We start from the raw sequence: 72089 nt of genomic DNA on the forward strand, positions 1-72089 counted from the left end.
CAAATAGCATGGGTTACATTACACATTAATTGATACATACTAACCAAAATGAACCGAACCGAACCCGTAACAAGTCACTAGTCCTGTATCCAATCTTCGTCCCTGTTTATTATTTCTCTCGATATCGGTGCCCTAAACACACCACCGCCAATTAGAGATTAATTAGCGGGAATAGCCTTTGTTTTTCATTTAAAAATCACCCACCGTTTGCTTGTTTTCTATTCTAAACCCTAATCCGCCCACCGTTTTCTCTTCTCATCCTTCTCTCTTCAAAAAAGAAAAAAACCCTTCTTTTTCTTTCTTTCAAGAAAATTATTATTACTCTGTAAAAAGTAATGGTTCCTGAGAACGGAAGTCTTATTATTCTTCCCAAACAAGATGACCCTGTTGTTGTCCCACCTGATAATAATATTAATACCACTACCCTTCAACAAAATGAAGCAGCAGAGGTTACACCAGTATTGGATGGAATACAACAAGTGAAACAAGAAGAACCTTGTGATGATGGTGATAAAGAAGAAGAAGAAGAAGAAGAAGAAGAAGAAGAAGAAGAAAACGTGTCTTCTGAATCTGTTCTTCAGAATAAGAAGATACCACAAGACACTGATGTTGTGGCACCTGATAATAATAATAATCACCGAAAAGACGCAAATATTGAGATAGTGTTGGATGATATTCGAGAAATCAAACGAGAACAAGAACAAGAACAAGAACAAGAACAAAACATAATGTCTTCTGAATCTGAAGAACAGGTTGTTGTTAAGAAGAAGAGAGGTAGGAAGAAGAAGAATCCAGTAGAAGAAGACACTGATAATATCAATACTGATGGTGAAAAGAATGATAAAGAAGAACAAGAACAAGATATGTTTTCTGATGAAAAGGCTGATAGCACTAGAAGGTCAGCAAGAAGTACTAAGAAGCCTGTTAATTACAATGAGGCTTTCAACGAAATCGATTATGCGATCCAGGCGAATGAACGGAAGAAGACGAGGAAGAAGCGGCGGGTTCAGGAGAACAAACAAGAAAACCATTCAGCAACTAAGACTGAGGATGCAGATGCAAGTGCAGGTGCTGGTGCAGTTGCAGAGGTTAACTCTACCAAGGGCTATGGTTCAAAGATGAGGTTTTTTGCCCGAAAGTCTATTGTGGATGAACATGTAAGAATGCCCTATGTTTGTTGCTTTTTGGGTTCTTTTTACAAAATAAAAAAAGTTTCTTTTTTTTACTTATTGTTTATGTACTTGCAGGGAAATGAAGTTAAGGTAGTGTCCAACATGTGCCATCAGTGTCAAAGGAACGACAAGGGGCGCGTGGTTCGCTGCCAGAAGTGTGAAACAAAGCGATACTGTGTTCCTTGCATGACTACATGGTATGCTTAATTCCTGTATAGGACTGGCAAATAGGTTGGGCAGGTTTAGGTCAATTCGAAAAAGGGTTAATTTAGCTTGGGTGGGACATGTTCGGCTCAAAAGGGGTCGGGTCAGATCAGATCAGATTGTGTTTTGGGTCAAAACGGGTGGTTTAAAAAATGTTTTTTTTCCCTTTTTTTAAATTAATGCTTCTGGAGTTGCTATTTACACGCACTACTTAGGTTACGCTTGTTTAAATGCCGTTTACCATAATTATATTTTTGTACCATAGTAATATAAAGGGATCAACCGCTCTTCACGTATTCTTTTTGTTTTCTATTCTGTGTAGGTATCCTAACATGACAGAGGAAATGTTTGCTGAGTGTTGTCCTGTCTGCCTTGACAATTGCAACTGTAAATCTTGTTTGCGTGACGTGCACCCGAAAGTTAGTTCCTTTAGTCTATCTTTTGCTTGTGTAACTTGTTTTCAAAACAAGAATTGTATACTGAATTTGCTGGTGGCTTTTAGGTGAAAGAGAAGATTAATTTTGAACCTAGTGTTGATCAGAAAATTCAATATTCCATTTACACCCTTCACGTCCTCCTCCCGTTCTTGAAGCGACTCAACGAGGAGTACATCAAAGAGAAAATGATGGAATCTGAGATTCAAGGTATTTATCAATTAATATTGTGAACTGTCAAGTAGGCCTGTATCCGAAATATAACTGAACGATCGGTGAATAGGCCATGAGCCGTTTGATGGGAAGTTTGTTTATGCTTTGTTTATTTAGTTAAACGAACGAACATTTACACATGTCTAGCTTGCTCATTTATGTTCATGAGCGCTGTTTACGTTTGCTCATTTAAATTTGCTTAGCTTGTTTGTTTACATCCATTTATGTTCTCCAGTTTACGTTTATTATTATATTAATTTAAATTTTTTTTTTGTCCTATTACAGTTTAGTCTAGTTTATAACTTTATAGGCTCAACGCATTGTTTTTCTCATTAATTTTAACTAAGTTATATTCATTCACATATGTTTTGTTATACCTGTGTACTCTTCGTTTATATCTTTAATGAACATTTAACATTTTCATTTTTTTATTGGACTTACAAGAAAACTCTGTTCGTTTAATTGTTTCTGTTCGGTTATTTGGTTGGTTAAAGTTGAACAAACAAACACGAACATGCTCTGTTCGTGTTTGTTCAGTTTGTTTACAAGCCTACCATCAACGTTTCATAATGATTACTTAACCTCAGTTTAAACAAAATATGAAAAAGCATATAAAAAGAGGAAGTGCTCAGCTTATAGGTGTGTATTGTTATCCTAATCCGGTGAAACAGTGTTTTCCGAAAAAACAATATCTGCTTAATAATAGTCAACAATTTGGGAATATGGGATTCATTTATTAACATATCTTATTCTTCCGTTTGAGTTTATATATTTTTGTAAATGTGAATTGAATATAGTATCTGAATTGAATGTCGTGTTTACAATGAGGGGGAAACTTTAATACATAACGGGCCAGTAGGTTAAAGGCAAATAAATCTTTATAATAAACTAGCGATGATAAACCCTAAACATGTTCAACAATTTATGTTTGTTTCTGGACAGGATCTGCTTTATCTGATGTAGTATTGAAGCGAGTGAAGTGTAGCATAGACGAGCGCATGTACTGGTAAGTTATTTTAATCACTTGCAAGTATTCAATGATTTTGTTTAATTTTGATATTGATTACGTGTACATGTGCAGTGACTGCTGTAATACATCGATTTTTGACTTGCATAGAAGCTGCCCTAGTTGTCATTTTGACCTCTGTATTCAATGTTGCGCTGACTTGCGTGATAAAAATCTTCAGAAGAAGAATGCAGTACCAAAAGAAGTTACAAGTGATGAGTGGAAGTCTTTAGAAGATGGGAAAATTCCTTGTCCTCCACAAAATATAGGCGGTTGTGGGCAAAGAATCTTACAGTTGGTGCATGTAAAGCCACTCGAATGGGTTCCAAGTTTGTTGGAGAACACGCAGAACCTGTTAAAAGATCACAAACTAGAAGAGGACATGCGAGAGATACCCACTGATTGGTGCACGTGTGCACATGATAATGATAAACAGTTACTTAAAGCTTCATCTCGTGAAGATTCAAACGATAATCACTTATATTGTCCACGTGCGGTTGACCTTCTACCGGGTGATCTAAAGCATTTCCAATGGCATTGGTCAAATGGTCAACCGGTCATAGTCGGCAATGCTTTAGAAACTACTCTCGGGTTGAGCTGGGAGCCAATGGTGATGTGGCGTGCTTTTCGTCAGATGAAAAGTGTTAAACACGACCAGCTTTTGGATGTCACGGCTCTCGACTGTTTAAACTGGTGTGAGGTTGATGTTAATGTTCATCAGTTTTTTAAGTGGTATACGGATGGTCGGTATGATGAAAAAAACGAGTGGCCTCAGATACTTAAGTTGAAAGACTGGCCTCCATCGAGTTTATTTGAAGAACGTTTGCCACGTCATGGTGTTGAGTTTATTACCAGTTTACCCTTTAAAGAATATACACATCCTCGTGATGGTTATCTAAATCTTGCTGTGAAGTTGCCTGCAAACTCATTGAAACCAGACATGGGTCCTAAGACATATATTGCCTATGGCGTTACTCAAGAACTCGGGCGTGGAGATTCTGTCACAAAGCTTCATTGTGACATGTCGGATGCGGTATGCCTTTTAGTTCTAGCTATATTATTGTTTTTCCTTGAAAGCTTCTGTTGTGATTTTATAATAGTTTGAACCATTGCTTTCTATTAAATTGAAGTGACAATCTCATATAAAGCCGTAAGCTTTGTCTTTTGAAGTGACAATCTCATTTTTTTGGAATGTCAAATTAGAATCATATTATTGAAATTTAATTAGTTGTGTCTCAGTTTTTATTGTGACCATATCAGATATTAATATTTTCTATTTTCCACACAGTCTGCTTTAATTAGGGGTGTGCATGGGTTGGTTCGGGTTGTTTTGGGCTTAAGCCGAACCAAAAATTGAAAGTGGGTTTTTATGTTTTTGAAAATCGTTCTGTTTCAGTTTTCTCGGTTATTGGTTTTACCATTTAGGTTTGTATATTATAGTTCGGAAAAAGAAATTGGCCCAAAATAATATTATTGGGCGTAATTTTTTTGGTTAACTAAATTGAGCTAAAATATACGGGTAAACACTATTTATTAAATTCCTTCAAGTTACTTAAACAATAAAATAAAAAATGAAAATCCATAAAGTTGGTGAAATTTGGGTTGTTTGTTTTGGTTTTAATTACATGCAAAACACGAAAACATACAACCAAACAGTCGGTGTTTTTTCAGGTTCAGTTACTTTTGTTCGGTTTTTTCGGTTATATTTTTTCAATTTTATGCACACCTACTCCTAGCATTAGTCTCTATTAGTTTGAGTTTATTTATATGTAACTCCTAGCATTAGTTTCTATTAGTTTTGAGTTAATTAATTTGTATTCTGTTGACTTGAAGGTGAATGTGTTGACTCATACTGCAACGGTGAAGTATAGTTCTGAACAGCTTAAAAAGATAAAAAAATGGAAAAGGAGGTATGATGATCAGGATCAAAAGGAACTCTTCAGTCATAATTCTGAGAATGCGAAAGATGAAACTGCTGTTGAAAGAAGCTCCAGTGATATGAATGTAGATGAAACAGATCCAACTACTAGTAACCAGTTGAATGGAAATGCATTGAAGAATGAAGACATAGACGATAATTTGAATGAAAGTGCATTGAAGAATGGAGATGGAAACGATAATAGGAAGAGAAGAAGCGTGCGCACTAGACACGTAAGTCAAAATGGGAATGCAGAAAATAAAACAAAGTCTAGGAAAAGAGGAAAGACTGCTGGTAGTGAAAAAGAAGTTAGCAGTGATGATGAAGAAGGTAATGATAGTGAGGACACGTGTGTGGACGGAATTAGTTTGGACGAGGGTGGTGCGTTGTGGGACATTTTTAGGAGGGAAGATACTCCTAAATTGGAGGAATATTTAAAAAAACACTTTAGAGAGTTCAGACATATTTGCCTTAAGCCAGTTGAGCAGGTAAGGTATTTGTATTATTGGAGCTATCTTAGTACAATTATAAAGCTAGTGTTCTAAATATATTGTTTTTTTGCTCTAAGGTTATACATCCAATTCATGACCAGACGTTTTACCTAACCATGGAGCATAAAAGGAGGCTCAAAGGAGAGTTCGGTTAGTATACATTTGCAAGACGTGTATGTGTTTTTACTGATTTGGTATTTATGATTTTGGTTATAATGATCAGGAATTGAACCGTGGACTTTTGTTCAAAAGCTTGGAGATGCTGTCTTTATACCTGCTGGTTGCGCCCACCAAGTTAGGAATCTGAAGGTATGTACTTAACTTACTTTCTAGACTCTCTTTAATGCATTAACTTGCTTCATTTTTCACGACATGAATCTACACGGATCGGGTCATGTTCGCGTCAACTCTTTAGGTTTGTGGGTTGATCCATTTAACGCATTTATGTATATTTTTAAATGCATTTGTGTCATAACTTAACTATTTTGGGAATTTTCTTGCCAAAATTTAAAAGTTTAAAAATAACTACATAGTTTTATACATAGTTGCTTCGAACATAATAAAAAGTAATATTTGTCGTCTTAAACCGGCTTGTGTATATCAACCCACAAATACACATGTTATGTTTGAGTTTGTGCAAATTTGTTGGATTAGTGTTGAGTTTGAAAGTCATGCCACGAACCCGACCTGTTAGCACATGTTTACAAGTAGCATTTATGGCTTTTCCAAAGTTTGCATGAGGTATAAATGATGCTTAATAGTGTTTTATGATGTTTGTATTCTACCAATAATTATTATGTCACTGCTTTAGTTAGTTAATGCTTAACTTAGGTTGCAATTATCTTTAGGGGATAAGTTGTCTTTTGTAACTACATAAATGGAAAAGTACTAGTAGAAAAACAAGCTCAGTTTAGTATTATGCATTAACTAAAGCTCCTGTTCACGAATGCTTACATTTTATAGATACTATACTTTGTGTATTTGTATTACCTTTTTTGCGTTTGCTTAATTTTTACTTAACTAGTATGTAACACCGTAATTTGGTAAATCAATTTATGTCGGTATCTTTATATATTTTAATCAAATTTAAACGTGGTTTATAAAATACGAACATATTATTTTCATTATAAGCAGGAAATTGTAAAGGAAGCACTTTTCTACAACGTTTTTTTAGAGTCGAACTCTGCTTCAGTCAATGTCGGTTAGAGAGTTTAATATATATTATTCTTTTTATATATGCTATTTAGTCATTTTAATTTTTATTACAAGTTCTTACAAACTTAGTATTTTCATTATAAAGTATTTATAGACTCATTATTTTGTTTCTTTATTTCTAAATCTTGACATTATTTTATATGTGGGCCCTCAGGTGGGCAAAAGTGAAATTACACTAACTTTGACGTTATTTTACAAATTTCGTGAAAATAACGTTAAAAGTGGCGGAATGTTAATCAAGCATCATGTGGTGGCGTTGATGACCGAAAGACAAAGGTACATGCACCAATCGGCGGGTGCCCCAATGGTTGAGTGTTTTGTGCCTTATGTCCAAGGCTTGATGCAAAACTACTATCGAGCCACGGGTCTCAAGCAGCCTATCTATTCATATGGGGTAGATGTAAGATTGTCTACATCTTACTCTCTTCAGACCCTACCGTAACTTTGCTATTGGTGGGATTTACCGAGTACGATGATGATGGTTTCTAAATTTTGCTGGTTATCAATAGAACCTGTGTAAATTTGGCTTATGATACCAAGTTACCAACCACTATTGTCTTCTTTCCCTTTAAGGTGCTTACGAGTTTGTTTTTGGCTTCCCGAGTGGTGACTTATTTGGTCTACACTCCTACTACTACCTTCCTCGGGCACATTTAATTGGGTAGTTCTATCATGATTTCATCCATTCATCCACAACCATTACGCTTGAAAACATGATGATATTTGAGGTTTGACTTCTTTTATGAACCCAACATCTTTTGTCCACATTCAATGTTGGATTTGCCTAGGGTGTTACAATCTGTTCTGATACCTTCCTAATAAGTGGGATAAGTTAAATCGCAACTTGTGCTTAGTGGTGGCTGACAAAAGGTTATCGTGCAAAAGTTCGTTACATAAGTGCTTTCAAAGTTCAAGTGTGCCTCTTGTGGACCCATCTTGAGGCGACATCAGCTGAACTCATAGCCTGGAACCGTTTTATTAAAGGTGTTAAAATATCTAAAATGGTTTGTTGAGACTTTAGAGCATTCACATTCCTTCCTTTATCTTCAAATCTAAAATTATATTAAAAATCATTACATTTTCTCTTTTATTGTCAATCAAATAATAATACCTTTTTTTATATCTTTATCGTGATCTTTTCTCGTTTTTCTATTCACAATCATTTTCAACATAAAATAATATCATATTTCTCTTTCTCTTTCTTTATACCTTTTTTTACTATTTCTCTTTCTTTCACTCACAACACCTTAAATTACTCCCTACGTCATAAAAAATCCCACTCACAATATATATGGGATTGAATGTGAGTGCTCTCATATTGCACCTTTTTTAAAAATAGCCTTGTGTTTAGACCCAAGAAACGATCTTTGTGCCTTGATTGTGCCTAGCACATTCGATTAAATTTCACCAAACTAAATAAACTATATTTGCAATAAATATAATGATACTCTTTAAAGTGGACACTTCGCATTCTTGAATCAACAAGAAAGTTGTCAATATCTTGAGCAGGCCTGTTCCAAAAATTAGTTGATATGGGTGTTTTTTTTCCCTCTTCTCTAAATTATATTGATATGGGGGTGGTTTCTCTTTCTCATTGAACGGGTCATAGTGGGTTGATTGAGGCAGCCCTTTCTAATGAAATGGTTTTGAATGGGTTGATATGGGACATGCCACTCTACACCAACAAGTGTGTAACACGACATTGGGCACGTAAAAGTGCAAATTGGAGCCGATAACATGATATCAGATGCACAACCAACGACGATACACTTGTAACCAGACGGTGGTGCGGGCGTAGCCCGCACAACCGGTAAACGAATGCACATGATTGACTCTTGAATGCGTGTGATCGGCACCATAATGCGCATAACTGACACTAAACAGTGTGACCGATGTTGTAGATGACGAGACATCAAACATGTGTAATTGATGTTGTGCGTAATCAGCGTTGGTAACTTGTGCGAAGCTAATTACGCGTCACACACTGAACTAAGTGGGGTAACAACGTTGAATTGCGCACGTTAAGTGGCGTTGGGCACATGTTTTTCGGTTTGGTACGCATATCCGGCATTAAACATGTGTAACTGATTACACGTGTAACTAACGCTGGTTACTCGTGTGAAGCGCTGAGTTTAAACACGTAGCGGGGCTTGGTCACACATGTTTCTCGTTTTTGCATGCTTAATTGTCATCGAAATGCGTGTAACCGACCTAAAACACGTGTAACAGACGTCCGAACGCTCGTTATTGGTGTTGAAACCATAAGCAAAGCCGAAATTTATAGAAATTTCGAAGGCGCAACTGCACGCCTTAATGCATGTAGCCGGTGTTGAAAACCAGAAGCAAAGCTGAAATCAATAATAATTTCAAAGACGTAACCGACGTCTAAACACGCATAACCGATGCTGAAAACCAGAAGAAAAAAAAAGCAAAGCTGAAATCTATAGAAATTTTAATGGTGTGCCGGTGTTGAAAACCAGAAGCAAAGCTGAAATCTATAATAATTTTAAAGGCATAACCCACGTCTAATGCGCAAAAATGGTGCTGAAAACCAGAAGCAAAGCTGAAATGTACAAAAATTTTAAAGGTGTGTCTAGTGTTGACAACTAGAAGCAAAGCTGAAATCTATAATAATTTCAAAGGCATAACACACTTCAAAATGCGCATAACCGGTGCTGAAGACCAGAAGCAAAGCTGAAAATCTACAGATATTTTAAAGGTGTGCTCGGTGTTGAAAACTAGAAGCAAAGCTGAAATCTATAATAATTTCAGAGGCATAACACACTTCTAAATGCGCATAACCGGTGCTGAAAACCAGAAGCAAAGCTGAAATCTACATATATTATATTTTAAAGGTGTGCTCGGTGTTGAAAACCGATATCAAAGCTGAAATCTATAACAATTTCAAAGGCATAACCCACGTCTAAATGCGCATAACCGGTGCTGAAAACCAGAAGCAAAGCTGAAATGTACAGAAATTTTAAAGGTGTACCCAGTGTTGAAAACTAGAAGCAAAGTTGAAATCTATAACAATTTCAAAGGCATAACACACGTCTAAATGCGCATAACCGGTGCTGAAAACCAGAAGCAAAGCTGAAATGTACAGAAATTTTAAAGGTGTACCCATTGTTGAAAACTAGAAGCAAAGTTGAAATCTATAACAATTTCAAAGGCATAACACACTTCTAAATGCGCATAACTGGTGCTGAAAAACCAGAAGCAAAGCTGAAATCTACAGAATTTTTAAAGGTGAGCCCGGTGTTGAAAATTAGAAGCAAAGCTGAAATCTATAATAATTTCAAAGGCATAACCCACGTCTGAATGCGCATTAACCGGTGCTGAAACCAGAAGCAAAGCTGGAATCTACAGAACTTTCAAAGGAGTGCCCGGTGTTGAAAACCAAAAGCAAAGCTAAAATCTATAATAATTTCAAAGGCATAACCCACGTCTAAATGCGCATAAACGGTGATGAGAACCAGAAGCAAAGCTGAAATCTATAGAAATTTCAAAGGTGTAAATGACGTCTAAACACGCATGACAGTGCTGAAAACCAAAAGCAAAGCTGAAATTTATAGAAATTTTGAAGACGCAACCGACGTATTAAAGTGGGTGATCGGTGTTGAACACCCGTAGTAAAGCTGAAATCTACAGTAATTTAGATTATGAATGAGAAAACTGCAACCGTCTGATGGTTTTTGTACCGGGTGTATTAGATAGGCGTCCATAGAGATAGCTATATATTCGTATTTAGAGGGCTACTTTTGGTTGCTAATAAAAGCTTATTTTGTTTAACAAACAGGGTTTTTTTTGTATTTATGCCAATATCATCATTCGTGTTTAAAATATAACATGTTAAATAATTTATTTATATAGTTTAAAATTAGTGCCCTGCTTGCGGTGCGCGCATATAATGTATATATGTGTGAACCCTCGGGTGGGCAAAAGTAAAATTGCACTAATTTTGACGTTATTTTACTAATTTTGTGAAAATAACGTTAAAAGTGATGGAAGGTTAATCAGGCATCATGTGGTGGCGTTGATAGCCGAAAGACAAGGGTACATGCACCAATCAGCCGGCGTCCTGATGATTGAGTGCTATGTGCCTTATGTAATATGTCCAAGGCTTGATGCAAAACTACTATCGAGCCGGGGGTCTCACCGGAAGCAGCCTCTCTATCCCCATGGGGTAGAGGTAAGACTGTCTACATTTTACTCTCCTCAGACCCTACCATAGCTTTGCTATTGGTGGGATATACTGAGTACGATGATGATGATGATGATGATAAATAATTTATTTATCTATTCATCCTAGGATTTTTATCTCCATTCAGATAACTGTAACTAAAGAGCATTTCACATTAGTCTTTTCTTTTTCTATAATTACATTAAAAATCATTATTTTTATTATCTTTTCAATTAAATAATACATTTAAATAGCTTTGTAATTACCTTTTCTCTCCTCTAATCCCAACTATTTTAAAGAAATATTAAAAAAGTAAAAAGGGTGGTGAAAAGTGGCTTACCAAATTTAATATTTACTAATGAATAGCAACATTTTCTTTCTTCTTCACTTACAACAATTCACATGATACAGAGAACCTATTGGGAATGCTCGAAACATTATCTTTTTTAAAAATTTTCTTTAATCTACCTTCTCTCTATCTTATTACAAACATTCATTTTATTATTTTCTTATTTATACACTTATAGTATTTATAGTGATTGACAAATAATGAATCTCCATATTCAAATAATACTCTTAAAGAGCGTTCCCAGTAGCGCCTTTCGGCCAGATTTCGATTAAAAATCATTTGAACATGTTTGAGCACGTCTAAAACAGTTACATTTACCTTAAAAATAAGTTGTAATCAACCTAAAACCGTCTAAACAACCCACAACCTGTCTAAGCCTCTAAAGACGTTTGTATACTGTGCGTGTTGCTCACAAAAGCCCTTGCCCCTCGGTTTAAGTCTCACGCATTCAATCTTCGTGCAAGGCTTATGCATCTTGAGTTGGCTTTAGACTTAGACAGAATAGCCTTGAGCACACTTTCTAGAATAAATTGGGTGTTTTCAGTAAGCATAGTTGAGTATATGTGCCTATACAGCAGCTTTTGAGCTTATCAACTTAAGCTCATAGGACATAGAAGTGAAAGCGCTGAAGACTCGTGTCTAGGCGCTCAGACACAACACGGCAAAAATGTCTTGTGTCTATTTAGGTGCCAAGTTGAAAAGAAAATAACTGGAAAAACATGGCTAAATCTTAAAAAAAAAACAAATATTTCTAAAAAAAAGCCTAAACCACTTTATAGCTTGTCCAAAACAGCTAAAAATGTCATGATTAACTATGTGTCTTGCTTGTCTTGGGTATTTTTCTTAAGCACTTTGTACCTAGGTGGCATGCTCCTGCTTTTCGCCTTGAGATTTTGACCACCTTCCTAAAGCTTTTGAAATTTCAAAAAACGATACAGTTTATGAGTGTATCAACTTTTAAGCCCCCAACTTATGTCGATAAGCTTGTAAACTATAAGCTTATTGGCTTATTAACATTTAAATTAGTATAAACAATTTTATTCGATAAATATCTCACTCGTTGAATAGGGTCTGGTGAGGATGAGATGAAAGCGTACTTTACCTCTATCCTAAGAGACAGAGAGGATGCTCACAATGAGACCTTGATTACATCTCTTGAAATATATAGCTCTAATATATACCACTAGACATGCACAATCTACTATTACCCCCCCCCCCCCTCCCCTCTCATTTTCCAGCACTTTTTTTATTTTAAGCTTTCTTGTGTTGTGCACAATAATTTTATTTTTTTTAATTAGTTGTTATATAGCGAAGTGCACGTGCTTTGGTCTTTTAGTCATTTAGAGCATTCACATTGGAACCTCTATATCCATATTTTTTATGTTATATAAAGGAAAAGTTAGATGAAACAACTAAAACTGTTATATTGGATTCTCTACAATAGAGGAGACTTTTTAGAAAACTAAAGTACACCTCTATATTTCAAGGCTCGTGTTCAACCCTCTATGTTTTGTTGTGAGTCTATAAAAAAAGGAAAAATATTAAATAAGTGTTTTTGAGTTGGATAGATATTGAGAGTTGGAAGCGACAAGTTTTTAAAGAGTAAACAAAATCAAATAAAAAGTGTTATTAATTATCTGTAGAGATGGAGATAGAGGCTCCAATTCGAATGCTCTTAGAGAGGTTAGGTCTTCTTGAGTGTTTAAATTGTGGACAGTGCATAAATATGTTTTGTGTTGACTTGCAGTCATGTATAAAAGTTGCATTGGACTTTGTCTCTCCTGAAAATGTTGGTGAATGTATCCAATTAACAGAAGATTTCCGTGTTCTACCCCGAAATCACAGGGCAAAAGAAGACAAGTTGGAGGTAACCAAACAATCTCTTCTGAAACACTAAAATACACAGCTTTTTCATTGATTTTGTAAATAAATAAATTGGTCCGTTGGCAGGTGAAGAAAATGGCACTTCATGCAGTGGAGGAAGCTATTAAGGACTTAGAAAACCCAAACCGAACTAAGTAAGTTCAAAGCATTTAATATTTATGCTATCTTGTAGCGTTCTGTAGCAGCATCTGGTTCAATATGTTTCTAGTAACCATTTTAGATAGTGTTATGCATGGATGAGTTATAGTTTTGTTGATATCTGATTTCAGAGGCAAGAAGACAACTGAGAAGAAGCAGCGTAGGAAGCGTAAGACTGAAGAGGATGAGGAATGAAATTCACAAGTGAGTGGCACCGTTTTGTAGTGTATGATCTCGTTATATTTTGTATGAATTGAGATTTCACAATTGGTCAATGGTCCGGGTCGAGTCTACTGTTGAAATTGTACCTCCTAACTTATCCAATGACGGTTTGTGTTTTGGTTATTTATTGAGCATGAGGTATGCAAGTTTTACCCCTTAACAGGAAATGTACACTGTCGTATTTGTCCTCAATAGGATTTGATTATAACTCAAACACGTTTTGCTTTGTTAGTATTGTAACGCTAATGGTGTTGTTAGGTTGTGTTTTTCGGTATATATGCTGGTTTGATGGTGTTTTTATGTAATCTAGGAAGGTGGTGTCTGTAGAAAAGACTCTTTAATACATTAAGTTCTCTTAATGCTCAAATTCATCTCTCCATCTCATCATCTGTTTTATAGATATGTTTTGTAGAATGTACGAGCTATTATTTACCTTAAATATAACTAGTAGGAGAGCCCGCGCGTTGCGGCGGGTAAACCTGGTCCTGAGTATAATTCATTTTACGGACGAAGCACGAACTTAACAAAGCCGCATTAACATACGGTAAAGTGAAGTCGAATATGCGAGTTAATGACTATTAATGTATAAACTAATATAAATCATCGAATCTTTAAGAGATTATGTAAACATGAATCCAATCCAATGAACGGACCATTGGATGTAACTTGCATAATTCTTGAAAGCACAGTTATTATCAAACCAACTGACGATTAAATATAAATATGCAGCATAATAGAATCTTTAATCTAAACCGTAAAGCACTAAGTAGCTTTTGACACCAAAAAACCAAAGCTAGTCTCATACTCTCATTTTCTTCATCCCGACTCGATTATTTAACCTAAGAATTTTATTTTATTTTTACTATTTTACATATATAACAAAAAAACATATATAAATGGGCTAAGCAGGTCATCTTGCAAACTCGTTTAAACAAGTTAAGGCAATAAAACTACACAAACAAAACCAAACGAAACCAGTTTTGACCGGTTCAGTCACGACCACATAATAGGCCAATTTGGCTTAAACAAGGAAAAAAGCGAAAATAAATAACCCTATTGAACTTATAAAAACACTTGAAAAAAAAACCGACTCTAATTTCAAATGTAATTAAAATCTTCTTGTTGGTGTTCAAGAACAATTGTGGCGAGTGCAAGTCTATAAGCCGTTGATCTTAAATTTTTCGTTAGAACGATTTCCTTCTTCCTTTGCTTCAAATGCACCGAACTCCACTGCTCGTGTCTAAGACGGCCAAGCAACACTGCATCACAGAGACCTCCTGCTGATGGCTTGTTGCTGCAAGTCAACAGAAGTCAACTTCAGTCATAATTAGAGTCAATGAAATCAATAAGACAGCAACCATCCTCCATATTTAGTGTTTTAAGATGCATAATCAGTTATGTTAAAAAGATATGTAAGCAGCGATGTATGGTACAAAGGGTTGACATATATATACTAACCTTCCCTGAACAAATCCGTAAGTGACAAAACCAATTGGCCACCTATTAGATTCCACGGTTGCGGGATCTTCAGGCACTTGATATTCCCATTTACCAGAATATTGTTTCATATAGTAAGTTTATACTGATGACTGCGGTACTTGACGTTCACACTTGTCGTTTGAACTGCATTAATTCACCGAATATAATCTCGTTAGGGGCTAACGAAACATTACACTCAAATATGAAATGACAAATAGCGTAGTAGCCTAACGAAGTTTTATATATATATATATATATATATATAACATCATAAATCATTTTATTAATATAAAATGGTTTTTATAATTGTGATAAAACAAACATTAACATAAAGAAGTTAAAAACTTACCCTGAAATCCAAAGCTTAATATCATCCAAAACTTTATTAAAAAAAAAAACTTACCCTGCAATACATGTAGCAATCTTCATAAAATAAAATAAAAAAACTTTATAAGTATATTTGTACTTATTGGATCATAAAACATGGTAAATCATTTATTATAAAAGGATAAATTATTACTAAAATAACATGTTCCCACCCCTAAGTAAGAAAGTCACTGAAATTGTATTTTTAGCATAAAACATCATAATTTGTTTTATTTCATCTAAAAGATGATACTACTGTAGAAATGGTAAAACTTTTATTGTAGAATAAACTCACCAGTTGAGCTATAAAAAAGGCAGTGAGGAGCAGAAGACCGGGGCGTTCAAGGAAAGACCCGCTTCTTGATCGTGTAACAAAAATGAGTGCTTGACTGATGATGCTGACTTGGAGGTAAAGAGCTGACATCAGCTCAAATTCATTGTCATTGATCGGGTGCACGCCAAATTTCACCTAAAAGATTAATCATTAACAGTATAGTCAATTTGGGCTATGTTATACTATAAAGGGTAAAAATGTCAAATAAGTCAACCTCATCCATTGTGACCCGTTAGTTAACCCACTCGACCCATCATTTACTTATTAATGGGTCGATTTGGGTTATTTTTTTACCTTAAATGTATTAACATTTTTAGTTAAGCAGAAAATGAGTCAAATTGGGTCAAACAAGAACCTGTTTTGTTCCATTTTAACTCAAAACTATTATCTTATAAATCTGTAAATTCAGATTGTGTATGAATAATTTTCTCTTTTGTTGCTAACATGCGCAAGCTGGTCAACCCAAACCATTTCAACCTGACCAGTTTGACTTATTTCAAATAGGACAGTTTAGTTATAACTAATCTATAAGATCAACAGGTCAGGTTAAACTATTTGACCCACCAAGACACGATACGGCTGAAACTATTAGACGGTCCCTACACCTTGGGGTTAATGTGAAGATGATCACGGGTGATCAGTTAACCATTGGGAAGAAACGGGCGCACATATAACAGCTCCATCCTCAATAGCGCCTTCCATTACGACAGGCGTCTATTGTGTATTGTGACAACGTTTCAGCCGTTTACCTTTTAGATAATCCGGTACAGCACCAGCGTACTAAGCACATCGAAATTGACATTCACTTTGTCAGAGAAAAGGTTCGTATAGGCCATATTCGGGTTTTTCATGTTCCGTCTTCCTTACAATACGCAGATATTTTCACAAAGGGAATCTCACGGCAATTGTTTCAGTCTTTTAGGTCCGGTTTGAACGTCTGTCCGCCGCCCGTTCAAACTTCGGGGGTGTCTTAGCTGATAATAATGCCACCATTATTATAGAAATTGATATAGCTTAATTAGTTGCTTAATATTGCCTTGTATATCTTTTCCATATTCATGTATATCTCTTCCTATTTTTCGGTTGTATGATGCCTATTTAAAGGGCCTTTGTAAATCAATGAAATCAAGAATTATTGACCATAATCTCTTTTAATAACAACAATAGTTCAGTAGATTAAAAGATAAAACTTTATCTTAGTACTGTATGCACACAATATAGCAATTGCCATAGGAACTATAAAAGATTAAAAGTTAACCAGAAACTATTAAAAGGGGGTTTATCATAGGTACCACATATATGAAGATGGCTACACTTCATAACTCAATGCTCCGTATACAAAATTGAACATGAAATGAACAAAACCCCAAGCTGCACTTTGACTACAATGTCCCTTGTAATCAATCTGCAACCAATTAATTTAAGTTAGCTCAGACCTGCAGTTTGACTAACAAAAGTCAAACAACTGACTGTTACCAATTTACCTTTGCTACTTTTAATCAAGATTATAAGATCCAGTTATTATAATTTTTTTAAATCGCGACAATCATAAATTAGATGTAGGGTGTATCCATCGAAATTCAGTATAAACACAACCATCATATTTGAAGAAAGTCAATTAAAAATTTAAAAGAGTGATATCAATATGCTCCACACACGCCAAATGAAGAAAAAACATTAAACAACCATGTCAATAAACAACCATGTCTATATTATTATGATTATTAGTCTGTTAATAATAATAAACCCTAATAATAATAATAATAATACCTTTGAGCCGGATTGAAAGCGGACGGATTTGGAATCATTTTGGAAGTCGGCGGAATTGAGGACGATGAATTTGTTATCGGCAACGATTTCAAGGCGGGTGTCGACAGTGCCGGAGAACTTGCAAGAGGTGAGCTTGAGTTTGAGATCGTAGGATTTAGGGATGACGAATTTGGGGAGACGTGGTTGGCATCTGAACTGGTTGTAGTTGTTGTTTGTCGTTGTCAATGGTTTTGTGTGAAGATGAAGATGATTAAGGGTCGGACGGTCGAATGGGCTGCCCATTCAATTGTAGTAATTGAATGTTTCATATTAACTGCAATTAATTACGTTGCCGGAGAGTAGGATTCAGGCTCCTGAGATGAACTGAAAGATCGGCCGTCGTTTATTTCATTAATTTTAGCGGCGTCTCCTCCGGCATGTTCCAATTACCATTTTATCCTCTAATATGTTTTATACGTAATATAGACATAGATTATCATGAGTGTATAAATAAAATTAAAATAATAATAAAACTAGTGTTTAGAAGTATCTTAAATATCCTTAAAAAATAAAGCTCTCTGATCCATTACATTTTCTCATATAACCAGATTTTCTTATTTGTAAATTGAGTTTTCTCATGCATTTAATCTGAATTCATGGGTATGGGTTTCACCTAACCTAGATGGCCATTAAACGAGTTATAACATCTCACTAAATTAAAAATTAATTTTACCAAATATTGTATATGAAAATCTTATAAAATATAGATATATTAAAAATTAATATTCGATTTTTTTAAGAAAAGATTTAATTTATAACTAAGAAATAATTTTATAGTAAAAAAAAATAAGCAAGTCACGGGTTTCACAAAACCCAAATAGTTTTAAATATGGTATAACATCTTATTTATTTATGAAACCCTTTTTTCGTCAAACCCAAAATATATTATTTCTTTACAGTAAATAAAATTAAAATCCAAAAAAGTATATAAATATTAAAAACAAATAATGTAAACCCCGTAATACGAAGAATAAAAGTTAGTAATAAAAATACAGATGACAAATGAGATGTTGAATGCTCTTTATAAAAAATAAAAAAAATATATATATAAAGTTGGAAAAGATGTATTTTTGATTAATTTTTATAGATAAAGAGAGAGTAATAGGTACAAGAACATTGTCATCCATTTCTCCATTAACTAACATTAGAATACACGATAATTAAATAATATTTTTTTATCTTTTTATATATAAATTTTTCTTTTTAACCAATCCATACATTATAAAACTTTTGATACCCGAATGCTCTAGCGATGATGGATCCGGAGCCTGAGTAGTAGTGGAGACATGAGTGTGCCACGTGTGAGACATTCTGAGAGACAGAGAGGCCACTGCCCATTGCTGCCAACATTCACACTCACATATATATTATTATTCAAACTAATAACCTTCTTGTTTGATTTTTCTTTTTTTATTTTTAATTTTGTTTTCCAATTCTAGGGTTTGAGATTCTGATCTGGTATCTGCATATATCTTTCTATCTATCGATCTCAGATTCCGATCCTGCGCTTTTCCTTTTCATTTTCTTCTCCAAAATACTCATATCATGCCGCTAGATCTGTTGCTGTTGGCCGCCACATCACTTTGAGTAGTAAGTCAGATTCAAATCCAATCAAATGACTAGTTTATTATTATTATTATTATTATTTTTATCATTATTGCTGCAATTCAAGCGTTCAAGTTCAGTTTAACGATTTCATTACGACGTCGTAAGATTCGCACTCTGTTTTCATTTTCACAATTAAGCGTGTTGGATCAGTCAATGTTATTTGTAAACGATAATAATTACGATTTATTTATATTTTATTTTCATATTATACTTCGTATATCCACTTCACAACCTTCAGTCAATCTGCTTATTGATCCATACTCTTATTTGAGTAAAAATGCCTCTTAAGTTGTGTATAATTGCCTAGATCAGTTAGGTTACTGGCTCGGTCAATATATATATATATATATATGCTAGAAATAGATTAACAAGGAAGATCTCGATATCTCATTACGGAATCGCAAAATGATTAGATAAATAGCTGATATACACAGGACCACACGTAACGGATATAAAATTGAAATAAAATGGAACGGGTAGAGACTGAACCGACTGATGGTTCTACGGCTCGTTTGGATACAGAAATCACCACCAAACAAGCCGTAGGGCAGGGCTGCGATGCCGAAACTAAAGATACAGATTCACTACTTAGGTTTAGAAACTGTGTCTAAACACAAGCGTAGGCGAATTAATTTAACTCTTAATCCAATCGATAAATTAACATATTTTTTTCAAGCATAAACTCTCTCCCTTCATATTTATCGTAGTCGTTTCTTTTAATACATGCAGATTACAAGAGAATAGAAAAGCTACCCATAACTCCACTAAGTTAACTACTACAATAAAGGAAATAAGCGTGTATGGAATTTAAAACTAAAAACTGAAATAAAACAAATAGATTAAAACAAACTTTAATGGGCAGACCGTTTGCCTTTCTGGGATATTTACATGAGTTTTTGTAAACTTGCTGGGTGGATGTTTTGCAGAGCAGACCAGCTTGTGGAATCTTAAATGGTATGCAGCAGTTATCTGAGGACAGTGATTCTGCAAGCTGGGAATATTCAGAAAGTCACACCAGGGTTGGCGCGGTTTGCAAGTTTCCAAACAAGTTTGAAGACTGCTTTTGTATCCTCTGATCGCATATTTTCATCTGTAAGGAGAATGATGGTGGATACAAGCGCAGGGGCGGGTCGTGGGCTCACTACCAACACTTCGTCCGAGAAGGATGATGATGGTGGCTTTGCTAGTGGAGGATGGAAGAGGTGATATTTTTTTTATTATTTGTTATTTCTTATATTGCCAGTAGGCTGGAAAAGTTGTCATACAGCGTATACGTTGTAGTTCTATTTGTCCAATTTTTAACATGAAAGTGTTTCTGTGCGTGGATATGCTAACGTGAAAGAGTTGGCATGCAGTTATAGATAGGAACTTTGGATGATCAAATATTTCTTATATGCTACATATCCATTTGTCATGGCATCTTTCTTTACTGGTTTTTTATTAGTGTTGACGGATTGGTTAGGTTGTTTCATTGATCAAACAAGAAAGTAGAATTGTTTTCTCACTGATGAATGGAAACTTTGGACGTTAATTAATTTTCTTCTCTAAGTTATATATAATATGGTTGTGTTTTCATTTACTTGTGATTGCTTACGTATCCTGATCCTGACAGTGACGATGGAAAATTGAGCTGCGGTTATACAAGTTTCAGAGGTAAAAGAGCTAGCATGGAGGATTTCTATGATGTAAAGACTTGCAAGATAAATGGGCAGACCGTTTGCCTATTTGGGATATTTGATGGTTAGTTATATTCTGTCCTTACTATAACATCCTTAAAACTGTTCCAACTTTAATGTTTTGGTTTTGTTTTTCAAATTTAACCATCATCAAAAACCATTACTTGACAAAGTCAGTGAAGTACTTGAATCGACTATATCTTCTATAAGTAATAAAAGCTACTTAAAAATATTTTAAAATAGGAAAATATTTCATAATAAATGATTAATACACAACAGCTGATTTCCTTGTTCAAAACCATGCTTCTCTAAACCCGTCAACTTTGATAAAGGGTTTTTTAATCACAATCATGCACATATTTTCGTCCACAAAACCTGGTTTTGAACATAGTTGGCTTCAATAAGTGTCCTATTTATCCTTGCTGAGGAGTAAACTTTATGCTTAATTTCTATTTCTTACTGGAATTCGGTTAGTTTTGTGTAGGTCATGGTGGTTCACGTGCAGCTGAGTATTTGAAGGAAAATCTTTTTAAGAACCTAATGAATCATCCAGAATTTATGACAAATACTAAATTAGCCATAAGCGAGACTTATCAACAGACTGACTCTGAGTTTTTGGAGTTGGGAAAAGATATGTTCCGTGATGATGGTTCTACTGCTTCAACTGCGGTTTTGGTTGGAAACCATTTGTATGTTGCTAATGTTGGTGATTCTAGGACTGTCATATCAAAGGCAGGAAAAGGTAATTTATTTCTAGATTATTATCTTTTCTTATTTTCTAGAATGAGTAATTGAATATTCATATAATTCAATTGGCAGCTATTCCTCTATCTGATGATCATAAACCAAATAGAAGTGATGAGAGGAAGAGAATTGAAAATGCTGGTGGGGTTGTCATGTGGGCAGGTGAGGCGGCATTGTGGCAACTGGCAATATTATTAACTGTGTTTTTATTTCCAGTTTTTCATTTTTATGTTGTTCTTAGGTACTTGGAGGGTTGGGGGTGTTTTAGCAATGTCACGTGCATTTGGAAACCGTATGTTGAAGCAGTTTGTTGTGGCAGAACCTGAAATCCAGGTAACCGTTAAACCATTATTATCTTCTTTTTTTCTGTTGATTTAGTTTGACATAAGTGAAAATTTTTATCTGATTTATACTTGTGTTTATTTGGATTATGTAGTCATTATACATTGTTAGAACTTAGAATTTCTTAGTATTGAAATTTGAAACGCTGATATAAGTACGCCTCTTTCGTCTTCATTGCATTTATTCTTTTGGGCTTTCGTTTTATAATATATGTTGCACGTTTTTGTGATATCTTATGAATATCGCGACGTTTACTTTTAGGGAAGTTTCTTTTCCTGTTAAAGTAACTTACATATCTTAGAAATAAGTTCTAAAACTGAAGTAGAACTAGTATGATTGAGAAAAGAAAGCCAGGATCCCGTATACTTCCTGTTAAAGTAACTTATTTATCTTAGAAATAAGTTCTAAAACTGAAGTAGAACTAGTATGATTGAGAAAAGAAAGCCAAGATCCCATATACTTTTCTCTACGGTAGGTAAATTAAAAGCTATCATAAGATTTGTGTTTATGTGCATGCATCAATACATATGTACACACACACTACTATTAACTATACATTATGGTCAAAGAAATGAATTCGCCGGGTGTCTTTGTCGTTATAAAGCATTAGGTTTATTATGCATGCAGATAAATACAAAATTATGTATACATGTGATACATACATATAAGAGACTATATACATAGAAAAAAGGCAAATATACTTGATGTGTATATGTTGTTCATTACAAATGAATCATTAATGATCAATGAATTATGAATCCACTATACGTTATAAATGTAAGTCTAGGCATGAGTGAGTTAATGACAACGTATCAATTCTAACATGAATCATAACCATCAAACTATAAGTGTGAGGTATCTAGAAAATGTTTCTAAAAGTTGGATGACATTTTAATGACTATCCAACTTTTGCAAACAATAAATTTAGAATGTTGTCATAGTAAATCTTAGTGGCATGATAGTCTCTTTCAAAATTCCTTGACCAGTAAGCATTTGTGTCAACGATAACCAATTCTATCAAATTGTAACCAACTATGTCATCTCAACTGTTATTTATTCCTTCTTTAGTAAGTGCTTTACATATAACAATTTACAAGTAGTATTCATAATTTGAGAAAACATTAGATGTTACACACATCTTGTAGATTTACAAAAAAGATATCTTCGCATCATAGTTTAACACACTTTAGGTGTGGTTTACTTATCGTTGGTCTACCATTAAAAAAATGTTTTTCTTTCTTTATAGGTAAATTTTCAGCCATTTCCGATTAATAATCTAAAATATCATTAATATTAAATAATGTAGGATTGGAATGCCAATTATTATGTGTTTTCATGGTTGCAGGAACAAGAACTTGATGAAGAATTTGAATTGCTTGTTCTTGCAAGTGATGGTCTTTGGGATGTTGTACCTAACGAGGTATCTTATTAATGTTATATTAACCGTTTTTTTTTTAATTTCAAAATCTGGAATATGTATTGAAATTGAAAACTTTAATATGATAAAGATGCTGACGTGTGCATAACTGCCAGGATGCTGTTTCACTAGCACTGTTGGAAGAAGAACCCGAGTCGGCTGCTAGAAAGTTGGTGGAAACCGCTTTTAGCCGAGGAAGTGCTGACAATATCACATGCATTGTAGTCAGGTTTTACCATGTTAAAGCAACTGAACCAGAAACCAAAACCGAACCTGAAAAGGCAACTGAAATGGAAACTGAAACCGAACCTGAGACTACAACTGAAACAACAACCAAAGCCGAACCTGAGACTATAGCTGAACCAGCAACCAAAACCGAACCTGAGACTGCAACTGAACCAGAAACGAAAATCGAACCTGAGACTTCAACTGAACCAGAAACCAAAACCGAACCCGAGACTTCAACTGAACCAGAAACCAAAACCGAACCCGAGACTTCCAACCAAACCAGAAGCCAAAACTGAACCGCAAACCTAAAACCGAACAAGAAATGAATAGTGTGTTGGTGAGGTTGTTGATAGGGGCGTTTCTCATAGAAAAACTGGCTGTTGGATGCTTATTGTCATACCATCTGTTGTCGTCGTAAATTTTGTTTCTGTTGCTGGGTTTTGTTAATCCTACATTTTTATTGTTATGATAATAATGACCTCATTTTCGTTTTTGTGAATTCCTTTTTTCTGATATCATGCGAATCATAGATTAATACAGAACAAGTCTTTGGCATCATTCTTTGCTTTCAATGCTTGCCATATGCACCGTCTTTTTATTACTCTTACATTGTAAGGTTCTTCTCTCTTTATAAAAAAAATAACATATAGGCTACATTAGAGGTGATCAACAAAACCGGTTCCTGGAACCGGTTCGGTGGAACCGAACCGGAACCGAACCGGTTCCTACCCGTTTTTCGTAGGAACCGGTTCGGTTCTGTTTCAACCCGACGATCCGAAACCGGTTTGCGAGTTTTGAAGTTGGACCGGGTAGGAACCGGAACCGGTTCTGGAACCGGTTCGACCGGAACCGGTTCGGAACCGGTTATAGCCGTTATACCATTCTAGCCGTTGGAAAACGGTTATATAGCCGTTTTTTGACCGTTTGGGGTCAAATATGGCCGTTTTTTGGCTCCCCAAACACCCCACTACTAGTATAAATAGGTATTTGGTGTAATGAGTTCATCACAACACTCAAAACGCAAACCCGAACGCAAAAAAATACAAAAAAACGCTATTACAACGTTCTGAGTTCTCTAATCTCTTGTTTTCTCTTCTTCTATATTCATATTTGTTGTTATGGCTGCCTCACAATCATCGGTTGGTCAAGGTTCCACCGCCGGACCAAGTTTCGTTCGTATTGTACCTCATAATCGTAATCAAGAGATTTGGTGCAATTGGGATTTGGTTGAATTGAGTGACCATTCATTGAAGGCTCGGTGCAAGTTTTGTGGGATTTATTTAAACCCACTTTCGAATTCAAATTTGAAGAAACACATCGAAAGACCGTATTGCAGGGCGTTGAAACAGAACGTCGAGTCGCAACAAACGCAATTGGATAGTGAAGGCGGAATATTTACATACCAAATTGATCGAGTTCAAGATCGTATGGCGAAGTTTGTGATTCAAGAAGCTTTGCCGTTTAGCCACTTCGACAACCCTCGCTTAACCGCCATGATTCGAGATACGCTTCAACCACAATACACTCACGTAAGTCGTCATACTCTTAAACGTTATTGTTTAAAATTGTGGAAGAAGGCCAAAGAGGTACTAATTTCATATTTTGAAAATATAAATACGGGAATAAACTTAACTAGTGATGTTTGGTCGGCTCCACATGGTCTACCCGAATCTTATCTTTGTGTCACCGCTCATTGGGTAGACCCGTCATCGTGGGAAATGATGAAACGCACCATTGCTTTCGAACTCTTTGAGTATCCACACACGGGAGAGAATTTGTTTGAAACTTAACTAGTGATGTTTTTTTTATTTAACATGTTATACAAATACGAATCGTATAACACCGCTCTTGATTATAATTCATCATTTGACTTGCGTAATACATAGCAAACTCAACAAATGTAACACGATACAGATTTAAGTTCACCATTACACGATACGAAAAACGAAAAACGAAAAAAAAAAATATTTTACACTGTAACCGGTTCAAACCGGTTACAGTGTAGGAACCGGTTCAGGAACCGGTCAGAACCGGTTCTACCGGTTCCGGGTCCGAGGGTTGGGGAACCGGTTCGGTTCCCTAACCGGTTCGACCATGGAACCGGTTTACACAGTGATGTTGACTATTGGAACCGGTTACGAACCGGTTCCGGTTCCGTTGACCAAACCGATTTGATCATGCCTAGGCTACATGATGTCGTTAGTGGTTCAATCACTTGTTTTTTTTGTTAGGCAAACACATAATATGAGTCGTATGATTGGCCTCTCGTATTACCTATATGACCCCTTTTTCTCGCCTATCATACGGCTAACTTGCCCATTTTATCTTGTCATATGGTCCTTATGACACGCCATTTCTATTTTATGATCCGTTGAACCCACAACTTGATAACAACTCATTAATCCGTTGATCGCTTTACAAACTATTCAACACGATTGACTCATCTAAATAAACGGGCTACAAAGATTATGTCCGAGTTACATGGATGTAAGTGTGTTTTAAGTAAGGAAATTTTGGAAACAAAAAAAAAAGTATAAATGGGTCGTGTTTGGGTAATCAATTCAAACTATCAACCCAACATATGTCAATCCATTAACCCGACATGACATCCTACTAGCAAACACTTCTTTTTGGATCTTAAATATATTGATTATATTTAATCCTTCCATCGACTTTAACTTAAAAATATCCATTACAAAACATATAACGTGGAAACCTGAAATTACTGTATTTTAGCTTTTAAGAGGTGGTGTAGTAGTAACTATTAAGCATTTGGGTCCATCTGGCATAGGTCTTAAGTTCGATTTTAAAAACCTCCCGCCACAACTTACTTTAACTTCCTTGAAGATCACATGACCAGTGTAGAACGTATGTAACTTGATCTTATTAGCTAACATTTATTGATAGGCCCAATAATATTTCCGACATGGTTTATATATAAAATGAGTTAATTACTCAATCGTCTATGTGGTTTGCCCTTATTGCTACTTTGGCCCTTAAGTTTGAGAAATTACATGTGGGCACCACACTATTTCGAAAGCTTAACACAAATTGTCATTGGAATGGATGACACTAGTTTTTCCAATTAAGTACAAATGAAATGACTACAATACCTTTAAGGACCAAATCAAATCACAAAGACCATCAGAGTAATTAATACTGAAATAGTTAAATGTATATATGTTGTAGGCCCACAACAATTGAAGTGCCCGGAAATTGAGCTCGTCGAAAAACTCAAGTTTGCCGGTAAAATGTTGGAGAAGACGAAGTAGTTGGGGGCCAAAATAAAACAAATTTAAGAGTTAATTACTCTGATGATTCATATGGTTTGCTTTAGTCTTTAAGGATATTTTAGTCATTTCACATAAACTTGACTGAAAAACTAACGCCCATTCATTCCAAAAATCATTCGTGTTATACTTTCGTAACAGTCTGAAGCACGCATATAATTTATCAAACTTAGGAACAAAACCTACAATACGCGCAAACCACACGATGGGCCATCCGAGTCAATAAATAATAATTGGAAAGGGACCTTAACCATGGTTAAGGAAACTAACCCAAGTTAAGTTAAATGAGTAGGGTGAGTTGAGTTGTAAAGAAAACTAGATCAACCTTGTACTTTTAAAAGCCATTTCATTTCATGTCAAATTGAAAGGCTCATTCTTCTTCTTGTTCGGTCAAACCCTGTAATTGTCGCACAATAATCAAATTCGTATATGCTGGTTCGTATGTTAACTGGTAATTTACTCTTTTGTTTCACTCACATTTCGTCAATTTTGAATCTAGGGCTCAATTACGCTGTTTTAGGGTTTTGTTCTATTGCATCACCGGTGATTAAATTAATTTCGGATTTTAGTTTAGTTGTTTGCGAATTACTGAATCTAGGGTTTAATTGATGGAAAACTGTTTGATGATCAGATAACTTGTTGTGAAGTGATGAAATCATTTGATCTTACTAATTACTATAGGTTTATTTGTTTAGATTATCTAATTATTCCATAAATTGATATGTATAATGTGCATGAATTTTGGTATGAAATCAGTTGCCAACTTCCTATGAGTTAGTTACTTCTGAGGCCAGGGGTTTGATTCACGCGAGTGACGAATTCTCGGGCATGGAGTGCTAATAACCCTTTGGGGCCAGGCACAAAGGTAGCCGTGACGTTACATGCCGTCCAAAAAAACATTATTAAGGTTGAGTTAAGAGTAATCTAATTGTGATGTAATCATAGTTATCAAATACGCTAGGCGCACTCAAGGCGCATAGGCCTTGCCTGGGGCCTAGGCGCAAGGCGCAAAAAAAGCGAGGGCTGAGAAAAAAAAAGCGCAGTTAAATATAAGAATTAAAAATATGTTATGTATATAAAAAATAATACTATTCTTCAAATAAGTAAACAGAAGTTATTAAATAACAATTAATATAATCTAATTAGTACCAAAATTCCTGAATAGAGGTACAGAGTACCTACATCGTACATCCCACCCTCCCCAAACCCTACTTATAGCTTTGCTATTGGTGGGATTCCACTGGATATGATTGATTGATTGATAATTAGTACCAAAAGTTATAAAATAGTCAAGATTTAAATGTAATTCCAAAACTTGAATAACAAAATATTCAATGTAATTCCCTTGACCTCTCCTAGATCTAAGTTTCAATTGCACTCCTTACGTTTCTTTGGCTCGGCTTTTATTTTCTCATGTTCCTGTTGTAGACAATGCCGAAGCCCTCTTCTAGGAACTAGAAGCGCATTTATTAAGCCTCGTCTGAAAATGGACCTAGGCGCAAGAAGCGAGGGCTTTTAATAACTATGGATGTAATTGCTTACCTAATCTAAGAGATACTCATTCCATCTTCATTTATATTCTATAAAAAGAAAGCATTTACAGGCTTACAGCCATTAAGGTTGAATTAGTGTTATTCTTTTCTTGATTTTGGTTATACTTCAGGTACTTTGACCCAACAATTTATCACAAAGCAAAAGACTTTTACTTTTAGCATCAAAACTTATGGAATGCAATAAAGACGAGGCGATTAGGGCAAAGACAATTGCCGAGAATAAATTATCCAATAAAGATTATGCGGGTGCAAAGAAATTCATTCTGAAGGCCCAAAACCTATTTCCCGGGCTCGATGGCGTGTCTCAAATGTTAACCATTCTTGATGTGTATATTGCCTCTGAAAATAAAGTAAGTGGAGAAACAGATTGGTATGGGATTCTTGGTGCAAACCCTAATGATGATGATGAAACAATTAGGAAACATTACAGAAAGTTGGCTCTGATGTTACACCCTGATAAAAACAAGTCAATAGGTGCGGATGGTGCATTTAAGCTTCTTTCAGAAGCGTGGAGTTTGTTGTCTGATAAACTCAAAAGATTAGCTTATAACCAAAGGAGGAGTAATAAAAAGTTTCAACCACAAAGTGGCGGTGGCGCCCCACCGCCACCTGCTGCCAATGGAGTCAACATTTTTGCAAAACGAGCCTCCACAAAGCCAAACAATCTGGCAGCACGAACTGATACTTTTTGGACCATTTGTCATGGATGCAAGATGCATTATGAGTATCTTAACTTATATCGCAATCATACGCTTCTTTGTCCCAACTGTCGGCAGCCTTTTCTAGCCAAGGAAATGCCACCGCCTTCCAACCTTCCAAAGTCAACTCAGTCAATCAAGTCAACTGCTCCTCAACAACATCAGAATACAAACAATCATGCAAGAACCGCTCAAAATACTGGCCCACCACCACCATCTGGATTCAACACTGACCCGACTATTGCTTCAAAAGCAGCAAGTGTTATTAAACAAGTTAATGACAGACTTAAACGAGAACGTGAAGAATTATATTCTGTGTGGCCCTCAAAAAAGAGAGAAACCAATGATGTTAAAACCTATCATCACATGTCAACAGGTAATGGTAACACAGGAAATATTTATGGGTTTTCTGGTATAAATAATTCAGTAAATAGAAGTAGAGAATTAAACCCTTTTGAGACCCGACACATGCTGAAGAAAAAAGCTAGATCCGAGATTCTCAGAAAATTAAAAGAATGGGATTCTATGGAAAATTCACAAGAAGTCGAGGTAAGCCAAACAGCAGATGAGCAAGAACAAGAAGAACCTGCAATGAGCGTTCCCGACCCCGATTTTCACGAATTTGACCTCGATCGAACTGAAAATTCATTTGACGATAACCAAGTTTGGTCTGCTTATGACGATGATGATGGAATGCCCCGTTTCTATGCATTAATCCACAAAGTTCTTTCAAGAAAACCGCTCAAGATGAAAATCAGTTGGTTAAACTCAAAAACCACCTCAGAATTTGGCTCGTTTGATTGGTTAGGTTACGGTTTTCGCAAGACATTAGGGGAATTTAGAATCGGGAGGCATGAAATCAACATGTCTCTGAATTCATTCTCTCAAAAAGTCGAGTGGATAAAATCTCCACGTGGGTCTGTTATTATCCTCCCTAAAAAAGGGCAAGTATGGGCCCTTTACAGAAACTGGTCACGTGATTGGAACGAGAGCGTTCCAGATGACGTGATTCATAAGTATGATATGGTGCAAGTTCTTGAAGACTACAACGAAGAACAAGGGGTTACTGTTAAGCCTCTTGTCAAGTTTTCTGGATTTAGGACTGTTTTTCATCCACATACATACCAAACTGAAGTGAAAGTGATTCCAAAAGAAGAAATGTTTAGATTCTCACATCAAGTCCCCAAGTACTTTTTGACGGGTTCAGAGGCCGATAATTCCCCAAAAGGTTGCCTTGAGCTCGATCCAGCGGCTACACCATTGGATCTTATTCTGGAATCAAAGACCGAGATTTCACAACAGAGATGATGATAATGAATAATGTGGAGACAGATAATGAAGGTAAGTTTAGTTTTATTTTTTGTTAGAGAAAGGTGGGGAATAGTTTAGTTTTGTATGGAGGGTATTTTGTTCTTTATATCATTTTTTATAAAGTTTATAATGGGCTAACCATTTGTGAGAGTTGGGATTGAGAATTTGACCTTCATTTCATGGTATAGAGCACAATGTATTGGATATATTTTGTATGATTAGTTAGTTCCTAAATCAAGGACTAACTCTGTTTCTGCATCAAAACTGTTTATGTTCATACACCTTTTTCAGTTTAGCTTTTTTTTTCTTCTGCTTAGATGCACATAGAGAGCTTATTTATGTTTGAATTTTGGGTACTAGAAACCTTGAAGAGAAAATTCAATTGTATATGGCACGGTGCGCTTAGCTCTTTTTAAACATTAACTGGCTATTTACCCCGATTGCATGTGCTCTATCTGGTCTTTTCCATACCGAATCATACATGAGGTTGCCAATAATAGATCCCTACAGGACTTTAGCCATCTATGCTTTTGTTTCTTTGGTCTTTGGAGACTGATATTTGGACACTGGACAACTTGAAATGACTTCTCAAAGGTGTGCTAGGCTTGGTGTTCTTACTTTTCATATTGAATCTCTCTTAACACCTTCCCGATGTATTTCTCCAGGGATAGTGTCATAGAACCATCTTTCTTATCTCTAATGATTCTCACCCGAGTATCTGTTTTGTTGGACTTAAGCCTTTCATCTCGAGTTCTTCTAGCACTTGTCTTCTCAACTTGTATACCTATTTCATATCAGAACATGCTATCAGCATATCATATACACAACCCAATAGAATGCTATAAGAGCTGCTAAATTTCTTCAAATGACAACATCATATGACTCACACTTGTACCGTGTTTGGCCCATGAAATCATCAACCTTCATGTACCACTGTGTGGGTGATTGTTTCAGATCGTACAAGCTCTTCTTCATTTGTTGATTTGGTGATTTCAGTTTTCTTATACATAAGTATAAGAAATTATGTAATTTCGCGTCTTTTAATAAATAAAATAAAACTAGCAAGTACAACATGTTTGTTCAAATCATAAATAAAAAAAATCCAATGGGTTTTTTAACGACTAACTTTTGCATTTTATATGTTTAAAATTTAAATTCATGACCTCATATTTCACATCTCGTAACCACCTAACCACTCCTACAAAAATATAAATGATCAAAAATCTAATGTTCTCTTTTCCAAACATTACAACAATAAAAAAAGAGGTCTTATATATAATAATAGTAAAGTAGAACTCAAATAGCTACAACATCTATTTAATTATTTTATAAATAAAACTATAATATTATAATAATGAAGATTCTAATATGATTGGAAAAGAGAAGTGGTCAACAAGATACTTTTAATCCTAATTCCACTTCAATTCCAATCACTAAAACTTTGATTTTCTCCATTTTAAAAATCAACTCGTTTTCTTTGGTCAATATCCCCCGGCCCTTATATTCTCCTTATATTTATGTCAAGAACAATACTCCCCCTCTCACACATGCAGATCGAATAGTGATTAATTTGGTCCAACTCATTATTTTTATAAAGAAAAACCAACATGGATCAAAGGCGAGTCGCTACCGAGTTGGCTCAAGGGAAGGAGTTTGCAATGCAACTCAAGATTCACCTTGACAACGCTTCGTCGTCTAAAGAGTTACAACACGTTTTGATCAATAACATCCTCGTTTCATACGAAAAATCTTTATATTTACTCACCACTCGTGGGCTCAATCCAAATGCTAGTAACGAGACATGTTCACAGGCCGGTGCAGGTATCACAAGGATAGGTTTACAAGTTTCCTTTAGTGAAAGCCAATGTAACGAACAAGTAAACCGCGAGTTTAAAGATCCTAATCACAATAATTCAAGTGGCAAGAGGTGATTATCCTTAATTCCTTATGCCATTATGCTTAAATGTAACTAATTTCTTTTAAACTCATTTTTTAGATCTATGTACTTTGTAGGAAGAGTAATATGGAAAAGTGGAAGAATCAAGTCCATGTAAAGGGCGACATGGGGATCGAAGAAGCTCTTGATGACGGATATGATTGGAGAAAATACGGCCAAAAGGACATTCTTGGCGCCAAACACCCGAGGTATGCATTGCACGCATTTGAGTTTATATAAATCTTAACTTATTGATCGAAGAAACGTGTGAGAAAAAAAGAATTATTTTTTGATCATTTCCGCGCGCACTTAAAGGCTTGATAATGAATTTGAGAGTTTGAAATTCTAACTTGTTCTTTTGAAAACGAGTTGACTCGAATAGTAATTTAACAAGCAAGGTCAAACTTTTATTTGAGAAACCACTTATAAAAAAAACAAATAGTAGTCAAAAGTTGATAGACCAAGGACTATTTATTCTGGTTTAAAACATTTTTGCTATTGTGATGAAGCAAAAAAAAACATCACATCGATTAATATTTTTATATTTTGCTTTTTCAAACTACAAATTTATATTCATTTCAAATTTGATATATTATTATTATTATTTAAAAACAAACATACGTACGATAACGAGACGTACGTCCATATCCTGCAACTTTGCAAGTGGTGTGGGGGGACCCAAGTCTTTTCATAAAAGAGGCTAATTCATTTGATTAATATTGAAATTGATTTATAAAGTTAGTATCAATTATGATGATATATAGCCTTAAATAAACGTATCCACTTGTCCTAGAATTTATGTTACCTAGCTTGCTGCTTAAAATTGTTTTTTACATATTATATGAGTTGAACAACTTAATTAACCCGAATTTTACATGCTTAGTTAAAATAGGTTAATTGGTAAATCCAAATCTATTAATTAAACACATTATATAATAGTCAACTAATTAATCTCTCAAACTTGGATTGGAAAAATTGGTTTAGTTTTGGTCTTGTTAATGTCCCGATGCAATTTTTGGTCTTGTTTATTTTGTTTTGTACGTTCCCACCCTTTCTTACCAGCCTAGACAACCATCATGTCTTAAAAGTTAAAACTATCCGATTACTCGAAGTTACACAAGAAGCCGGGCTATAAAACCATCAAAATACTCAATGCTACACGAAGTCGCTCAAAATTGGAATGAAATCTTTAAAATGCGACGTCTAATGAAATATTTCAAAAATAACGCCTAACAAAATCTTTATGAAACGTCTAATGAGTTTATTTTTATGTTGCAGAGGTTATTATAGATGTACCTATCGCCAATCACAAGGTTGTCTTGCAACCAAACAAGTGCAAAAACTTGACAAGGATCCAAGCATCTTCGACATCACCTATCATGGAAGTCACACATGTAATCCTGAATCTCGCTCAGCTTCAACACCGCAAAACCAGTCCCTCCAATCCTTTGAAGCTATACGTCCCACGTCGTTTCACTTCCCTTCATCGTCTAACAATCTCCCAATGCATGATAACACTTTTGACCGTGGAGTGACATCGACGTCCACCTTTTCCCCAGAGTCAGAACTCTGAGTTGAGAAAAACCCAAGGACTATGAATTTAGATCCTGCGCTAATCGACCATGTTTCAGCTGAAACATCTACAAGGTCTCATACTGTTGACGTGGGCTTTTCATTTGATGAAATGGAATTTGCTAATGGCTTCAATTTTGATCACTCAATATTCTATAATTAGGGGTAGCATGCTTGTTTTGCATTATTGAACTATAGACCAATTTTCACGCTAGCAACAAGGTATAATGACTAGACTTTTAAGTTACTTTAACAAATGTCAAAGAATTATATTTTATTTATTTTAGGTATATATCTTAAATATGTGGTTTGTGATACTTGTATTGTAACAAAAATTTATTGACTTTTGTACAACTGCACAAATATTAATGTTATAGGTCATGTTTAATAAGTATTATTTCTAATTATGTAATAACTTGGGGATTACCTGTTTATAATAGAATTCTATCTTAAAGTTTTTTAAACTTCTTGTAACTACATTAATTTCAAATTAATTAAAGTATATTTTGGGTTAAATGAAATCCTTAATCGGATAAGATAGAAAAATTTCTGCAAAGAATTGAATGTTCTTTTATGATACGTACATTCAAAGCGTTCATTTGTTGTGTGCGATGATAAAATCAGTCCAGATGATACCTTATATAGGGTTAACCATCCGTGCATCACAATGTTTCAGTTGATGCTTAACTAGCATCTATATATAACTGTTTTCCAATTATGTTTCGGTGGGACTAACACCATCGCTAATCGGTAGTATAATATGTTGCCACCCGATGCAGTGGCCCAGCCAGACCTAGCTAGCTAAGGGGCCGGGGCATGCAGTGCCTGAACACATATTAATAATTGTAAAATGTAATTTCGTCTACGTTTGAATTCACCTGAACGTGGATTGGGAATTCATCATTCAATCGAGGTTCATAACGAATTGGAACATGATGTTATCTAACTAACTTAACCATTCATCATGTACACCGAATAAACATAAAAGGATCGAAGATGAAGTTAAAAATTACAAATGACAAAGTACACGTGTTATCAAGTAACAACTTATCGAGTAACAGTTACATTGTTAGATCGATTAGTTACTAATCTTATTCAAACACTTTCTTACAATAAATAGATCGAGATAGATGTTGTTAGGGTTCTAAGCCTTTTTACCTTCCTTACTTGATCAATAGACGACGCTATCTACTCCAATATACATCATGCCAAGACATCAAACATGACAACACGACACCACACATTGGATACGATCATCTGTTAGCACGAAGTTAGCGTAATCTGAAAATTTGAACCGATTGACGTACTAGCTAAAAGTGAGCAGAATGTGTTGTGCGAGGTCCTCCGCACTTAGCTTGCATTCAATTCCAACCTATCAAAATAAAAGTTAGAGAAATATAAAAAGAGAACTTAACTTATTTTTTTTTTATACAAAAAGGTACTTATACGTATGTTTATTTAATGCTGTAACGGTAACATGACTCCAATAAGAATAAGCCTCCTTTAATTTGGAGCAGTAGGTTTTGGTTCCAAGACTGATACTACCAGTACAAACTTAATAGCTAGCCATGGTATTAATTAATGTGAACTAGCCAACCTTTGGTTAATATATAACATTTTATTGTACATAGAGTTATAATTAATAAAGGGAAATAAATGTTTAAGATGGTACACTTGTATGGCCATTTTATCATTTAACTTGTTTAGTTAATGTCTGTACCCTACGTCTATCTGTTACCTTACCTCTTTCATCTCCAGAATCTACTGAACCTCCTTTATTACACTCTGTGACTTATTTTTTATGTCGTTTCTCTATGCAGTGCATTGTGTGTGAGCTACATAAAAACAAATTGCATGAACCATAAATCTATGTGCAGTAATGTTTCACACCCATATTTGTCAACACACCTAATAAGTGATCAAATGGTCCACCAAAATAAAACATGAAGAGAATAATGGTGTCTTCTTCTCCATACATTTAATAACTACACTCCTCTCTCCAATTATTTTCTTTCAAGTTTATGTCAAATAAACTTTTTTTTTCTGAAAATCATTTGAAACTCTCTCTAAAAGCAAGCATTCCCGATACAATATGTCAACTGTTCATTATGATATTGACGCTCTAGGCGTAATTCACCCAGGAACACTATCAAGGAGGAAACTCACTCATGTGAGAAAACCCCTTCAGATCATAAGATCCCGAGCCTTAATTATTACCCTCATGCAACTGGACCAGAAGACCAATTGGTATGTCAAATAGTTAAATTTGAAAACCTTAAAATTTGGCTAACCTCGGGAAATTTGCAATACCATTTTACAGCAATGGTAGCACGGACAAAACATAACAAGACACAAATTTTAAACGATAAAAGATTAACTACTTGCTAAATTAATTATTAATCTGGATAACCATATATTTAGTTTGATGGTACTTGAATACATCTTATATAGATAATCCTTAAGTGGACTTGAATTCAAACCCCAAAAGCTATATGCCTATATGGCTATATGTTATAAAACTTGGACAACCGGGTGATATATAGCTAAAGTTAGGTTTCTAAATTTAGTACATAACATAAAAGAACAAAAAGGTAATTAATTTAGGTTTCCCTAAAAGAAGATCATAGGAGAATGACATTAAAGGACATAATAAGTGTGCATGCAAATCTTTAGAGATAGGATTACCTTAATGGTAAATGAGTTAACCAGTCTTTCATCAACAGTGTCGATCGTAGCCTCGAGGATTTCAAGAGATAAGTCTTCTAGAGCTGATATTATCTTTGTTACTTGCCCAGGAAACCGCGGTGATACAGTCTTTAGAAGAAGATTAGCCCCTGAGAACTTGACCTCAACATCAGCAACGGATGACCTCGAGTTAGCAACAAGCTCATTAATGGTGTCAGAATTTGAGGAAGAATAACAAGGTGAAGCTGGTGTGGTATTAGCCATGGATGATGATAATCTGTGCCTGTATGGGCTTGCCGATTGTGGGGTTCTTGGGCTAATCGGCAAGCTTGGCCTCGGGCTCAAAGGCGGTTTTCTTGGACTTAGAGGTAGAGTTCGTGGACTTGGTAATAGCCTTGGACTCAATACATCACTATACACCTTTCTTTGCTTCTTTGTTTCTAAAGATTGCAACACTTGTTGCAATTCAGTGATGAAGTTGATAACCCCTCCTATTATTGATGCTTGATCACCCTAACGTTTGCATAAACACAACACAAGGAGAGTTTATCAAAATAAATTTAAGATTGCATGTCATAGACTTACAGCTACACCACCCACATCTGATTTCACACCATCAAACGGCCGTCACAAAACACTCAAATGGCCGTTTTGGTAAAAGAAAAAAGTCAAACTAGGAAAATTACTAGTCATAACGGCCGTCCATCCAATATCCAGACGGCCGTTCTCAGCATAATTAATGGTCACACTTTGAATTTTTTTTTGGGGGGGGGTCAAAATAGCGTCTAGGCAATATGCAGACGTCTGTTTTGCACACAAATGGTCAAACTTTGAAACTTTTTGCTCAGAACGACCGTCCGAACTCAATTTGGATGTCTATAGCTACCCCATAAAGAGTGTGAATTTGGATGTCTATAGCTATTTAGAACAGTGTGAGGTTAAATATCGTCAGACGGATGTCTATAGCTACCCCATAAAGAAATATAACAAATGAGAGTGAAGTATGATACCCTCTTGACATAAAAACAAGGCATCAGTGACCTGAGAACCGCTAAGTTCTCATTCATCTGCTTTCTACGGTTCCTCTCCACCGTAACATGATTCGTCTTCAACGGCCCATCCGAGTTTTCATTACCTTCTTCCAAAGGCAATGACACTTTTTGCCTCTTGGTTCTTGGTGAAAATGCCTCAACCTTCGACTTCGGGGAAACTAACTGATCCAAACCGACACCACAATCCGTCTCATCTAATGGAGTCAAGGTCATGTATTCATCAGAAACACCCTCCAACGCCTCAAGAATACTGAATATGTCGTCTGGAGATGTTACTGCGGTCGAAGGTTCTACGAAATCAGGTAACGAGAAAGACTCACCAACCATTTTGATGGTTTAGAAGTAAGTAAGAATAATGTGAAGACAAGAAACAAACGGGAATCTAGTGAAGATCATGGGTAGAGAAATGCCAAAAACAGGAAATATTAATAGGCATCTGAATATGGATGGTGACTTATCTATCGACATCATCTCCTCTCTCTTCAACCATGAATTTTAGTGAAGCATTTTATTATTGCTTTTATCTATATGTACTACTATATAATATACTACTATATACCAAACTAAAATGTAACACATGATAAAAAAGTACAATAATTTAAGCAATGGATACATATTTTATGTAGAGATGGCTTATTTGTTATTTGTTTTAGATTTAGAGATGGCTTATTTGTTATTTGCTTGGCACGAAATTTGGTAGATCAGGTTGTGTCATATCATAAAGTAATGAATTTGGTTCGAAAGGAGCATGTTAGAATATTAGCTTGTGTTGGACGAGTAAATTAAGATTCGAACCAAATAAAAGATGAGTAAACATATATAATCGGGTTAGCTTCGGAACTAGTCACACCATTTGATCGATCGGGAAATAAACTGCTAGAAGACGGTGAACCTGGGAGCGCATAATCAAGCAATAGGCTGGGCAGGAAGTAATCGTAAGAGGGTGGGCCGGATGGTATCTGCAAACCAGATTTTCTATATGGGCTTAGGCCTAGTATAAATATGAACCCAAAAGCACTAGGATGCAAAAACACCAAGTGCGAATGGGGTCACATTTGCATGACAAGGGTCAAATGCGGATGGGGGGTAGGTCCATATGAGTGTGACCCGCCATGCGAGTGGGTTCATGCGGATGCCTGGACCGGGTCATGCAATTGCAAGTACCACCAGCCCATGTGGATGCCATAAGCTACCCGGTTCACGTGAACGAGGCCATAGGCCCATCTATGTATCAGTTGAAGGTTAAATGGGCCTTACCATACCCTAAGGTAGAGGTGCTTAAAAAACCTGAACTCGGAACCGGACCAGAAATAAAAACCCGGAACCGGTTTTTTTAATACCCGAACCCGTACCCGTACCCGACCTTACCCGTAGGGTACGGATAAGGTATGCATTTTGGCACTAAAACCCGAACCCGAACCGGACCAGATTTATACCCGGTGATACCCGAAAACCCGAACCGGTTTTATACTTGGAACCGGGTTTTTCCAATACCCGAAACGGGTATTTCAAATACCCAGTGTATACCAGAAAAATACCCCTAAAATGTGCAAACTTTTTAAAAAATCCAATCTATACCCGAAAAATCCAAGAAAAAAACCCGAAAAAACCCATAAATAGGGTTTTTTTCAATGCCTGATAATAGGGTATTCAAATACCCGGTTTTAGAATACCCTGTTCTATACCCGACCCGAACCCAATGCACAGAGTATGATGTGCGAAAATATATATATAAATAAAATACGAATCGCAACTAAGCTTTAAAAACCAAACAATCTATCCTGGTTCACACAAACGGCAAGTGTACCGGTCGCGTATAGCAAAGATCAGGAAAGTCCGGATATCGAACTCAAAGACACGTGAGAACGGCTCAAATTATAAACCCTAATTCAAGTCCTACCTTAAATTATTAAAATGATGTTATTATTATTTTTATATTTTATTTTAATTAATTTAAACTAACTTAACTTAACGAAACTAACTGAAAAACTTAAAACGGAGCTCTCAAATATGATGAAGGTGAACCACCCAGGTAAGGTATCTTGACGACTATCAACGACGCTCGGGTGACAACGAACACATAAAGCCGGGTTCTAAAGGTTATCTAACTAGACAATTATAAGGGAAAATGGGTCCCCACGGTCAGTTTTACTAAAGACCATTAAAACGTCTAGAAAAAAATAATAAAGCACAGTTGATTTTCTAAGTACCCAATTGATTTATTACTTGGTCCGTATCAAAATCACAAATTCCTCTAAGACCCGTAATCCTAACAAACCTAGGGAATAAGGGGTAATTCAATATTAAAGATTAAATAACTCGGCTTACAAATTAACCTAATCAACAGCTAGAAAACCGCACGTGGTCTCGCAACGGCAAACTAAATCGAGTAGACCAAAGAGATAAACCAACTCCTAATGTCTTGGTCCAACTAAAAGGAGACGAACCATTGAGATGCACAACTTTAACCAAACAAACTCTATGGTGACGTCTACCACAAACAACCAAAAACACCAAGTAATTAGTCTAACATGCAATCCTAAACCAAACACGAAACTAATTCATGTAAAGATAACATCACACGGGGTTTAATTAATATAATATTGAACAAACTCACTAGCAATCATAGAATAAAACCATAATAATATGAACTTGACACTAGAAAATCAATTATATATTCGTCACTCAACCCAAAACAATCGTCAACACATCGTCAATAAACCAAACCTAGGTAGTTCTAATAAGTTTAGCTACTCATGTTAATAATAATCTTGAAACCATACCAAATATGACAGCCAACATGATCAAAACAAAAAAAGTGAAACAAAAGATTAAAATACCAAATATTAAGTATCCCTTCGAACAGTTACTCACAAAAAATTAATGAATTTTATTCTTGATTCTGATGTGCAAACCTCTTTTTGTGACCTTTGACCAAGAACTCAAGGTTCTTTCTTGTCTCCTAATTGCCGACCACCAAGAATAATAATATATATGTTATAACTTCTTTGTGATGATGTTCCTCCCGTCCCAAAAAGCAAACTTATGTCTCTGCTCAAAGATTCTGCCGCCAATGTGCACTAATAATAATGTAGGGGTATGGTACTAAACCCGGTTTCACGACCCTAAATTTATTATGTTTGGCTTATTTTATTATACGGACTAATACAATGTTATTGGGCTGAGGGGGTTTTGTGGAGGTAATCCTAACTGGGCTAGGCCCATTAGGGTACCATGATAGTGGCCATGAGGCTCTCTATGTAAGGAGGTCTTCACCTCCTTATTAAGGGGGGATGCTCAGTAAGAGCTGCCATCATATATTTTTGTGTCTGTAAACAAGAGATCCTTGATATTTCTTAGCAGTCACATCCACACCCCCAAAAAGCCATTGCAGATCTCAAGCAACCAGAGAAGAAGATAAAGGTGTGGTTCGTTCATCTCAAAATCCGTGGAAACATTGTCATGGATCAGGTCAGATTCATTTCATGCTTCGACATTGGCGCCATCCGTGGGACGGCAACGAACTACCATTCGATTTTCGTCTCGGTCCTCAGATCTCTCCCAAGAAAAACCCAGATCTGGAAGTTTACAGAAAGAGGCTTCAAGACTTGTTCTATTAAAGCTCAAAAAGATCCATAGATCTAAAAGAGGCTTCCAGATCTGTGCAAAAATGAAGCTGAAAAGGATTTGTAGATCCAAAAAAGAAACTACCTGATTCGGATGATTAAACCTCCGGATCTGTGATGGTTTTAAATTCTCTCCGCTCCGAGCTTCAGATCTATCTAGATCTGATTTACAGATCTAGATCTGGATTACAGACCTGGATTTTAGGTTTAAAATTACAATCTAGATTACGGAGACTCCCGCCGCCATGCACGCGCGCCAGCGAATTCTCACTCCGCGGAAACCACCATGTGGGTTTTGCGCAAAAGACTCGCCGCCATACATGCGCGCCCGCGAGTCACCGCTCCGCCGCCATGCATGCGCGCTGCCAAGGAGCAAGCTTCGCCACCATGCTGCTCGCCCACGAGTCACGACTCCGCCGCCATGCATGTGCAAGCCTGATTTGGATCTTTGCATACATGTTTCACACTTCCTTTTATTAATTTGAGCAATATGACAACATTATATTGACATCAAACTAAAAATAAAACGAAGTAAAACATACATGCGCGAGCTTCAAGCTCAAACGCGTTGACGAGTTCTAACTCTAAAACGTCAGGGCCTTAGCCCAATAATATGAGCCTTAGCTCAAATTACTCATAGCATCCATCCCGAGTATTGCGCGGCTCGACCATAACATACCTAAGCACAACTAAGGCAGAGAACATGCCAAAACACAGTTGTTGAGGTTTCAGGTCGGGGCCGCGCATGAGATTATAATGGATGCGCCAAATATAGACGCGCAAAGGCTAAAGAACTCATTCATAATTCCCTATAATAAATGCACGATAACGTCGCGCAAAAGAGGAATAACGAAATGCCAAGACACGTGTCAGCATATTCAAAATATCGCAAAATAGCCTGAAATATGACAACTATTAAGGAGTACTTAATAAATTCCTTACAACCTTGTTCAAATTTCAACGTGTAAGCATACCTTATATTCAACAAGCACACGCGCGCGCCATCGTGCATGCGCCACCATGGTTCGATGTACCGCCATCACGCATGCGCCGCCGCGATTCAATATATCTCCACCACGCATGCGCCACCACGATTCAATACATCGCCATGAAGCAGCAGCGCGCCGTCACTCATGCGCGCTAGCGCCGAGCACCGCACCACCGCGATCCAACACCAACCAACCACGTGCATTGACGATTCGTTTTCACCAGAGGGATAGAATCACGCGCAACGCGCGTGCAAGAAAAGAAAAAGAAAAAACAGGCCCTATTGAAAAAGCAAACTTGTCTAATATCTATCTTATCTCGCTCGCGCGAGACAAGACACATTAGACTTGGGGGCTTGAAGGGGGTATGCACCCGCCCTACATCGAGCGAGGCGGGTCAACCCACAAAATATAGACGAGGCTTAAAATCAAGATGTCATGAAGACACAAAGCCAAAACCTACACGTATGCTCACGCATATGCTCACGCATATGCTCATGCATCGCGTATGCTCACGCATATCACATCCGCGCGTGAAACATCTGCGCATGGCGCATATCACATACGCGCCAAACTTAAAGGTTGGGAATCCTCATAAACCCTTAGGCCATGCGCCAAACTTAAAGGTTGGGAATCCTCATAAACCCATAGGCCACGCGCCAAACTTAAAGGTTGGGAATCCTCATAAACCCATAGGCCACGCGCCAAACTTAAAGGTTGGGAATCCTCATAAACCCATAGGCCGCGCGCCAAACCAAAAGGTTGGGAATCCCCAAACCCATACGGCTACACGCCATATTCAAAGGTTGGGAATCCTTATAAACCCATACGGCCACGCGCCAAACTTAAAGGTCGGGAGCCTAATAATATCCCACATGGCTACGCGCCAGCTTTATTATTTTATAGCTCGTAAGTCGCCTCGCGCGCAAGCTTAATTATTCTTATAGCTTGTAAGTCGCCTCACGCGCCAGCTTAATTATTCTTATAGCTCGTAAGTCGTCTCGCGCGCAAGCTTTATTATTTTATAGCTCGTAAGTCGCCTCGCGCGCAAGCTTTATTATTCTTATAGCTCGTAAGTCGCCTCACGCGCCAGCTTTATTATTTTATAGCTCGTAAGTCGCCTCGCGCGCAAGCTTTATTATTCTTATAGCTCGTAAGTCGCCTCACGCGCCAGCTTAATTATTCTTATAGCTCGTGAGTCGCCTCGCGCGCAAGCTTTATTATTTTATAGCTCGTAAGTCGCCTCGCGCGCAAGCTTAATTATTCTTATAGCTCGTAAGTCGCCTCACGCGCCAGCTTAATTATTCTTATAGCTCGTAAGTCGCCTCGCGCGCAAGCTTTATTATTTTATAGCTCGTAAGTTGCCTCGCGCGCAAGCTTTATTATTCTTATAGCTAGTAAGTCGCCTCACGCGCCAGCTTAATTATTCTTATAGCTCGTAAGTCGCATCGCGCGCAAGCTTTATTATTTTATAGCTCGTAAGTCGCCTCACGCGCCAGCTTAATTATTCTTATAGCTCGTAAGTCGCCTCGCGCGCAAGCTTTATTATTTTATAGCTCGTAAGTCGCCTCACGCGCAAGCTTATTTATTTCTATAACTCGTAAGCTGCCTCGCGCGCAAGTTACATTACATTATTATCGAGACGCGCACTCTATCTTTTATCAGGCCCCGCACCACTATTGTTATGATGCGTGCTATATCTTATTCATGCTAGTGCACCATCATTATCATAAGGACCACAACATGTCACCATCATGGAGAAAACCTCCCAAAACTCAAAGACAATAAAGACAAGGCCGAAGAAAAGGGAAAAAACCGCCTCACGTCCTAGCACACCTTATAAAGTCCAACGCTCCACCTAAACGCTTGCACGCCTAGGAGCAACACTGGACTTGGGGGGCTTGTAGGGGTATGGTACTAAACCCGGTTTCACGACCCTAAATTTATTATGTTTGGCTTATTTTATTATACGGACTAATACAATGTTATTGGGCTGAGGGGGTTTTGTGGAGGTAACTCTAACTGGGCTAGGCCCATTAGGGTACCATGATGGTGGCCATGAGGCTCTCTATATAAGGAGGTCTTCACCTCCTTATTAAGGGGGGATGCTCAGTAAGAGCTGCCATCATATATTTTTGTGTCTATAAATAAGAGATCCTTGAGATTTCTTAGCAGTCACCTCCACACCCCCAAAAAGCCATTGCAGATCTCAAGCAACCGGAGAAGAAGATAAATGTGTGGTTCGTTCATCTCAAAATCAGATTCATTTCATGCTTCGACAAATAATAAATAATAATGTCTCTCGTTCTTTTTTTCTTTCCTCTGCTTAGCCGACCCCTTTTATAAATTTGGAACTAGGTTTATTTTCTTGTGGGCTGGCTTGCTCATAACTCCAATTAATATTGTTATATGTGGGCCCACACTCCAAGCAATAATTTCCATGGCCTACATCATCTCACGTTTTATTAAAATAAAATCATATATGAACATTGAATTTGAGATTGCATGCATTATTGTTATAACATATATTAACTTTTAAGATTAACAATGTGACAATTTTCAACTGTTACTTTAATTTATATAAACTTTTAGCTAAAATAATAACTATGTTTAAAATATACTATTTTAGCTCGTTATCTTTTTAAACCTTTCAAATCTAAAGATGAACCACTTTGGAGGAATATTATATAAAAAATTCAGCTTAAAAACAATTAAAAGTGTAGGAAATATTAATATAAGAATATGTATAATTTGGACCACATCAAATATCCCCACACTTAAACCTTTTTCGTCTCTGAAAAAGAAATCTACACAGGATCATAACCAAGTGAAAACAACAAAATCCCAGATTATTTAACATTACTAAAGAATAAGAAACAGCTCGACATATTGACCGCGATTGCTGGTATTGTTGTCCACTTAAACCCAGCCACTAACCAATCAAGCCCTCAATTGCATTAAGCGTTTTAAGTCCAAAAATCATGGCTACACCTGCCCCATCTCAGACAAAGAGAGCTAGAAAAACTAGAGTCGAAGCAAACTGGTTCGAAAAATCATCATAAGCCAAGGACTCGTTGATGGTACTAATTAGATGCACTTGGTGAAATTTTGATGGATGAATGGTCATGTGGAGGTCGTACGAGCTATTCCTTAATATTATTGGACTTTGTCCTATAAATTCCTAATTTTTATTTATCGACTAAGAACCTTCGAGCCCCAATAGTGTATCCTCGGAGTCACTATCCCCTTGGTAACACGTAAACTCTAAGTCCCGTCTAGTATGTGCAACTTTGGCCTCTTTTACTAACTTTAAAGAATGCTTCTTTGGCATTTTACAATACATAACCTTCTTCACAAGTATTTTGCTTTTCTTGAACAACTTTGGATAATACAATACATAACAAACTTTCTAAACATACTCTTTTTTTTTCTCTTTTTTTTTTCTTTTTTCTTTCTTGCTTTTTTTTTCAATCTTTTATATCACCCTAAAATATATAACTATTTATAAGCTCGTAAAAAGATGGACATGTGGTATGTGTTGGTTTGAGTGCATCTAAGTATAACCATCTCAAAGTTTTCAGATTATGGTAATCCTCCCTAAGCATCGAAATTCGGTTTCACCGTTTTTTTAATTATTATATATATAAAAACATGCTAAAGAGGACTATCAAAGCTAGTTGGGCCTACCGACACATCCCAAATCAGATATGCAAACCATCCCCTTTTTTTATTATTATATTATATTTTTCAAAAGTTCCGAGAGTTCGTTAGCACATTGGTAATAATATCATTTCCTGTTTAACATAGAAGAAAAACCATTTTCAAGGGACATTTTTCTTTGAAACTTTTGTTTTATTATTATTTTTTTAACATTTTTTTTTATTTTTTTCATAAATTTTTTTCTACAACTAAGTAAATAAATTCCCATCTCCACACTTAGAACGAAATCGTCATCGATGAGAACAAGGAAAAGAAATAAAATAAAATAAAAATAAAAACTTAAAAAGTAATCAAAATTAAAACAGAGAACGGGTTACTCCCCTGGTTTATATGCAGAATCTTTATTAGCTGTGTATCAATCGAGTGACCGTATAGCATTTCATTCGCGGCCGCAACCCCGGGAGAACCAGTTCCAAAATGCCATCAGAGCTACCATGCGCATAATAATACCTGCAATAACTCAAACTCGCTCGCATGTAGCGGCGTACAACACAGTAAAACAAAACGTAAGAAATAAACATATTTTTGTGTTTTTTATTTTTTGTTTTTTTTTTAATTTTATTGTAATAGATGAAAAGACAAACAAAATTCCCTCAAAATCAGCTGCTTGAATGGAGATTGAGTACGAGCGGCTCCAATTGGGAGGATCCTTAGAAACAAAAATAAAAACAGAAAATCAAAAACTCGGGCTGCCTCCTGAGAGCGCTTGGTTTAACGGGTCCTCAGACCGACCCCTCTCTCAAGTCTAACCTAAAGATGCCGTAAAGCGCAAAACCTCGCCTTCCTCCATGCTCGCTTTCTCACCAATGTAGCGCTTTAGACGGTGACCATTAACTTTGAAGCTCCCATTCTTGTCTTCAATTTCTACTGTTCCATACGGGAAAACTTCCTTGACTGTGTATGGTCCATACCATTGGGACTTAAGCTTTCCCGGGAATAATTTGAATCGGGAATTAAACAAGAGTACGGCGTCCCCACACTTGAACTGTTTATCACCTCTCAACTTCCTATCATGCAGCTCTTTGGTCCTCAACTTATAATTATACGAGTGTGCATAAGCATGATCGTGGAGCTCCTCTAACTCATGTATCTGATGGAAACGGTTATCTCCAGCAGTCGAAAGATCAAGGTTAACTGTTTGAAGCGCCCAAGAAGCACGATGCTCCAACTCAACAGGCAGATGGCAGGCTTTCCCATAAATCATCCGAAATGGTGTGGAACCGGTCGGAGTTTTGTACGTTGTACGGAAAGCCCACAAAGCATCATCTAATTTTTCAGACCAATCCTTTCGGTTTAGCCCAACCGTCTTCTCAAGAATGCGTTTAATGCCCCAGTTACTCACTTCCACATGCCCACTGGTCTGTGGGTGGTAGGCAGTCGCAAGCCGATGGGTGACCCCATACCGTTGCAACGCCTTCTCCATCTGCGCGTTGCAGAAGTGAGTACCTCGATCGCTGATCAAGGCTTTCGGTACACCAAAACGAGAGAAGAGATTTTTAAGAAATCTCACTACAACTCGGGCATCATTAGTGGGCAAGGCTCTGGCCTCGACCCACTTGGAGACGTAATCAACTGCCACGAGTATGTACTTGTTCCCTCTAGATGACGGGAACGGGCCCATAAAATCAATACCTCAAATGTCAAAAATCTCGCAAACCTGAATTGCATTCTGGATTTCGGGATGAGATGTTACCAACACGTTGACATCGGTCACAGCTTTTTACGAACGCATGAGCATCTTTGAAAATAGAAGGCCAATAGAATCCTCAATCGAAGACCTTTTTAGCAGTAAGAACAGCACCATGGTGACCTCCTGTCGTCCCTCATGACAGTGGCTCAAAATCCGCCACCCCTCTTCGACATCCACACATTTCCTTACAAGCTGATCGGCACCTATACGAAAAAGAAATGGGTCGTCCCAGATGTAGAACTTTACGTCGGCAAAGAATTTCTTCTTTTGCTGGTGAGACATCTTCTTAGGGAGGGAACCATCGACGAGGAAATTCGCGATATCGGCAAACCATGGGTAGCCATAATCCTGGGCTCTAACAAACATGAGATTCTCTATCGGGAAATGGTCATTGATGATGACCCCAGCATCTCCAATCTCGGCTCTCTCAAGACGTGACAAGTGATCAGCCGCTACGTTCTCGGCCCCCTTTTATCACGGATTTCAATATCAAACTCCTGAAGTAGCAGGATCCATCGGATGAGACGAGGCTTAGCGTCTTGCTTGTTGAAAAGATAACGAATGGCAGCATGATTCTTGTAGACGACTGTTTTGGAAAGAACAAGATATGACCTAAATTTATCGAATGCAAACACTACAGCTAACAACTCTTTCTCGGTGGTAATGTAATTCTCCTGAGCACTGTTTAGGGTCTGGCTCGCATAGTAGATCGGGTGGAAGTGCTTCTCCTTCCGCTGTCCAAGCACTGCTCCTACGGCATAGTCGCTCGCATCGCACATCAATTCGAATGGCAAAGTCCAGTCGGGAGCAATCATGATCGGGGCGTTAACAAGTTTGTCTTTTAGAAGATCAAACGCCTCGATACACTGTTCAGAGAAGACGAATGGAGTGTCTTTCTCTAGTAGCTTGGTCATCGGTCTCGCAATTTTCGAGAAATCTTTAATGAAACGGCGATAGAAACCTGCATGACCTAAGAAGCTACGGATGGATATCACAGAAGTGGGCGGGGGAAGATTAGAAATGATTTCAATTTTAGCTCGATCGACCTCTATCCCCGCACTCGAGATCCTATGTCCTAGAACAATGCCCTCGCATACCATGAAGTGACACTTCTCCCAGTTGAGGACTAGGTTGGTATCGATGCAACGAACCATCATCTTATCAAGGTTGGAGAGACAATGATCGAAAGAATTCCCGAAGACAGAAAAATCGTCCATGAAGACCTCCATGGAATCCTCGATCATGTCGTGAAAGATCGCCACCATACATCGCTGGAAAGTAGCTGGAGCGTTACAGAGTCCAAAAGACATACGTTTATAGGCAAACGTACCGTAGGGGCAGGTGAATGTGGTTTTCTCCTGATCATCGGGAGAGATCGGGATTTGTAAATACCTGGAGAAACCATCCAGAAAACAGTAGTACTGCTGACCTGCCAAACGCTCTAGCATCTGATCAATGAAAGGCAGAGGAAAATGATCTTTCCTAGTGGCATCGTTCAGTCTGCGGTAGTCGATGCAGACTCTCCAACCGGTCACGGTCCTAGTGGGAATAAGCTCGTTCCTTTAATTGGTGACGACAGTCATGCCACTCTTCTTGGGAACTACTTGGACCAGACTCACCCAGGCGCTATCAGAGATGGGAAAAATGATTCCCGCATCAAGGAGTTTAATGATTTCTTTCTTAACGACCTCTAGCATTTTCGGATTAAGCCTCCGTTGAGGCTGAACGACGGATTTGAAATTATCCTCCATGAGGATTTTATGAGTGCAGAATGAGGGATTAATCTCTTTTATGTCGATAATCTTCCATGCTATCGCCTCCTTATGCGCTTTCAGCACCTTCAACAACTTCAATTTCTCGACCTCCATCAAGGCAGACGCGATGATGACGGGTAACTTCCTCTCCTCGTCCAGGTATGCATACTCCAAATGATCGGGTAGATCCTTAAGTTCTAAGGAAGGAGGAGGGCTCTCAACAGAGGGTCGGTCCCTCGGATCGTTTCGAACGATCTCAACAGCAGACTCAGAATCTAGGGGCGGTAACACGGTGTCATCCATCAATGGTTGAGTGGTCATGGCAACTATCTCGACCTCTGAAATCTCCCTATCGAGAATCTGTGGGTCCAAGGTAGGTCCTCCACAGATGTCAGTGAAAAACTCCCGCACATGAGATATGATGGTGTCAACAAAATACAGGGAGTCGTCCGCCGACTTGGGGTGCTTAAGTGACTGTCTTACGTCAAAGGTGACGTTATCATCCCCAACTTTCAGAATCAATTTTCCCTCACGGACGTCGATCAACGCCTGTGCGGTGGCAAGGAATGGTCGGCCTAAAATGAGCGGGACACTATCATCCTCATTCATATCTAGAATGACAAAGTCCACCGGGAAGATGAACTTGTCGATACGAACAAGCATGTTCTCGACCACCCCTCGCGGGTATTTCACGGAACGATAAGCAAGTTGGATACTCATTCGGGTTGGCCTCGGTTCACCAAGACCCAACTTAATGAAAACAGAATACGGCATAAGATTGATGCTAGCCCCAAGGTCGGCCAAAGCATGTCGAACCGTATCGTCGCCTAAGATGCATGGAATTGTGAAACTTCCAGGATCGGCCATCTTTTCAGGCAACTTGCTCTGCAAAACTGCAGAGCACCCAACACTCAACGGAATAGAAGAGACCTCAACTAGCTTCTCCTTATTGGAAAGAATGTCCTTGAGGAATTTGGCATATTTGGGCATCTGAGTGAGTGCCTCAAGGAAAGGAATGTTCAGGTGAAGCTGTTTGAGAAGTTCAAGGAACTTGGAGTTTTGCTCCTCGTCTCTATCCGATCGGGGTCTCCCAGGATAAGGCAGTTTGGGTTTGTAGACTCTCAGAGGTGGGTTTGATGATGATGAAGGTTTATCGGCCGGCTTCGTACTCGTTGGAATAGTCTGCTGGTGTGCCTCGGCCGGAGGAGGCTCCATCTGGATCTCCTCGTCCACCTGCTCTTCTTCATCAATCGCGGGTGTGACAACTCTCGAAGGTCCAGCCTCTTTTTCTCTTCTAGCACCGCTTCTAGTAGTCACCGCTTTGGCGAACCCTCTCGGATTTTTCTCAGTATTACTGGGTAGTGAACCTGGTGCTCTCTCGGATAACTGGCTGGCAATCTCTCCGACGTGACGCTCAAGATTAGCTAGAGACGTGGCTTGGTTCTTCAACATAGCATCGTGTTCCGCAAATTTCGCCTCATATGTCACTCGGTTCCTCTCATCTCGCTTTAGCAGCTCAGCCATCATCTCCTCCAGTGAGGCTTTCTTCTCCTCTCTTCCCACTTGTTCCGAACTCTCCTGACTCGAATTCTCCTGCCCGAATAGATTCTCTCGACGTTGGTTTTGGTATTGGGCTTGGCAGCCACTGGCTTGTCCCCCTCGATAGTTATTCTGATTTCTCCAGCCTGTGTTCCCGCCGAAGGTGGGGTTTTGATATCTCAAGGGGTTGTTGACGAAGTCAACCTCCTCCTGATTGCTACCCGGTTTAACAGGACAGTCAATGGTGTCGTGACCCCCTCGGCAAACCTCACACTTCGCGACGCTCTTAACAGTAAGATCTCTAACGAGTTTGTTTAAAACATCAATCTGCGCCTGCATGCTAGTGTCCGAATCGACCTGAAGTACTCCTCTCGATGACGTGGAAGAATTTCTGCCTCCGTGCCCCTCGTAGCTCGCTGCTAGATCATCAAAAAGGACGACACACTCATCCGGATCTTTATTCTTAAGAAGGTTCCCGTTAGCAGTTTGGTTCAACATCTCTCTCACGTGCTGAGTGGCTCCATTGTAGAATTTCTCGATGAGCATCCACTTATCTAAACCGTGGTGAGGACAACTAAGAAGAAGGTCTTTGAATCTTTCCCAAACTTCCCCGAAAGACTCGTCGGACCTCATGCAGAAAGAACAAATCTCCTCACGGATTCGAGCGGATTTAGATGGCGGAAAGAATTTGGTCATGAATTTCTCTTGAAGGCCCGCCCAAGTGGTGATGGATCCAGCAGGTTGAGACTTCAGCCATTTGTAGGCTTTTCCGGTGAGTGAGAAGGGGAAAAGACGGAGATAGATGGCTTCATTGTTCATGTTGCCGATATTCAAAGTTTCGCAGATTTGAACAAACATGTCGATGTGGTTTGAAGGGTCTTCACTCTCTAGCCCTTCGAATTGCAGTGCGGTCTTGATGAGTTGCATGACGTGGGCAGGAATGGACCAGTTGCCAGCGGCGGCACCGTTCGGTAAGGTAATGCTTGAATGAGGATTCGTTGTCGGCCTACCATAGTCAGCTACTACTCTCCTAGGCGGTTGGTCACCCATGTTCCTATCCCTAGAAGATGCGGAAGAAATAGAAGTAGAAGAAGAATCAGAACCTGTTGGTGAAACAGAACGCTCTCTCTCAGGCTGGACTTTCTCGGTGTTGTCAGACGTTTCAAGCTTCGGCGGTCCTTATGAGCGGGTATGACGCATACGACTATAAAGAAAACTAAAATTAACTAAGCTAAAATTAAACTAAAAACAAATAAAAGCAAATAAGCAAGTAAAACGAAAACAGGTAAGTCCCCAAACTCGGGTCGTTCTCTAATCGCCTCAAACCGTGTCCCCGACAACGGCGCCAAAAACTTGATGTGCGAAAATATATATATAAATAAAATATGAATCGCAACTAAGCTTTAAAACCAAACAATCTATCCTAGTTCATACAAACGGCAAGTGTACCGGTCGCGTATAGCAAAGATCAGGAAAGTCCGGATATCGAACTGAAAGACACGTGAGAACGGCTCAGATTATAAACCCTAATTCAAGTCCTACCTTAGATTATTAAAATGATGTTATTATTATTTTTATATTTTATTTTAATTAATTTAAACTAACTTAACTTAACGAAACTAACTGAAAAACTTAACAAGACTTAACGGCACTAACGGAGCTCTCAAATATGATGAAGGTGAACCACCCAGGTAAGGTATCTTGACGACTATCAACGACGCTCGGGTGACAACGAACACATAAAGCCGGGTTCTAAAGGTTATCTAACTAGACAATTATAAAGGAAAATGGGTCCCCACGGTCAGTTTTACTAAAGACCCTTAAAAACGTCTAGAAAAAAATAATAAAGCACCGTTGATTTTCTAAGTACCCAATTGATTTATTACTTGGTCCGTATCAAAATCACAAATTCCTCTAAGACCCGTAATCCTAACAAACCTAGGGAATAAGGGATAATTCAATATTAAAGATTAAATAACTCGGCTTACAAATTAACCTAATCAACAGCTAGAAAACCGCACGTGGTCTCGCAACGGCAAACTAAATCGAATAGACCAAAGAGATAAACCAATTCCTAATGTCTTGGTCCAACTAAAAGGAGACGAACCATTGAGATGAACAACTTTAACCAAACAAACTCTATGGTGACGTCTACCACAAACAACAAAATACACCAAGTAATTAGTCTAACATGCAATCCTAAACCAAACACGAAACTAATTCATGTAAAGATAACATACACGGGGTTTAATTAATATAATATTGAACAAACTCACTAGCAATCATAGAATAAAACCATAATAATATGAACTTGACACTAGAAAATCAATTATATATTCGTCACTCAACTCAAAACAATCGTCAACACATCGTCAATAAACCAAACCTAGGTAGTTCTAATAAATTTAGCTACTCATGTTAATAATAATCTTGAAAACCATACCAAATATGACAGCCAACATGATCAAAACAAAAAAAGTGAAACAAAAGATTAAAATACCAAATATTATCCCTTCGAACAGTTACTCACAAAAAATTAATGAATTTTATTCTTGATTCTGATGTGCAAACCTCTTTTTGTGACCTTTGACCAAGAACTCAAGGTTCTTTCTTGTCTCCTAATTGCCGACCACCAAGAATAATAATATATATGTTATAACTTCTTTGTGATGATGTTCCTCCCGTCCCAAAAAGCAAACTTATGTCTCTGCTCAAAGATTCTGCCGCCAATGTGCACTAATAATAATAAATAATAATGTCTCTCGTTCTTTTTTTCTTTCCTCTGCTTAGCCGACCCCTTTTATAAATTTGGAACTAGGTTTATTTTCTTGTGGGCTGGCTTGCTCATAACTCCAATTAATATTGTTATATGTGGGCCCACACTCCAAGCAATAATTTCCATGGCCTACATCATCTCACGTTTTATTAAAATAAAATCATATATGAACATTGAATTTGAGATTGCATGCATTATTGTTATAACATATATTAACTTTTAAGATTAACAATGTGACAATTTTCAACTGTTACTTTAATTTATATAAACTTTTAGCTAAAATAATAACTATGTTTAAAATATACTATTTTAGCTCGTTATCTTTTTAAACCTTTCAAATCTAAAGATGAACCACCTTGGAGTAATATTATATAAAAATTCAGCTTAAAAACAATTAAAAGTGTAGGAAATATTAATATAAGAATATGTATAATTTGGACCACATCAGAGTATGGTTTTTAGAGATAATGCCCGACCCGATTATTACCAATACCCTGTCATACCCGTACACGGTCATACCTGAACCCGGTTCCATACCCGAACCCGGGTATTTAAAAAACCCGATTTGTGCACCTCTACCCTAAGATCCACTTAGTTATTTTTAAGTCTTTAACTATGATCATCTAGATGTGAGCCTAGAGAACCCTATTCTAATTGTTAGGTCCAATATTGATTAAGCCCATTAGATCGTGTTAGAAAGTATAGTTAACTCGGTTAACTTAGTAACTGAGTTAACTTCGTTAGATCAGTTATGACCAGTTAAATAGCCCAGTTAAGTCCTGATAGTTTCATTAGCTTTATTAATTAACACTTGTATGTTAAACAGTTAGCTTTGCTCAACTGAAGAAAAAAATTATCATCAACTCCGAACGTAACATGATTTAGATGAGTTTCTAGCCCCCTTCCCTTTTATCGTTTTGGGGTTGCGTGTATACTCGTAACGCTTTAACTAAGTGAAGTATATTGTATGTTAAGTGATATATATATATATATATATATATATATATATATATATATATATATTGAATCATACTTCACTTAACTTAGTAACCAAGTTAACTTCGTTAGATCAGTTATGACCAGTTAAATAGCCCAGTTAAGTCCTGATAGTTTCATTAGCTCAATTAATTAACACTTGTATGTTAAACAATTAGCTTTGCTCAGTTGAAGAAAGAAATATCATCAACTCCGAACGTAACATGATCCAGATGAGTTTCTAGACCACTTCCCTTTTAACATTTTGGGGTTGCGTGTATACTCGTAAGAAAGTATAATGATATACCTCGCTTTAATTAAGTGAAGTATATTGTATGTTAAGTGATATATATTCTTATATATTGAATTATGTATGTATGTGTATGTTTGGGAGCATATCCTTATAATATCTGTGTATGTTAGAGAGCATACCCTTATAATATATGTGTATGTTAGGGAGCAAACCCTTATAATATATGTGTATGTTAGAGTGACAGACCGTTATAGTATATGTATATGTTAGAGTGGTAGACTCTAAGATATTTGTGCATGTTAGGGTGACAGATCATTATAATATCAATATATGTCAGGGTGACAGACTCTTAAAATATTTGTGAAGGAGTATGTGATACATATGATAAGCATCTTAAAGAGGTATGTACATATGTGTGTATGAATTGATCAAGTTAAGTATGGTAAGTGTATCTTCGCTGCATGTGAAAGTATGACCTATTACCCGTTAAACAAGAACTCACTCAGCATATTGTAGCTGCGTAGCAGACTTTTGGCATGCACACATGCAAATAGCTATGGGCAGCTGGCTTGAGGTGCGAACACAAAAGGTTATGAGAAGACTGTTGGCATCCAAGATCAAAGATTTAAGTTGTGTTATGTTTATGCATTATAAGATAAGAATGTTGAATGTTTTAATCGAATGTTATGTTTGAAAGTTTATTCCGTGTTAGATTTTAAATTCACTCTAATAATTAAAATATTATGTTCATCAGTAAATCCAAATAGATGTAAGGTTCTGAGTTCAATACATTACATTTTTATCTCTTACAGTCCAAATAAGTTGAACCAGTTAAAGTCAGCCAAAGTGCAACTATTATTTGATAAACCATTTTATTCATTAATTCAATGCTAAATTTATCATTGGAATCTTTAATACATATAAACGAAATATTCAAAAGTTCTCTAGTTGTTCCTTACATTCTCTCAAGCCACTAGATTGTTTTATTTGTAAATGAAGGCTTTTTTAGCATTTAACACGAATTTACGGGTATGGATCTCACCAAACTCAAATAAATCTTAAACGGGTTATAAAATCTCATTAAATTAAAAATTAATCTCATCAAATATTTGATAAAATCCTATATAATAAGGATATACTAAAAATTAATATCCGATTTTTTAAGAAAAAATATTATATATACTTAAGAAGCAATTTTATAGTAAAAAAAATAAGCGGGTCAAGGGTTCACCAAACTCATATAGTTATTAAACCAGGTTAAAACATCTTATTTATTTGTGAATTATTTCATCATCAAATCCTAAGTATATTATTAACTTCATTACTATAAATAAAATTAAAATCTAAAAAAATATATTAACATTAGAAACGAATAATGTAAAACAACCATGTAATGCGTGAGATAAAAACCAGTAATATAATATCGGTAACCGTGTTTAATATGCAATATGTTTCAAAAATAAAGAAGTACGAAGAAAAAGTATTTTAACCAAACCCTACCTAACCCATATATAGCGAAGTAGCAAACCATAGAAATATAAAATGACATCCCAAAGTATCTCACAACTTATATGATTTAATGAATAGTGAGCAATTTGATTCAATAATTAGATTGTACATATAAATTAAAAACATCAATAAAAATAGCCTAAAAAAGGGGGTAAAAACCGTTAAAATAATTATAAAATGTACATAAAAAAGTTAAAACCGATGCGTACCAGACTATAGTTACCAATAATTATTATAACTTCTAACTCATTTGGCCCTTAACCCAAAACAACCATTATAAACATAGGATGATGAAGGCATTATCAATAGTTATAGTTATTCATGAAGATAATGTGAGAGTAAAGATAAATGAATAAAAGTACACACTAATAGTGTTAACAATTTCTTGTTTTAGCTCTGTTATAATAATATATTACATAGTAGTTTGAGGCCCGTGTATTATACGGGTAATTGTTGAAAATTTTAAACTTTGACCATTAAATGAAATACAGTCAAAAAATTAATCATATATTGTTAATACAATTACAATTAAATTTAAATTACATAAATTATATAAATAAGATTACACAAATATGTTACAAATAGGTAAAAACTTCCTTTTACACTACATTTGTGATTGTATTAGCAGGTATACATTGTCTATCAAAAATCAAATTTTTTAGTCCATGCCTGCTTATAACCTATACTGCTTAACGATCGACAACAATTTATTACTGAGAAAACAATTAACGAGACCAAAATAAGTCGAGACCGATAAAAATGACGAATTGTATATGGATAATATAATGTCACTTGTTGAAACGAGTTTGTTGAAGCGAGAGATCGAAACGCGACTGGAGACCTGAAAACTCGTTATATGTATTCCACTCTTTTCATTTTTCTCACTTGTCACAAAACAAGAGAGAGAGACTATATATAGAGGGGGGGAAGGGGGTTGAAGATTTCCGATGGTGATGCGCAGTGGCCGACAGTGATCCCGCGAGGTGGTGAGGAATGATGTCCTAAACGCGATGGTAAGCTCATGTTTATTCAAAATATTTGCTTTAAGTTGTTAAAAACTGTCATATATAATTTGTCTAGATTTGGTCTTGCATGTGTGGTTGCAAATAACCCACTTGTATGGGAAATCTAAAGGCCCGGTCATCATGATCTCTATGTGAAGCATTCATAACGGGGAGCCGTTGGATCATATTGTGTATAATACTGCTAGGAGTTTGACCCCTATAAAAATAATTCTTAGGTCCGTCACTGCATGTTTATCTACGTCTCTGTTACTACCTCATGATCCTCCTACTTTACTTGCTTGCTAGGATTCATCTACAAGGTATGCACATTATGGAAAGGTGGTCACGTAAAGACTTACCCAAAAAACACTATCTCTGAGTTAGCTTCAGGTTCCAAGCTCTTTAAGAGGAGGGACATCTTAATTCAAGAGGATGGGTAAGGCATGTGATATTACATACCATTGCCGAGGTTTGATCGACTCGAGGATCTCAAGTTTGAACTGAAAGGACACATCATGCACGTTTACTCATGATTCAGTGAAATTGAAGAAGATATAGCGGAGATCCGGCTCCCCAAGATGGACCGAGAGTACACTAAAGAAAACTGTAAGATCAAGTTGGTGGGATATGAAGCCATCGTCCACGTCCCGCACTACAAGGACAAGTTGCTACCGCTAGATTGATGCTTTATAATTTTGTGAGTATATATTGCAATTAATTATGTTTTGAACCAAGATGTCACTTGCACATATTTGGGTTTAATGACATTTTACACTTAAGTAGAAGATTTTAAAAACGAGTTTGTTGATACAGTTGTCCACTCGTTAAAGCATAAGGAAAACTATGGTTTTAGAAAAGGGATAATGACCAAGATGACCATTTTTACCACAAGTTCTTTGACTAACCTATTTAAATAAAAAATAGCCAAAATGGCCACTTTCTAAAATGTCAGATCTAACATATTAGAACTGACATCCAACTAATCTATTTGACAGCCCTCCGCTTTTTAACCAACCACATCTAGACAAATATACAATTAAACGGTCAGCCATAAATCTATTCTGTCGGGCTGTATATCTATTATGTAGGGCTTCATATCTAGTCGAACCTCCGTATCTATTCTGTCAGTCTTCATTTTCGTATGTAATATTATTATGTCAGCCCCGACATAATTGATATGAAGCCCGAGAGAATCGGTTGACTAGGGCTTCCCTAGTGTCATCATCGACCCGCTCCTGCACATCTCATCCTTAGTGAATAAAAATGGGTGCTTGTTCTTCTTAAGTAGCATTTACTTACCTTCTTCAACGAATGCTTCCATTTATAAGGAAATGTTTTATCTATATCTAATGTGGTATTATCACGTGTGGCAAGTGTTTCTACCTCATCCCCACCCCGATGGCTATAGTCAAGCAGAAATGACTTATCTATTTAGTAGCTAAACCAAAGAGAAAGTAAGCCATGCCGCTATCACTACAACCTTTCTTAACCGGGCATAGGACCTCCTTCCTAATTCATCTACGTTCTTATTTACAAGCACCAAAATGAGAGAAGGACTTCCTGGCTTGACTTTCTCACATAAAAACTTCATTAGTATAGATCTGTAGCCCGTTCTGGGTCTTTAACCGACACTGGGACTAGGCATGGAAAAGCTCGATCAACGTCCTTCTCTCCCGAGGTTTGAAATGTGGAGGTACCTTTACCGTCACCTGCTAGCTCTGTCCACCACGGGTTAGCGACGTAAAGTGCGAATAGATATGAGGCCCGACATATTAGATATGAAGCCCGATTGAATAAATTTGTGGCTGACCATTTAAATGTATGTGTCTGGATGTGGTTGGTTCAAAAACAGAATTGTGTCATATAGATTTGTTGGATATAAGTTCTAATAAGTTGGATCCGAAAGTTTAGAAAGTGGTCAGTTTAGGTATTTTTGGTTTGAGTGGTTAGTCAAGGAATGTTGTTGGTAAAAATGCTATTTTTGGTTATTATCTCTTTAGAAAAGCATTTTAAAATAGACATTTTGTCAGAAAAAAACGGTTATTAAAAAACGGTTTGTTGTAAATGATTTAAAAAACCTTTCGTTGAATAAAAACGAATAGGTTATTAAAAACTTGAAATATATCAATTTTTAAAACTCTTTTTTCAAGTAAGATTTTTTATAAAAGCATTCTTGTTAGTGCCAATGGCAATCCGTATATAAACATTAAGGATCAAATCGGGAATTTTAAACTTGCGTGAATAAAAGTTGTTTATTGGTCAATTTGTGTCACCTAAGTTATATAATGTGTGAGTTTGGGTTGACTAAAATTATATAATCAAATTAAGTGATAGTTAAAAGTTGCCACCTTCTGTTTTATTTTTAACCTGCTTTGGTTCAAACTCAATTTGATCAAGACTCGTTTTGATTCTAACCCACTTTAACTTGCTAATCAACCCATGTTTTCTTATAAACATATAAACAATTAAACATATATAATGCATACTAATAAACATTTAATAAAACTTTAGTTGTTAACTATAAAGAAAATTAGGAAATCCTAATTGCCGATTCAATCGATAATATTTTGGTGGGTCAACTTATTCAACGAAAGACGAGAATGATTTGTAGCCACAAAAAAAATCCCCTATAAAAGTAATGAAAAATTAATAAAAAATCATAACTCGAAATTTAATGATAAAACGACAGATGAAAAAACACAAAAATGTTTATAACGTCTTTCTCGTTCTCAAAAAAAAATGTTAAGGAAAAAAGATAACTGTGTCTTTTTATTTATCATTGTGTTTTTTTTTTTTTTTTTCATCGGGTCTTTTTTTCTTAATGTTGTGTTATATTATTCAATATTATGTTACATTTTGTTTGGCATGGAGTTATATTTTTACGACATATTGTGTCTTTTTTTTATTTATCATTGTGTTGTTTGTTCATTTTCGGCACTGTCTCTTTTTTCTCGGCATTGTGTTTTTTTGTCGTTTTTTTAAATTTATTTTTGTATTATTATTTTTTGGAACGGAATGACACAGGAAACATTTTGGTTTTTAAAGCTGTTGCGCTTCATAATTATTTTTTGAGCTATAATTTTATTATTATTTATTTTGAATTTTTTTAAGAGTTTTTTGTGTGAATATAAATATTTCTCACACTTCTACAATTTAAATTTTTAAAATTGTGTTTTTTACATGTAAAAATGAATTTTTAAATGTAAAAGATATGGCTCTCAGTTCTCCATTTTTGTGGTTCCCTTTTGAACCTACACACATAATATGCTTAAGTTCATTCGAGAAGTTATATTAGTGCGACAAAATTAATATAGATCACTAATTCATTTTGAAAGAAATTATAAATGTTTAAAAATAAATAAAAATGATTTAAATGAAACAATAAATATATTCTCTCTTCAATTAATACAACTAATAAACCATTAATTTTCTCGAATTAACATAACTAATAGAACTAAAATAATTAATAAATATAAAGATAATACCATTATAATTCTCTCTTAAACTATTTTTGTTGACATTTATTTTATATATATGCTACAGGTTTTAACGTTTGATGACATTATCAATACCAAAGACATTTAGAATACCCACAAGTTATCAAATAAACAAATTGTATTTGAATTTCGATTATATTAGTCTCGTGTTTCTGTTGTGTAAATTGTGCACTTTGGTGGAAATAATGATAATGATATTATTGTCACTTTTAGTAGTATCACGTGTGGTAATCTATACATCACACCCTGACGTAAATTCCGTTTTCGGTCGGGGTGACATAGTGAACATAAGGCTATCCTTTAAACGTTGTTAATATCTTGATTGTCGAATGCCAGGATTTATATGCAGGCTAGGCACCTTCTTCGAAGGTGGCCAGGGAAAGGTTGTCCACAATAACACCATCGTCGAGTTGAGTGCAGGGACCAGGATCCTCAAGAGGATGGATGCTACTATCAAAGAGAACAAACTAGGCATGTGGTATTACATACCATTGCCTGAGGTTCACCCCGATGATCTCGCGTTCGAAGTTAAAGGAGTAATGTTGCGGGTTTTCGACTGCAAAACTGATGAGGACATTGCTGAGGTGTAACATCCCGAAATTTCTAAAGTAATATTTATTATATTATTTTGTCGGGTGAAATAAACGAGTTAGTGGAACGATAATAATAATAATAGCAAAATATGAAGACTTAGTAGGATAATTAGATGGGATTAGATATGGACCAAAAGGAAATATGGGCCTTCGGTCCATGGGCTTAAGGAAGTATAAATACCCCCTTAAACCCCAATCCTTTCCATTCCATCCATTTATCCATCCTAATCTCTGCACACTCCAAAACACACACAACCCGAACCAAGATCCAAAGGCAAGGACCCGAGCTCGTTGGTGCTAGATCGTCGTGACGAACCAAAGCAACAAGACCAGCTCGTGTTCGTAGTTCGACTCATATACGGTACGTTTATTCGAGAACATGTTCGTTTAGGTTTGGATTAGTATAGAAATGATAGATCGGTGTTTGTATGGTAAAAACGAATCCTACAAAGCTAAACTTACTGAAAATGGTTAAGATTTGATGGGTTAATCGATTGATAAAAGAACCCGTAACCTATATGCCTAAATCGCACCCCTTAAACATCGATGTTAGGCCGATTTGATGGTTGGGGTTTGTAGGCGCTGGTCATACGATTCCGTGGATACCTAAATCGAGTTATTTGGTTAAGAAACGAAGATGATTAAGGACGAACAGTAGCTGCAGCCGACAACTTCGACTGCAAGCTAAGTTCGCCTGATGAACTTCGCCTGATGAACTTCGCCTGATGACAACTTCGCCTAAAAGCTAAGTTCGCCTGATGACAACTTCGCGTAAAAGCTAAGTTCGCCTGATGACAACTTCGCCTAAAAGCTAAGTTCATCTGATGACAACTTCGCCTAAAAGCTAAGTTCGCCTGATGACAACTTCGCCTAAAGCTAAGTTCGCCTAAGGTTTAACTTCGCCTAGAGTCAAGTTCGATTAGAAAATAAATTAAAACGATAAGTAAAAGTAATCTAATACTAGGCCACCAGATTAAATCAGGCGAGTATTGGTACGTGTAACTTATACAGTCAGCCGAGCTCAGTTAAAGAAGGGATTTACAACTATCGGAGAAAGAAGCAGAGTTCAGGTGAGTTTCTAGCCCCATTTATGTGTTATGTTTTCGGGGCTGTGTGCATACTCGATGTGTTGTTAATACATTTATCCTAAGTGATAAGTGTATGCCATATGTGATATATGTGATGGATATGAATGATTGCTTATCGGTACGCGAACGATCTTCGGATATTGCGCGTACTTTCAGGTCAAAAATAAAGGTACGAATATTATATATCGAAGATGTATGAACATTACAAATGAATACTTGTCGGGGTGTGAACGATCTTCGGATATTGCACGTATCGACAAGAGGTATGGTTGTTAAATGAATGATGTAAAGAACGCCTAGAGTGTTCTTATGCTATAATGTAATTATTGTATATGTGAAGTATGTGTATACAGGTACACGAATGGTATGTGAGTTCTACGTTCGACATAGTAAGTTAGGATGGCAAATCCCTCTAGCTTTTGTCGGACATAGACTCGGCTGGTGATGGCGTAGTTAAGGACTGCGGGCCTTATACGTAATGTAGATGATAGATGTAAACGTAGATAGGGACGGTGGGCCTTATACGTGTTACAGATAATAGACGACAACGTAGTTAAGGACTGCGGGCCTTATACGTAAAGTAGATGATAGATGTAAACGTAGATAGGGACGGTGGGCCTTATACGTGTTACAGATAATAGACGACAACGTAGTTAAGGACTGCGGACCTTATACGTATTATAGATAGGCATCAGCATAGGAAAGGACTGTGGACCTTATACGTGCTGTATTTGTATTGTGGTAGCATAGGGGAGGACTGCGGACCTCGTACGTGCTATGGTTTAGGTTGCAACATAGGGAAAGACTGTGGACCTTGTACGTGTTGTGGATGTAGGATGGTATAGGGAAGGACTGCGGACCTTGCACGTACCATAAATGGTGAACATAGGTAAGGACTGCGGACCTTTTACGTGTTCACGACCTTGAGTACAGGTATAGACGGCGGACTATGAACGTACTCTCGGTAGACTGAGGTTAGTGATTGTAGATATGTATGTATGTATGGTAGTAAGTATGTATGTAGAACAGAAGGGTAACTAGTTAGGTATGGATATGTATCTTCGGATATGTATGTATGTGTATGTATTGTATGGCGTCCGATTAACTAGAACTCACTCAGCGTAGCTGACTTTTAGTATGCACGCAGGTGAGTAGAATGAGACAACTAGCTTGAGCGGGCACATGGTGGGCGAATAGGAGACTGGCATTTGAAGACTCAAGATGTTTTAATGTAATTGACGTTTATTTTGAAAGACAAGAATGTTTAATTAAGGCAATTTTTGGATTGTTGTAACGTTTCATGAAAGTTTTTATATTCCGCGAAAGTTTTAATGAACTCTGATTTGTAAGAACTGTGTTTATGAGTAAATCCGACGCTAAAGTAAGGCTACCGGGTTCGGGGCCTTACATGAGGTCCAGCTCCGGATGTTGGGTCGGATATACACCACAGGCGACCTCAAAATCAAACTTGAGAGACGTGATATGATCGTTGTCAATGTCCTGACTACATTGACGAACTGCTGCATGTTATCTGTGACAAGGATGCTGTGAAAAACAATGAGCCAGACACTACGGACCCGGTGGGAAGAAGGATTGAACATTGAGGTATAATCAAAATTAAAACATGTTATTTGCAACAAGACATGTTTTTTCTTTTAAATGTGCTAAAGACTGTTTGGTTGGGGTTATTTGCATGCTTTAAATAATCTGTCTGTCATGGTTTTGAACAGAAATATTATTGAGCAGGTTGCTTGATGTTTAGTAAGGTTTTTTTAAGTTTATATTGTTTTTAGTATCGCAATATTATGTTTTGAATCTGGATGTGAGATGTCACTTAAGTGGTCGCTAGAAGATTTAGAAAACTAGTTTGTTGATCTGCTTGTCCACTCCTTAAAACACAAGGAAGAGCATAGTTTTAGAAAAACATTCTAAAATAAACATTTTGTCAAAAAACCACTTTGTTGTTGTAGAAGATTTAAAAAAACCTTTCTTCAACTAGAAAAACATTTTCTGCTGCCACCTCTTAAAGTGGACACCCATGAACTTTTCTGGTTTTTCAGCATGGTTAGCCATTGTGGTCTCCCCACATTGGCTGGGGTGGTCAAATGGACAGCAGGGGTAACATTAGAAGTGTTTGGGGTTGGTCATGTCATTCTTGCACACAGAAAACAAACCAAGTTAGTAACTTAGAAAAAAAATTCAGAAAATTCTGAGATTTGCCAGATAAATTTATCCCGTGCGAGATAGCTTTATCTCGTGCGAGATAACAAAACCAGCCCAAAAAAGGAGCATTTTCTGATTTCAGAATGCTAAACCAAGAACGAATCTGTCTAAGTCCAACTTTGAAGATCCAATTCTTGATTCTGAGACCAAAACAGAAAAGAAAAACTGTTTTTAAAACATATACTATTTTGAAACAAAACTGGTTTGGATCAAAATAGAATAGTTTCTGAAAATTTAAACAAAGTTTTCACGATAAGCTATCTCGTGCTAGATAGCCAAAAACAGCCCAAAAGGGAGCATTTTCTGATTTCAGAATGTTAAACCAAGAACGAATCTGTCTAAGTCCAACTTTGAAGATCCAATTCTTGATTCTGAGACCAAAACAGAAAAGAAAAAACTGTTTTTAAAACATATACTATTTTGAAACAAAACTGGTTTGGATCAATACAGAATAGTTTCTGAAAATTTAAACAAAGTTTTCACGAAACGGTTTTAAAAATATTGTATTAAGATTGTAGGAACCGAATTCGTGAATTGAGTAAATAAACAGAAAATTAACAAACAGTTTTATTACTCATACAATACAATACAAGAATCTGAAATACAATACAGAATCAAAGAAATAAACCAAATACAATACGGAAAAAAAATATAAACGGTTTGGCTTTGGATAGTGTTGAATACGGGGCCCTTAAAACAATATTTCGAGTCTCCCAAGAGAACTCGTTGTTTCTCGGGGTACAACAGCCGGAGTAGTAGTACTGCCGGAGTTAACCGTAAACCTGAAAAAGGTTCGAATAAAAGAAACCAGAAATGTAGAAGAAGAAGAAGTTGGAAAAACCTTGCAACAATGCTTGTGTTGTGTGTAAGGTTTGGTGTGTGTTGCAACTTAGTTTACCTCTTTATTTATTGAGGAAAAACAAGACACAAGTTTTTCATCCCACCAATGTGGGATACACCACTAGAGTATTTTCTTTCAAATACACACAATCACACATCGATATCTCATTCATCAATGTCTATTAGTGTGCATTTGTTGTGTCAATTCGTGGAAGACATTTGATCCAAACTAAATCAGGTCTAACATATACCAATTCCCAAGTATGATTTTGTAAGATCTCATTCACCAAGTTAGACAATCCGTGATTAAGCCTTTTGTTAACGGGTCTGCAATGTTATCTTCTGACCTCACATGGTCAATCGTGATAACACCCGTTGACAGTAGTTATCGTATCGTGTTATGTCTACGTCTCATATGCCTTGATTTGCCATTATACATTGAACGTTGAGATCTACCAATTGCAGACTCACTGTCACAGTGTATGCAAATTGCCGACAACGGCTTTGGCCATTGTGGAATGTCTTCCACGAATTGACGTACCCATTCTGCCTCTTCCCCAGATTTGTCTAAGGCAATGAATTCAGACTCCATTGTGGATCTAGCAATTACAGTTTGTTTGGATGATTTCCAAGATATTGTTGCCCCACCAAGTAGGAACACGTACCCACTTGTTGATTTGGAATCTTTCATATCCGAAATCCAGTTCGCATCAGTATACCCTTCGATCACAGTTGGATGGTTGGTATAATGCAAACCATAGTCTCTTGTGTATCTTATGTACCCAAGCACCCTTATAATAGCTTTCCAATGTTGAACACTTTGATTGCTAGTATATCTACTTAGCCTACTCACCGCGTATGCTAAATCGGGTCTCGTACATGTCATGAGATACATTAGACTTCCAATGATTCTTGAATACTCTAATTGAGCAACCGGCTCAGCTCTATTTCGAGTCTCCCAAGAGAACTCGTTGTTTCCCATAGTACAACAGCCGGAGCAGTAGTACTGCCGGAGTTAACCGTAAACCTAAAAAAGGTTCGAATAAAAGAAACCAGAAATGTAGAAGAAGAAGTTGGAAAAACCTTGCAACAATGCTTGTGTTGTGTGTAAGGTTTGGTGTGTGTTGCAACTTAGTTTACCTCTCTATTTATAGAGGAAAAACAAGACACAAGTTTTTCATCCCACCAATGTGGGATACACCACTATAGTATTTTCTTTCAAATACACACAATCACGCATCGATATCTCATTCATCAATGTCTATTAGTGTGCATTTGTTGTGTCATAACAACCTACTAATGCACACGTAACAAATTTTCCAACAATTACCTACATGAATAAAATGTAAGGCCCCGTTACCGGTAGCCCTACTTTCGTGTTGGATTTACTAATAAACGCAGTTCTAAATATTAGAGTTAATTAAAACATTCGCGGAATAATATAACTTTAATAAAACATTTCATAGCAATCCAAAACTTGTCTTAAACAACCAACTTGTCTTTCAAAATAAACAAAACATTAACGTAAACGTCTTGAGTCTTCCGATGCCAGCCTCTTATTCAGTGCCACGTGTCCCCTCAAGCGAGCTGCCTCATGTGACATCTGCCCCGATCCGACCCGACCCAGGTACCCGTTTCTCTGACCCGATCTCTTTCTGTTATGACTTTATATTTATTTATACTTATATTTTACTTTTAATAATAATAATATATTTTCCTTCCCGCCTCTTTCTCTCTCTTTCTTTCTTCTCTCTTTCCGCCTTCTTTTCCCACTTGTCGCCGTCCCGCCCTTAAGCCTTGAACCCGTCCTTTGTTCATTCCCGCCTAAGGTTGTCTGCGCAGCTCCACGCGCCAGACTCCTTACAAGGAAGCCTGCGTGAAGACCACCTGTTACTGCGATACGCGAGACGAACTGTCCCCGCAGCGCGCTAAGGATTTTAGTTCTTCCCGCGGCGCGCTATGGATACCGTTCTTCCCGCGACGCGCTAAGGAATATAGTTCTTCTCGCGACGCGCTTAGAATTGAAGTTCTTCCCGCGGCGCGCTTAGAAATGTAGTTCTTCCCGCGACGCGTTAAGGTTGGTTCTGTCTGCCTTCGCGCTCGCGCACTCTTGACCTTCTGTGTCTGCCTTCGCGCTCAAGCTTTCTCGCGCTATGTCTTGAGTCTTTTCTTCTGTTTAATCCAGCCGTTTACTTTTGTGTTGTCTTATCTTCTGTGCTGTTGACCTGACCTATCTTATGTCTGAAAAGCCACTTTTGGCGCAGCATGCGCACCAACCCCATTGGTTGACAGAAAAAGTGACTGACATTATCTTTTGAGATCTGCTTTTCCATGCTTGACCAGTACCTTTATCTGACCCGCCCATGCCTGTTTACTGTTACCTGTCAGCTTTTCCTTTGCCCCCTGCAGCTGCCATATCTTTTGATATCTTTTGCTTTTGGAATCTTTTACTTTTTGGAGATCTTTTCCCCTTTTCTAGGGATTTTGTTCCCTAGGGTTTCCCTATAAATAATAATGTTAATTTCCTAACACTACACACACAAAGCACTTAAACTCTCCTGTTCTCTCTTGCTCCTTGCCGTTGTTCTTCCTCTGCCGTCTCCTCTCTCTTTGCCTTCGTCTTCTATCCTGTTCTGCTCTGCTTTTCCGGTAATATATATTATATATAATAATTTACTTATTAATTATGCTAACTTATAATCAAGACTAAACCAATCATTAAAACAATAATCTTTAAATATAGGTTAACTTTGCTTGCTAAGAGTTTGGTTCTTGCTTTGTCTTTCTTCACACCGATTATCAAGTGAGTAATCTCGTACCTAATCCCTTTTTGCTTTTAATGTTTTGGGATGTTCATGTGTTCATACAAACTTAGAGTCTTAATCTGTTTATGAACTTTAGTCGCGCAGTATCCCATGTGTTGAGGACGTAGACTTGGCTGTTTATTTGTATGTGTGGATCATTAACCGTCTTGTCGGTCTATTCCGCAGTTCTCATGGTACCATTAGATGAACACGGGAGAACTATCGTTTATGATTTTCTCTTTTGTTTACACTTGCACAGTCTTTCTTGTTTGTGAGCTCAATTGTGAGCACTGGCAGTCTATGAGTATGAATCTTAGAGTTGGTCCCGATCGGATTGCACCTTTGTTGAAAACCAGACATACACATGTTGCGCGCAGATTTATTGTTATCTATGTATTGTATTAAACTTGATTTCTCACCAACACGCAAGTGTTTGACGTTTATTTTAACACATGTTCAGGTTTGCAGTAGCTGTTTTGGAGCTTGAGGACACGTAGGAAGTTCTTTATTTCGGACCTAGATTAAAATGTATCAAGACAAGTTATTGCTGTTCGAATATTATGATTTATAATATATTGATTTATGATGATTTATGTTATTTTGTGTTTACTTTGCGCATGCGCGAATGAATATATTTATTAAATATTGACACCCAATAGTGTCACGAGTAATGAAACAATATGTGGCGCCCCGATGTATAATCCGCCTTTGGTCGGAGTGTTATAGATTGGTATCAGAGCTCGTTGACTTTAGGATAGGTGGTTAGACGTAACGGCCTAGAATACCTAAGAGTCCCCTCTCGCGCATGAGAGAAATCTCATGTTTGCGCGCTTATTGTTAATTACTCGTTATTTATGAATATGCTCGCGCCTGCGCATTATATGATTTTATGTTTTATTCCGCGATATTTCGATTTTTGTTGAATTTCGATTTTTATTGATTTTACTTACATATTCGTTTGTTGGATTTGAAAATCCGAAAAGTCATGGTGATACATGAATAGTTGATTTTCAATTTCCATTTACGATTATGTTCTGAGGTTGGAGACTTGAAAAGTCATGGTGATACATGAATTGTCAACCTCCAATACTCATTTTCTTGTATATTTTATATTGAAGATTGAAAAGTCATGGTGATACATGAATCGTCAATCTCCAATACTCGTTTGCTCGTATATTTTAAATTGGGAATTCGGAAAGTCATGGTGATACATGAATTGTCGATTCTTGATTCGAATTTGTTACCTTTATTAAGTCTGCATTTAGGGTCATTTATTTTACTTTAACTTTTGACAGTAACTGACTCCGCGAAACCAAGCTTTTCGAGGTTATACTTTGCGCTAAAACCAAGATATTAACTAAAATTAAAACTTTTATAGAATGCCTCCGCTATCTCGCCGCCATCAGAGGAGAGAAGCCTCGCGCAGACGCAGGCAGCAACGTTCCCAGGAAATGGCCGCCGCAATAGCCCAAGCTTTGAGCCAAAACAATACCAACACCTCCGGTTACAACATTAAGTCCTTCAATGCGGGTAACCCTCCGAAATTCACAGGGCTTGAAGGAGCCACCGTGATGCTCCAATGGCTCGAGAAGATTGAAAACACTTTCCTCCACACCCAATGCCCCTCAGACAGACGAACCCTATATGCCTCCAGTGTCCTGGAAGCAAGGGCGCTTACATGGTGGAATGGAGTAGCTCATGCGCGTGGCGCAGAAGCTGCTTCTAGCATGACATGGGAGGAATTCAAGGAAATTCTGACGCGAGAATTCTGCCCTCCCAACGAAGTTAAGCGCCTGGAGGAGGAATTTTGGAATCTTAAGCAATACAGCGGTGAAGCGCGCGAGTACGCGACGCGTTTCCATGAACTAAGCCTGCTTGTCCCTCACCTTGTTACCCCTTCCCGCCGAGCCATAGAGAAATTCCTTGGGGGTCTCCCCATGGAAATTCAAGATTCAGTATGGGCCAGGAACCCACTAACCCTCTCTGACGCCATCGAATTGGCCGCTGTGCTCAGCGACAACCATGTCAGAGCAGGAACCCTGTTCCTGCGGGGAACTGAGAAGGCCAAACTCACCAAAACTGTCCCTGAACCCGCAGAAACCAAACCAGAACCCTCAAACCATAACCAGAAACATAGGCGCAGACAAGTCTACGCGCTTACCAGCCCGCCCATAGTCCAGCAACCCGCCTACCAACCTCTAGTATACGCCCCTCAACCCCTGTCAGCCTACCCAACTCCCCCTGTAGTCCACAACTATGCCCTAACCAAACCCGCACTCCCTGCCCCGCCAACTAAGAAACCCTACACAGGAAGCCACCCCTTTTGCCCAACCTGTAGACTCCACCACCCACCTCAAGTCCCATGTCGACTTTGTAACCGATGTGGCCGCGCTGGTCACCTTGCAGAAAACTGTAGAGTCCTTCCCGCCAATCCAATTGCGCCAACACCACCAGTCTACCCGCAGAACCCACAACCAACCTACCAAAACCCACGACCCAGATCGTGCTTCAACTGCGGTGATCCCAGTCATTTCCGGAACGCATGCCCGAGGCTACAAGTTCAGATTACGCAAGCGAATCCGGTGAACCAGATTTCGAACCAAGTGACACGCGGACGAGCTTTTAACATAACCGCGCACCAAGCGCAAGCGAATAATGACGTAGTTAATGGTACATTTTTGCTTAACGGATTTTATGCTTCTGTACTTTTTGATACTGGCGCCGATAGAAGTTTTATCTCTCGCGCTTTTGAGCAGAAGCTTGCGCGACCGCGCATAAACTTAAGCGAAAATTTTTCAGTTGAATTGGCTAATGGCGAAACTGTTTTAATTAACTCAGTGATTAAAGATTGCACGCTTAACCTTAACGAAAACGATTTTCTGATCGACCTCATCCCCATGCCTCTTGGAAGCTTTGATGTTATCATTGGTATGGACTGGCTTACGCATAATCGCGCCGAAGTTATTTGCGCCAAGAAGATGATTCGCATACCTCGAGAAAATGGTGATCTTCATATCTACGGCGAGAAACCCTCCCGCGGTCTTAAACTTATGTCTTGCGCCGAAGCCCGAAGGCTCATGCGGAAAAGGTGTATTGCATTCTTAGCCCATGTGGTTAAACCCGATGAAGGAAAGAAGAAACTTCGCGATATCCCTGTTGTGCGTGACTTCCCTGAAGTATTTCCTGATGATCTTCCTGGTATCCCTCCCGCTCGTGAAGTCGAGTTCCGTATTGATCTTGTCCCTGGTGCTTCCCCCGTAGCTAAATCTCCTTACCGTCTTGCGCCCGCTGAGATGCAAGAATTGGCAAGCCAACTTCAAGAGTTGACTGCTAAAGGTTTCATTCGCCCTAGCTCTTCGCCCTGGGGTGCTCCGGTGTTGTTCGTTAAAAAGAAAGATGGATCGTTTCGCATGTGTATTGATTACCGCGAGTTGAACAAACTCACCATTAAGAACCGGTATCCCTTACCGCGCATTGACGACCTCTTTGATCAACTCCAAGGTGCCTCTTGTTTTTCCAAGATTGATCTCCGCTCTGGCTATCACCAGTTGCGCATCCGCGATGAGGATATTCCCAAGACTGCTGTTCGAACTCGTTATGGCCACTTTGAATTCTTGGTCATGTCCTTCGGTTTAACCAACGCACCCGCCGTTTTCATGGATCTAATGAATCGGGTGTGTAGG

General features: G+C 37.3%; 5 protein-coding genes across 6 annotated transcripts; 4 read left to right on the forward strand and 1 right to left on the reverse strand.

Moving 5' to 3' along the window:
* The first annotated feature begins 437 nt into the window (after positions 1-437).
* On the forward strand, positions 438-13634 carry LOC143620397 (lysine-specific demethylase JMJ27-like). The gene is made up of 12 exons (XM_077092104.1): positions 438-1157; positions 1248-1369; positions 1699-1795; positions 1879-2020; positions 2966-3029; positions 3105-4062; positions 4863-5435; positions 5516-5588; positions 5662-5747; positions 12933-13052; positions 13136-13203; positions 13339-13634. Exons 1-12 carry the CDS (start codon positions 729-731, stop codon positions 13400-13402), a joined length of 2796 nt encoding a protein of 931 aa, XP_076948219.1. The 5' UTR covers positions 438-728; the 3' UTR covers positions 13403-13634.
* A 5269-nt stretch (positions 13635-18903) lies between these two features.
* On the forward strand, positions 18904-23950 carry LOC143620398 (putative protein phosphatase 2C member 13, mitochondrial). 2 transcript variants are annotated; one of them, XM_077092106.1, is made up of 8 exons: positions 18904-19007; positions 19952-20227; positions 20638-20765; positions 21186-21443; positions 21521-21607; positions 21687-21778; positions 23133-23207; positions 23321-23950. In XM_077092106.1, exons 2-8 carry the CDS (start codon positions 19977-19979, stop codon positions 23726-23728), a joined length of 1299 nt encoding a protein of 432 aa, XP_076948221.1. In that variant the 5' UTR covers positions 18904-19007; positions 19952-19976; the 3' UTR covers positions 23729-23950. The 2 variants fall into 2 exon arrangements, with proteins under 2 accessions (XP_076948221.1, XP_076948222.1); XM_077092107.1 differs by having other exon boundaries at positions 18938-19004; positions 19954-20227.
* A 4305-nt stretch (positions 23951-28255) lies between these two features.
* LOC143620399 (uncharacterized) lies at positions 28256-31152 on the forward strand. The gene has a single exon (XM_077092108.1). The coding sequence runs from the start codon at positions 28446-28448 to the stop codon at positions 30279-30281; it is 1836 nt and encodes a 611-aa protein (XP_076948223.1). The 5' UTR covers positions 28256-28445; the 3' UTR covers positions 30282-31152.
* Positions 31153-31858: 706 nt separating this feature from the next.
* On the forward strand, positions 31859-33958 carry LOC143620295 (putative WRKY transcription factor 30). Its single transcript, XM_077091996.1, has 3 exons — positions 31859-32212; positions 32281-32429; positions 33499-33958. The coding sequence occupies exons 1-3, from the start codon at positions 31892-31894 to the stop codon at positions 33791-33793; spliced, it is 765 nt and encodes a 254-aa protein (XP_076948111.1). The 5' UTR covers positions 31859-31891; the 3' UTR covers positions 33794-33958.
* Positions 33959-34780: 822 nt separating this feature from the next.
* On the reverse strand, positions 34781-37902 carry LOC143620217 (transcription factor SPEECHLESS-like). Its single transcript, XM_077091950.1, has 3 exons — positions 37488-37902; positions 36478-36990; positions 34781-35164 (listed from the first exon to the last, which is right to left on the reverse strand). The coding sequence occupies exons 1-3, from the start codon at positions 37854-37856 to the stop codon at positions 35099-35101; spliced, it is 948 nt and encodes a 315-aa protein (XP_076948065.1). The 5' UTR covers positions 37857-37902; the 3' UTR covers positions 34781-35098.
* Positions 37903-72089: the final 34187 nt, after the last annotated feature.

Source organism: Bidens hawaiensis, unplaced genomic scaffold (genome assembly GCF_021521415.1).
Source record: "Bidens hawaiensis isolate Kalapana, Puna unplaced genomic scaffold, B.hawaiensis_p1.1 tig00002553_1, whole genome shotgun sequence".
Taxonomy (NCBI): domain Eukaryota; kingdom Viridiplantae; phylum Streptophyta; class Magnoliopsida; order Asterales; family Asteraceae; genus Bidens; species Bidens hawaiensis.

Coding starts and splice junctions, on each gene's coding strand:
- LOC143620217 (XM_077091950.1), bottom strand. CDS start 37,856: ATGGTTGGTGAGTCTTTCTCGTTACCTGATTTCGTAGAACCTTCGACC. Junction 36,991..37,487: donor CTTGTTTTTATGTCAAGAGG/GTATCATACTTC, acceptor TGCAAACGTTAG/GGTGATCAAGCATCAATAAT. Junction 35,165..36,477: donor TTAACTCATTTACCATTAAG/GTAATCCTATCT, acceptor TTATTTTGATAG/GTTGGAATTGAATGCAAGCT.
- LOC143620399 (XM_077092108.1), top strand. CDS start 28,446: ATGGAATGCAATAAAGACGAGGCGATTAGGGCAAAGACAATTGCCGAG.
- LOC143620397 (XM_077092104.1), top strand. CDS start 729: ATGTCTTCTGAATCTGAAGAACAGGTTGTTGTTAAGAAGAAGAGAGGT. Junction 1,370..1,698: donor GTTCCTTGCATGACTACATG/GTATGCTTAATT, acceptor TATTCTGTGTAG/GTATCCTAACATGACAGAGG. Junction 4,063..4,862: donor ATTGTGACATGTCGGATGCG/GTATGCCTTTTA, acceptor GTTGACTTGAAG/GTGAATGTGTTGACTCATAC.
- LOC143620295 (XM_077091996.1), top strand. CDS start 31,892: ATGGATCAAAGGCGAGTCGCTACCGAGTTGGCTCAAGGGAAGGAGTTT. Junction 32,213..32,280: donor ATAATTCAAGTGGCAAGAGG/TGATTATCCTTA, acceptor CTCATTTTTTAG/ATCTATGTACTTTGTAGGAA. Junction 32,430..33,498: donor CTTGGCGCCAAACACCCGAG/GTATGCATTGCA, acceptor TTTATGTTGCAG/AGGTTATTATAGATGTACCT.
- LOC143620398 (XM_077092106.1), top strand. CDS start 19,977: ATGGTATGCAGCAGTTATCTGAGGACAGTGATTCTGCAAGCTGGGAAT. Junction 20,766..21,185: donor CCTATTTGGGATATTTGATG/GTTAGTTATATT, acceptor AGTTTTGTGTAG/GTCATGGTGGTTCACGTGCA. Junction 21,608..21,686: donor TGGGGTTGTCATGTGGGCAG/GTGAGGCGGCAT, acceptor TGTTGTTCTTAG/GTACTTGGAGGGTTGGGGGT.